The sequence below is a fragment of the Cibotium barometz genome, chromosome 32 (genome assembly GCF_041138505.1).
Source record: "Cibotium barometz isolate CiBa-2024 chromosome 32, ASM4113850v1, whole genome shotgun sequence".
In the NCBI taxonomy this organism is placed as follows: Eukaryota; Viridiplantae; Streptophyta; class Polypodiopsida; order Cyatheales; family Cibotiaceae; genus Cibotium; species Cibotium barometz.
Genome location: NC_141077.1, coordinates 49,133,848 through 49,205,936, shown reverse-complemented (window position 1 = coordinate 49,205,936; position 72,089 = coordinate 49,133,848). Strand labels below are relative to the sequence as shown.

Here is a 72,089-nt window from a genome sequence, read left to right as displayed (position 1 = left end):
TCCTTTGCCAAAACTTCTTTTTCCTCAACCAAGTGTGCTTTATCCTTCTTTTTAAAGCAAAAATTCTCTGAATGACCTTTAAGACCACAAAAACTGCATATCATCTTCAACCTGCATGTGACAACTTTGTGTCCTGACTTTCCACAATGGGAGCAGGATACTTTTGATTTGCCAACTATCATTGCATTGTTAACTTGAAAGAGACCTTCTTTGCCCATCTTTCTTTCTTCTTCTAGGATAGAAGATTCTACCTTTTTCAAGGTTAGATCTGGTACATTTTTTAAAGTGGTGATCAAAGTGCTGTAAGTGGAAGGTAAACTTTTAAGCAAAACATGACTATTTCATCTTTCAAAACTTCTCCTTCACCAGCAAGCTGAGAGAGAAGGCTTTTAGCCTTATTGAGGTGAGTTGAGAAACTTTCATTAGCTTGCATCATTATCCCAAAAAATTCTATCATGAGGTTCATTAAGGTGCCTTTCCCTTTGGCTCCAAATAACTCCTCCAATGTATCCCATGCTATTTTGGAGGTGTCGCATGCACTAATATGATGAATGAATTTATCATCCATACTAAGCACTAGAAGGGCAAGTGCCTTTTCATCTTTAGTTATCCATTCTGCTTTCTCATCTTCTTTGTCTCTGCCGTTTGGACATTTGTTCTTACAATTGACAATATTCCAAAGTCCCTTCTTTATGAGATGGAATTTTGCCTTGACTGACCAAGTAAAGAAATTAGTGCCATCAAACCTAGTAAGCCCTTTATCCTTGTGTTCTAACATACCAAAAAAATGACGCTCACAGATATCCGGAGAAGAGACTAATCCATCGGTTTATCCAAAACCGAAACCGAAAAAACTTCCTTTACCCGGAAAGCACAAGTGATTCAACCAGGATAACTCTTTATTCTAACGTAGTCAAGATCATTACTGATCAAACTGATCCGACTGCACCTCTAATGGTACTTGGTCAGATCAAGGAAGAAACTTGCGCTTGGATCATTGGGATCAACGCTTTTTTTCCCATCAAGAGGCACAGCCGTTGATTCCTATCCATAGAACAATTACTATCCGGGATTTACTTTATCTATCGTAATAATAGAAAATTAAGTTTTGATTTACGGATCCATCAGTCCAGCCTCACCCCATCCATTCCCATGGGTTAGCCAACCTCCCAACCACTGTAGTGATGGGATCTAATTAGGTTTTGTCCCGGGTACCACGGAAAAGAGTTCCTAGGCCCCCTAGCTGGAAGTTCATGCAAACATAAAACTAGTCACACCACTTACACACCCAATATAAAATTTCCTTTTTCTCAGCATCAACTAACTTTCAAACAATCCTTTAATGAAACCATTATGCCACTGATGACAATCCTCAAAGTCTCTGGTTGAATCCTTATTTCCCGTCAATCATTCATCGGTGTACTTATGGCATCATTGGCAACCAGAACGCTCACCACCTATTCACTCAGGGGCCTTTTCCATAGTTCCTAGCTCATAGTAACCGGCAATATATTCATATAACAGAATGGAATCTCCATGGAAGATCAGCAAGCTCAACCCACAGATCCATATAAAAGAGCCATGGACTCATCCGTTGAGGACCAGCAAGGTCAATCAACCAGATCCATGCCCGGTTTCAGAAAACAACTCTTACTCCTTGTTCCAATATCTTCCACGACGCACGTGTGGGTATCTTCGGCAACCTATGGTCCCTCATCCACCACTGTACTGGAAGCTCACCATTTAAATCGAACCGAGGCTGGTCAAGACCTCGATCGACCTTGCTATGTGAGACGTCCTCCATTGACTCTCCGTCACTCACAGCAGTTGCAACTTTATCAGTTCGGTCTTCATGACCTTAATCCTCAACGGTCAAAATGCTTCCCCAGCATTCTTGACATAAAACAGTCATTTACAAACAGTCACAAAATACAGTTTCTATAACGAACTCTCGTCTTTCCACATTATCCACTCTCGGACCACATTACTTATTCCACATTCCATTCAATGTGTACTCATTCTCATCCATTCACTCATATAGACTACACATTATTTCACATACACCTTCACATTCATTATTCTACATACATATCCATGTTCGTACGTCCACATCATACTTCCAATTTCACATTCATACATACGCATCTACATGCATACATCCATATCCACATTCATACATCCATACTTCCATTTCCACTTTCACACATCCACATCCACATTCACATACATACATCCACATCCACATTCATACATCCACATTCATGGATGTATGAATGTGGATGTGGATGTATGGATGTAGATACGGATGTGGATGTACGCATCTACATGCATACATCCACCCACATTCATACATCCATACTTCCATTTTCACTTTCACACATCCACATCCACATTCACATGCATACATCCATTTTCACATCCTCATTCATACATCCACATTCACATACATACATCCACATCCGTATCTACATCCATACATCCACATCCACATCCACATCCGTATCTACATCCATACATCCACATCCACATCTTCATTCATATTCACATCCATACATCCACGTCTACATACATACATCCATTTTCACATCCTCATTCATACATCCACATCCACATACATACATACACATCCGTATCTACATCCATACATCCACATCCACATCCACATTCACATTCATACATACACATCTACATGCATACATCCACATCCACATTCATACATCCACACTTTCATTTCCACATTCACACATCCATATTCACATTCATACATCCATATCTACATTCATACATCCATATTACATCCATTCTCACCCTAACACATCCCATATACATCTTATCCCATCAGATACACTCTCTACCTCATCCCATACACATCTTAACACATCCTAACTCATCTTAACACATTCTATCACATCTCATTCACCTCTTATCATTTCCTATCACATCTCATACACATCTTATCACATCTTTTTACATCTCATACACCTCTTATCACATCTTATCACTTCCCATACGCATCTTATCACATCTTATCACATCTCATACACCTCTTATCACATCTTATCACATTTTATATCTTTTTATAGAATACAAGAGAATTCTTATATTTGATATAAGATTTCTCTACACATTTATTTATGCATAAATTCCATTTAAGGAGACTAACATTTTCAAAATAAAAATCAATCTTTTATGCATCTTCCTATGCATAAATTCATTTTAAATCAAAATGACACTTTTGAATTAAAATTCCATCTCTTATGCATCTTCCTATGCATAAACTCAATTTAGATGAGAATTGACACTTTTGAATTAAAAATCCATCTTTTATGCATCTTCCTATGCATAAATTCAATTTGGATGAGAATAATACTTTTGAATTGAAATTCCATTCTTTTATGCATCTTCCTATGCATAAATTCAATTTAGATGAGAATGACACTTTAAATTTAAGAATCAATCTTTTATGCATCTTCTTATGCATAAATTCAATTTGGTAGGAATTACACTTTTAGAATAAAAGAATTTCTCTTATGCATCTAAGTTATGCAGAAAATCCATTTATGATGAAAATCACACTTTTAGTATAAAAAGAATATCTTTTATGCATACCTCTATACATGAAATCCAATATGATAAAAGTAACACTTTTACAATAAAATAATCAACTTTTATGCATACCTCTATGCATGAAATTCAATATGATAAAAGTCACACTTTTATAATAAAATAATCAACTTTTATGCATACCTCTATGCATGAAATCCAAATATGATAAAAGTCACACTTTTATAATAAAATAATCAGTTTCATGCCTCTATGCATGAAATCCAAATATGATAAAAGTCACACTTTTATAATAGAATAATCGGTTTTTATGCATACCTCTATGTATGAAATCCAAATATGATAAAAGTAACACTTTTATAATAAAATAATCAATTTTTATCATACCTCTATGCATGAAATCCAAATATGATAAAAGTAACACTTTTACAATAAAATAATCAGTTTTTATGCATACCTCTATGCGTGAAATCCAAATATGATAAAAGTAACACTTTTATAATAAAATAATCAACTTTTATACATACCTCTATGCATGAAATCCAAATATGATAAAAGTAACACTTTTATAATAAAATAATCAACTTTTATGCATACCTCTATGCATGAAATCCAAATATGATAAAAGTAACACTTTTATATTAAAATAATCAACTTTTATGCATACCTCTATGCATGAAATCCAATTATGATAAAAGTAACACTTTTATATTAAAATAATCAACTTTTATGCATACCTCTATGCATGAAATCCAAATATGATAAAAGAAACACTTTTATATTAAAATAATCAACTTTTATGCATACCTCTATGCATGAAATCCAAATATGATAAAAGAAACACTTTTATATTACAATAATCAACTTTTATGCATATCTCTATGCATGAAATCCAAATATGATAAAAGAAACACTTTTATATCAAAATAATAATTCTTTTATGCATACCTCTATGCATGAAATCCAAATATGATAAAAGTAACACTTTTATAATAAAACAATCACAACATAACATAAAAATCAATTTCTCCATGATTACAATAAAATTCTTTCAATTAAACTAGGATGACAATTCCTAGAATATGGTAGAAAGTTCTCTTTTCATGCTTTGATTGAGATTATTTTATGTGTAATTTTTATAAAAATTTTGCCATAGCTCCGCTACTATGACTGATAAATCTCAATTTATTTTGAAGGATAAAGCTTATCATTAAGGGATTGATTAGAATGATTCCTAATTGGATCATTAATCCAATAATGGATTGAATCATCAATATTCATGAAATACATAAACTAAAAGCATAGAAAAAAGTCATTAATTTGACCTCAAGCATAGATTAATCTTAGATTAAGGAAAAGCTTTATGAAAAGCTTCATTTGGATTGAGAATGGGTCATGAGTATGACCATTTCTTGAGTGAGAGAGAGAAATTACATAAAAACCATTAGAATTAAGCATAAATAAAAATTTATGTAATTCTTTACTATCATTAATCAATTAACTTCAATAGCATTCATCAAATTATGTAATTCTTCACTACCATTCATCAATTAACTTCAATAGCATTCAAAAACCATTCCAATTAAGCTTCTCAAGCTTGAGAGGAGTTGAGAAGAGAGAAACATTGAGAAATTATAGAAAAGATCAAAATTCATCAATTACCTTACAAATTGCTTGATTCTTTATTCACGGTAGAGGTCCCCAACCAATCAATTGGTTAAGTATGTTGATGGAGCCACCAATGGGGATTGAAGAAAGAGGAAAGCTCCAATTTCTTCAATTTGGAGAGAATTTTAGAGAATAGTAGAAATTAGCATTATTTCAGCATAACTCTAGTATAGTAAAATTCTTCTATTTTTTTTCAAAGGATGTTCTACTTATAGGAGAGGGAAGTTCTAACCAAAGCTAACTGATTTCTAGAATTTTCCAAATTTCAGTTTGGTTGAAGTTGGACTAGATTTGGACCTAGTTTGGTTCCTTTTTGATTCGGTTTGGTTCCTTTTTGATTTGGTTTGGTTCAAGAGAGAGGAGAGATAAAAATATCACATTATTTTTGAGTTTAAAACTCATTCAAGCATGTGAAGTATGCACCTCCTTTAAGGGACTCCCCTTCCTTACATATGTATCAAAATGGAATCATTATACCCAAAATATCTCATTTTTTAAGTAATACTCATAGTTTCTTACTAATAAACCTTGTACATATTCAACTCTTCATCTTATGTGAGCATTTACTCATTTTTGGATACCCAAATTATCTCATTTTTTTGATATTACTCATAGTTTTTTACTAATAAACCTTGTACATATTCAACTCTTCATCTTACATGAACATTTACCCATTTTTGGATAACCAAATTATCTCATTTTTTTGATATTACTCATAGTTTCTTACTAATAAACCATGTACATAGTCAACTCTTCATCTTATGTGAGCATTTACTCATTTTTGGGTATCTTCTTTTACAAATTGGATTTATCTCCTCCCTACACATGGATTGATGCTATTGGCCCATAGGAACCTTAATTGGACCATAATCCAAAAATTTCTGAAAATCTAGACCCTTAGGCTAAGGTCCTTTATACCCATTTCCAATTAATTCCAATTGCACATTGGAAAGTTCTTTTTGAATTTCTATTTCAGGGGAACTTATTTTAATAAGATGAGATAATTTTCTATCCAAAAATAAAAAAATCTGAATATTCTCTCTCTAGAATATTTTCTCTCTCTAGGTTAAAATAGTTAGAAATAAGATCTTTTATATTTCTGAAGAGGGGATTGATTACAGGGGAATATGCTAGACATTTTGAGAGGCTGGGGAGGAATCTTACATTCTCTCCCACTTGAAAAACGCGAGATGCCCTCATCTCGCAAACTAGGGGTAATTTCGGAAGATGCACGAATATGAGACTGAGAAAATTTTTTTTAATTAAGATTAACCACCAAGAAAAGTCTCAAAGAGAGCAAGACTCAAGACAAGAACAAGATTTCAACTTTATTCATTCTTGGAACATATACAGTAAGATAGAAAAACTTTTTACACTTCCATAAGCCCGTCCATCATATGGTCACAAAAGCAGCACTCACAAGCTGCACACGTATAAGGTAATTCATCTATGGGAATAATTCGGCCGGTTATTGCAGCACCTACCTCAGTGGTATGAGGTGATCTAACAAAAGGACCTGTGAGAGACAAGCGAAAAATAGGGTAAAGGCATATCTTCTGATGAGGAAGAAAACACGCCAGTAAGAAGACCCGCTCAGAAAACCCAACATGCCTTGATCGCATCACGCAATAGTATTGGGGACCCAAACCCAAAGCTTCAATAACCATAGTCAACCGGACATTGTTACGAAAGTGCTGTTGACCCCACGGTGTACCCTAGTTATGTCTTGATAGGTCTGCCATTTGGTTTGAGCCACAGAAGTTCCCAAGTGAGGGAAAAGTGAGCGATCATACAGTTCTATAAAATCCTTCTTCACAGACTCGCTTGCATCTTGAAGGTGAGAAATCATCATGGATAAAACCAATTCTTGCTGCCAAGCCATGAAGGAGATTAAGAAAGAAAGGAGATTGATGGAAGTAAGATAACTGCGAGCGGCAAGTAAAAGTTATGACTTATATAAAGGAAGGAGCTAGCATAACTTAGAAGCCAACGGTACCTTGCCACTGAAGTTTTACTGTCTTTCCATGATTTGGTTTTGGCACATTTTTCTATAGAAGGCATTAAGAATTTTGAGATGAGGAGATAAAAGAAGTTCGTAGACTAAGTCACCTACTTTCTTTGGTCCACAATATCTGGGGGATAACTACTTATACTTCCCAAGAGATAAAGAACTTCTTTTGGTCCGTACTCAATGAAGACCATATCTTCTTCTCTTAATTCTCTGACTGTCCTCTTCTTATCTGTATACTGTTTGTGTCGATCCTGGGCAGCTTTTATATCTTTATGAATTGCGTGCATCTGTTGCTCTATGTCGCCAAGCATTTGACTGGTCATCTCGACCCTAATCAATGGGTCGGACCTAGTTTAAGCAATCTTGTCTGAGAGACGGACCCTTATTAGATTGGTATGAAGGACTTGGTCTCTGAATTTGGGTTCTATACTTCCCTGTGCCCTTTTCATGGTAGGAGTCGGGTAGTCTTTTAACTGATGACCAAAACCTTGGCATCCAAAACACCGGTTCTCACTTCTGAACTCATCGTTCTGAATCCTTAAAACAGGTGGGCTCTTGAGAAGGTATTCTGGGTAAAGTGTCTTCCCTTTTTAAACAGAATCTTTCTTTTATTTAGAGAGGGAATAATTATAAGATAAGAAAAGGAGATTCTTACTCTTGTATACCTCGAAGGCTGGGGGAGGAATCTTACATTCTACCCCACTTAAAAAGTGCGAGATGTCCTCATCTCCCAAAGTAGAGGACAACTCTTTTGCTTAAGATCCAGTTTATTCTGGGGTTCCTTATATTCTGGTCAACCCAGCAGAATATGGGGATAAATATCCCTTATATATATTTCATCATTAAATAACAATTCATTCAGATCATATCATTCATATCTTTAACACGATAATGGTCCATTAGACCGAAAAATTTCTTTCTGAACATTCCTCCACGGGAATTTTAGTTAAGAAAGTTTTCAATTTGTCATCCCTTAACTTGATCTACCGAGTCAAGTGTTAACAATAGCAATTTGATAGCACAATCCACTAACCTCATAGTGATTTGCTGAAATCATTATCATTATTCTAGTTATGAATATCATCATAGGGACTCGTCCCATTCATCCTCATTGAGGTTTCGCTCAGCTTATTACATTTCAACCAAATTTCAGGGATCATCATTTTTCAATCAGAATCCAAATCAATTCATCAGTTCTCAAATAGAATTAAAAATCATATCAACCACATTCAAAATCATCATCTGGATAGCATTAATGCTTATAATTTTAAGTCTTAGATTTACTCGTATATACTACCGATAAAGAGCTACAGTTATACCTTCTGTATATACGGGTAGTCATGCTACTTGGAACTATAAGGTAAATACCATCATGTCTAGGCCTCAAGCAAGTCAAGGTTCCATATAATTGCGGTACTTCCATTTGAAGACCCAATTACTGATTTACGAATTTTTAGTTTGAATATCAAATTGTATATATCAAATTGTATGAATTATATCACACAATCACAATCTTTTTATGCTTCTTGATAAATTTTTGACATATTTGGCTTCTCAGTTGATCTTTATTAACCAATTTGCTCTGATACCCACTGTGAGATCCCGATCTCCACCGCGCAAGTACTAGCAGCGGAAGTAGCACATCGTGCGTGGGGCAGGGGTCCCACACTCGGGGCCTCGCCCACGGATATCCGGATTCGAAGTAGCACATCGTGCGTGGGGCAGGGGTCCTCCCGGATTCGGAGTACTAGCAGCGGAAGTAGCACATCGTGCGTGGGGCAGGGGTCCCATACTCGGGGCCTCGCCCACGGATATCCGAACAAGAGACTAATCTATTGGGTTATCCAAAACAGAAACCGGAAAAACTTCCTTTACCCGGAAAGCACGGGCGATTCCACTAGGATAACTCTTTACTCTAACGTAGTCAAGATCATTACTGATCAAACTGATCCGATTGCACCTCTAACGGTACTTGGTCAGATCAAGGAAGAAACTTGCACTTGGATCATTGGGATCAACCCTTTTTCCCCCATCAAGAGGCACAGCCGTTAATTCCTATCCATAGAATAATTACTATCTAGGATTTACTTTATCTATCGTAATAATAGAAAATTAAGTTTCAATTTACAGATCCATAAGTCCAGCCTAACCCCATCCATTCCCATGGGTTAGCCAACCTCCCAACCACTATAGTGATGGGATCTAATTAGGAATTTGGTTAGGTTTTGTCCCGGGTACCAGGGAAAAGAGTTCCTAGGCCCCCTAGCCGGAAGTTCATGCAAACATAAAACTAGTCACACCACTTACACACCCAATATGAAATTGCCTTTTTCTCAGCATCAACTAACTTTCAAACAATCCTTTAATGAAACCATTATGTCACTGATGACAATCCTCAAAGTCTCTGGTTGAATCCTTATTTCCCATCACAATCATTCATCGGTGTACTTATGGCATCATTGGCAACCAGAACGCTCACCACCTGTTCACTCAGGGGCCTTTTCCATAGTTCCTAGCTCATAGTAGTAACCGGCAATCATATAACAGAATGGAATCTCTGTGGAAGATCAGCAAGATCAACCCACAGATCCATATAAAAGAGCCATGGACTCATCCGTTGAGGACCAGCAAGGTCAATCAACCAGATCCATGCCCGGTTTTAGAAAACAACTCTTACTCCTTGTTCCAATATCTTCCATGACGCACGTGTGGGTATCTTCGGCGACCCAGAGCGCGAGCACCGTATGGTCAGCACCCTCTAGGATCCTTCGCCGCCGCAGGTAACCTAGCGCTTCACTCATAGGCCGCTTCCTTGGTCCCTCATCCACCACTGTACTAAGCTCACCATTTAAATCGAACCGAGGCTGGTCAAGACCTCAATCGACCTTGCTACACGAGATGTCCTCCATTGACTCTCCGTCAGCAGCTGTAACTTTATCAGTTCGGTCTTCATGACCTTAATCCTCAAGACGGTCAAAATGCTTCCCCAGCATTCTTGACATAAAACAGTTATTTACAAACAGTCACAAAATACAGTTTCTATAACGAACTCTCGTCTTTCCACATTATCCACTCTCGGACCACATTACTTATTCCACATTCCATTCAATGTGTACTCATTCTCATCCATTCACTCATATAGACTACACATTATTTCACATACACCTTCACATTCATTATTCTACATACATATCCATGTTCGTACGTCTACATCATACTTCCAATTTCACATTCATACATATGCATCTACATGCATACATCCACATCCACATTCATACATCCATACTTCCATTTCCACTTCCACACATCCACATTCACATTCACATTCATACATCCACATTCACATCCTCATTCATACATCCACATTCACATATATACATCCACATCCGTATCTACATCCATACATCCACATCCACATGTTCATTCACATTCACATCCATACATCCACATCTACATACATACATCCATTCTCACATCCTCATTCATACATCCACATACATACATACACATCCGTATCTACATCCATACATCCATATCCACATCCACATTCACATTCATACATACACATCTACATACATACATCCACATCCACATTCATACATCCACACTTCCATTTCCATATCCACACATCCATATTCACAAAAGCCATTAATTTGACCTCAAGCATAGATTAATCTTGGATTAAGGAAAAGCTTCATTTGGATTGAGAATGGGTCATGAGTATGACCATTTCTTGAGTGAGAGAGATAAATTACATAAAAACCATTAGAATTAAGCATAAATAAAAATTTATGTAATTCTTTACTATCATTAATCAATTAACTTCAATAGCATTCATCAAATTATGTAATTCTTCACTACCATTCATCAATTAACTTCAATAGCATTCAAAAACCATTCCAATTAAGCTTCTCAAGCTTGAGAGGGGTTGAGAAGAGAGAAACATTGAGAAATTATAGAATAGATCAAAATTCACCAATTACCTTACAAATTGCTAGATTCTTTATTCATGTTAGAGGCCCCCAACCAATCAATTGGTTAAGTATGTTGATGGAGCCACCAATGGGGATTGAAGAAAGAGGGAAGCTCCAATTTCTTCAATTTGGAGAGAATTTTAGAGAATAGTAGAAATTAGCATTATTTCAGCATAACTCTAATATAGTAAAATTCTTCTATTTTTTTTCAAAGGATTCATGTTCTATTTATAGGAGAGGGAAGTTCTAACCAAAGCTAACTGATTTCTAGAATTTTCCAGATTTCAGTTTGGTTGAAGTTGGACTAGATTTGGACCTAGTTTGGTTCCTTTGAAATTATTTTTTAGTTTAAAACTCATTCAAGCATGTGAAGTATGCACCTCCTTTAAGGGACTCCCCTTCCTTACATATGTGTCAAAATGGAATCATTATACCCAAAATATCTCATTTTTTTAGTAATACTCATAGTTTCTTACTAATAAACCTTGTACATATTCAACTCTTCATCTTATGTGAGCATTTACTCATTTTTGGATACCCAAATTATCTCATTTTTTTGATATTACTCATAGTTTTTTACTAATAAACCTTGTACATATTCAACTCTTCATCTTATGTGAGCATTTACTCATTTTTGGATACCCAAATTATCTCATTTTTTTGATATTACTCATAGTTTCTTACTAATAAACCATGTACATAGTCAACTCTTCATCTTATGTGAGCATTTACTCATTTTTGGGTATCTTCTTTTACAAATTGGATTTATCTCCTTCCTACACATGGATTGATGCTATTGGCCCATAGGAACCTTAATTGGACATTAATCCAAAAATTTATGAAAATCTAGACCCTTAGGCTAAGGTCCTTTATACCCATTTCCAATTAATTTCAATTGCACATTGGAAAGTTCTTTTTGAATTTCTGTTTCAAGGGAACTTATTTTAATAAGATGAGATAATTTTCTATCCAAAAATATTAAAAATTTGAATATTCTGTCTCTAGAATATTTTCTCTCTCTAGGTTAAAAAGTTAGAAACAAGATCTTTTATAATTCTGAAGAGGGGATTGATTGCAGGGAAATATGCGGGATATTTTGAGAGGCTGGGGAGGAATCTTACATTCTCTCCCACTTGAAAAACGTGAGATGCCCTCATCTCGCAAACTGGGGGTAATTTCGCAAGATGCACGAATATGAGACTGAGAGAAAATTTTTAATTAAGATTAACCACCAAGAAAAGTCTCAAAGAGAGCAAGACTCAAGACAAGAACAAGATTTCAACTTTATTCATTCTTGGAACATATACAGTAAGATAGAAGAACTTTTTACACTTCCATAAGCCCGTCCATCATATGGTCACAAAAGCAGCACTCACAAGCTGCACACGTATAAGGTAATTCATCTATGGGAATAATTCGGCCGGTTATTGCAGCACCTACCTCAGTGGTATGAGGTGATCTAACAAAAGGACCTGTGAGAGACAAGCGAAAAAGAGGGTAAAGGCATATCTTCTGATGAGGAAGAAAACATGCGAGTAAGAAGACCCGCTCAGAAAACCCAACATGCCTTGATCTCATCACGCAATAGTATCGGGGACCCAAACCCAAAGCTTCAATAACCAGAGTCAACCGGACATTGTTACGAAAGTGCTGTTGACCCCACGGTGTTACCCTAGTTATGTCTTGATAGGTCTGCCATTTGGTCTGAGCCACAGAAGTTCCCAAGTGAGGGAAAAGTGAGCGATCATACAGTTCTATAAAATCCTTCTTCATAGACTCGCTTGCGTCTTGAAGGTGAGAAATCGTCATGGATAAAACCAATTCTTGCTGCCAAGCCATGAAGGAGATTAAGAAAGAAAGGAGATCGATGGAAGTAAGATAACTGCGAGCGGCAAGTAAAAGTTACGACTTATATAAAGGAAGGAGCTAGCGTAACTTAGAAGCCAACGGTATCTTGCCACTGAAGTTTTACTGTCTTTCCATGATTTGGTTTTGGCACATTTTTCTATAGAAGGCATTAAGAATTTTGAGATGAGGAGATAAAAGAAGTTCGTAGGCTAAGTCACCTACTTTCTTTGGTCCACAATATCTGGGGGATAACTACTTATACTCCCCAAGAGATAAAGAACTTCTTTTGGTCCGTACTCAATGATAACCATATCTGCTTCTCTTAATTCTCTGACTGTCCTCTTCTTATCTGTATACTGTTTGTGTCGATCCTGGGCAGCTTTTATATCTTTATGAATTGTCTGCATCTATTGCTCTATGTCGCCAAGCATTTGACTGGTCATCTCGACCCTAATCAATGGGTCGGACCTAGTTTAAGCAATCTTGTCTGAGACGGACCCTGATTAGATTGGTATGAAGGACTTGGTCTCTGAATTTGGGTTCTATACTTCCCTGTGCCCTTTGCATGGTAGGAGTCGGGCAATCTTTTAACTGATGACCAAAACCTTGGCATCCAAAACACCGGTTCTCACTTTTGAACTCATCGTTCTGAATCCTTAAAACAGGTGGGCTCCTGAGAAGGTATTCTGGGTAAAGTGTCTTCCCTTTTTAAACAGAATCTTTCTTTTATTTAGAGAGGGAATAATTATAAGATCAGAAAAGGAGATTCTTATTCTTGTATACCTCGAAGGCTGGGGGAGGAATCTTACATTCTACCCCACTTAAAAAGTGCGAGATGTCCTCATCTCGCAAGTAGAGGACAACTCTTTTGCTTAAGACCCAGTTTATTATGGGATTCCTTATATTCTGGTCAACCCAACAGAATATGGGGATAAATATCCCTTATATAGAACTCATCATTAAATAACAATTCATTCAGATCATATCATTCATATCTTTAACACGATAATGGTCCATTAGACCGAAAAATTTCTTTCTGAACATTCCTCCACGGGAATTTTAGTTAAGCAAGTTCTCAATTTGTCATCCCTTAACTTGATCTACCGAGTCAAGTGTTAACAATAGCAATTCGATAGCACAATCCACTAACCTCATAGTGATTCGCTGAAATCATTATCATTATTCTAGTTATGAATATCATCATAGGGACTCGTCCCATTCATCCTCATTGAGGTTTCGCTCAGCTTATTACATTTCAACCAAATTTCAGGGATCATCATTTTTCAATCAGAATCCAAATCAATTCATTAGTTCTCAAATAGAATTAAAAATCATATCAACTACATTCAAAATCATCATCTGGATAGCATTAATGCTTATAATTTCAAGTCTTAGATTTACTCGTATATACTGCCGGTAAAGAGCTGCAGTTATACCCTCCGTATATACGGGTAGTCATGCTACTTGGAACTATAAGGTAAATACCATCATGTCTAGGCCTCAAGCAAGTCAAGGTTCCATATAATTGCGGTACTTCCATTTGATGACCCAATTACTAATTTACGAATTTTTAGTTTGAATATCAAATTGTATCAATTATATCACACAATCACAACCTTTTTATGCTTCTTGATAAATTTTTGACATATTTGGCTTCTCAGTTGATCTTTATTAACCAATTTGCTCTGATACCAACTATGAGATCCCGATCTCCATCGTGCAACGGATTCGGGGTACTAGCAGCGGAAGTAGCACATCGTGCGTGGGGCAGGGGTCCCACACTCAGGGCCTCGCCCACGGATATCCGGACAAGAGACTAATCCATTGGGTTATCCAAAACAGAAACCGGAAAAACTTCCTTTACCCAAAAAGCACGGGCGATTCCACCAGGATAACTCTTTACTCTAACGTAGTCAAGATCATTACTGATCAAACTGATCCGACTGCACCTCTAATGGTACTTGGTCAGATCAAGGAAGAAACTTGCACTTGGATCATTGGGATCAACCCTTTTTTCCCCATCAAGAGGCACAGTCGTTAATTCCTATCCATAGAACAATTACTATCTAGGATTTACTTTATCTATCGTAATAATAGAAAATTAAGTTTCGATTTACGGATCCATAAGTCCAGCCTAACCCCATCCATTCCCATGGGTTAGCCAACCTCCCAACCACTGTAGTGATGGGATCCAATTAGGAATTTGGTTAGATTTTGTCCCGGGTACCAGGGAAAAGAATTCCTAGGCCCCCTAGCCAGAAGTTCATGCAAACATAAAACTAGTCACACCACTTACACACCCAATATGAAATTGCCTTTTTCTCAGCATCAACTAACTTTCAAACAATCCTTTAATGAAACCATTATGTCACTGATGACAATCCTCAAAGTCTCTGGTTGAATCCTTATTTCCCGTCAATCATTCATCGGTGTACTTATGGCATCATTGGCAACCAAAACGCTTACCACCTGTTCACTCAGGGGCCTTTTCCAAAGTTCATAGCTCATAGTAGTAACCGGCAATATATTCATATAACAGAATGGAATCTCTGTGGAAGATCAGCAAGATCAACCCACAGATCCATATAAAAGAGCCATGGACTCATCCGTTGAGGACCAGCAAGGTCAATCAACCAGATCCATGCCCGGTTTTAGAAAACAACTCTTACTCCTTATTTTAATATCTTCCACGATGCACGTGTGGGTATCTTCGGCGACCCAAAGCGCGAGCACCGTATGGTCAGCACCCTCTAGGATCCTTCGTAGGTAACCTAGCGCTTCACTCATAGGCCGCTTCCTTGGTCCCTCATCCACCACTGTACCGGAAGCTCACCCTTTAAATCGAACCGAGGCTGGTCAAGACCTTGATCGACCTTGCTACGCAAGACGTCCTCCATTGACTCTCCGTCAGCAGTTGCAACTTTATCAGTTCGGTCTTCATGTTCGGTCTTTATTATGACCTTAATCCTCAAGATGGTCAAAATGCTTCCCCAGCATTCTTGACATAAAACAGTCATTTACAAACAGTCACAAAATACAGTTTCTATAACGAACTCTCGTCTTTCCACATTATCCACTCTCGGACCACATTACTTATTCCACATTCCATTCAATGTGTACTCACTCTCATCCATTCACTCATATAGACTACACATTATTTCACATACACCTTCACATTCATTATTCTACATACATATCCATGTTCGTACGTCCACATCATACTTCCAATTTCACATTCATACATATGCATCTACATGCATACATCCACATCCACATTCATACATCCATACTTCCATTTCCACTTCCACACATCCACATTCACATTCACATTCATACATCCACATTCACATTCACATTCACATTCATACATCCACATTCACATCCTCATTCATACATCCACATTCACATACATACATCCACATCCGTATCTACATCCATACATCCACATCCACATCTTCATTCACATTCACATCCATACATCCACGTCTACATACATACATCCATTTTCACATCCTCATTCATACATCCACATCCAGATACATACATACACATCCGTATCTACATCCATACATCCGTATACATACATACACATCCGTATCTACATCCATACATCCACATCCACATCCACATTCACATTCATACATACACATCTACATGCATACATTCACATCCACATTCATACATCCACACTTCCATTTCCACATCCACACATCCATATTCACAAAAGCCATTAATTTGACCTCAAGCATAGATTAATCTTGGATTAAGGAAAAGCTTCATTTGGATTGAGAATGGGTCATGAGTATGACCATTTCTTGAGTGAGAGAGAGAAATTACATAAAAATCATTAGAATTAGACTCCCCTTCCTTACATATGTGTCAAAATGGAATCATTATACCCAAAATATCTCATTTTTTTAGTAATACTCATAGTTTCTTACTAATAAACCTTGTATATATTCAACTCTTCATCTTATGTGAGCATTTACTCATTTTTGGATACCCAAATTATCTCATTTTTTTTATATTACTCATAGTTTTTTACTAATAAACCTTGTACATATTCAACTTCTCATCTTATGTGAGCATTTACTCATTTTTGGATACCCAAATTATCTCATTTTTTTTATATTACTCATAGTTTCTTACTAATAAACCATGTACATAGTCAACTCTTCGTCTTATGTGAGCATTTACTCATTTTTGGGTATCTTCTTTTACAAATTGGATTTATCTCCTCCCTACACATGGATTGATGCTATTGGCCCATAGGAACCTTAATTGGACCATAATCCAAAAATTTCTCAAAATCTAGACCCTTAGGCTAAGGTCCTTTATACCCATTTTCAATTAATTCCATTCTTGAGTGAGAGAGAGAAATTACATAAAAACCATTAGAATTAAGCATAAATAAAAATTTATGTAATTCTTTACTATCATTAATCAATTAACTTCAATAGCATTCATCAAATTATGTAATTCTTCACTACCATTCATCAATTAACTTCAATAGCATTCAAAAACCATTCCAATTAAGCTTCTCAAGCTTGAGAGGGGTTGAGAAGAAAGAAACATTGAGAAATTATAGAAAAGATCAAAATTCACCAATTACCTTACAAATTGCTTGATTCTTTATTCACGGTAGAGGCCCCCAACCAATCAATTGCTTGATTCTTTATTCACGGTAGAGGCCCCCAACTAATCAATTGGTTAAGTATGTTGATGGAGCCACCAATGGGGATTGAAGAAAGAGGGAAGCTCCAATTTCTTCAATTTGGAGAGAATTTTAGAGAATAGTAGAAATTAGCATTATTTCAGCATAACTCTAGTATAGTAAAATTCTTCTATTTTTTTTCAAAGGATTCATGTTCTATTTATAGGAGAGGGAAGTTCTAACCAAAGCTAACTGATTTCTAAAATTTTCCAGATTTCAGTTTGGTTGAGGTTGGACTAGATTTGGACCTAGTTTGGTTCCTTTTTGATTCGGTTTGGTTCGTTTTTGATTTGGTTTGGTTCAAGAGAGAGGAGAGATAAAAATATCACATTATTTTTGAGTTTAAAACTCATTCAAGCATGTGAAGTATGCACCTCCTTTAAGGGACTCCCCTTCCTTACATATGTGTCAAAATGGAATCATTATACCCAAAATATCTCATTTTTTTAGTAATACTCATAGTTTTCTACTAATAAACCTTGTACATATTCAACTCTTCATCTTATGTGAGCATTTACTCATTTTTGGATACCCAAATTATCTCATTTTTTTTATATTAGTCATATTTTTTTTACTAATAAACCTTGTACATATTCAACTCTTCATCTTATGTGAGCATTTACTCATTTTTGGATCCCAAATTATCTCATTTTTTTGATATTACTCATAGTTTCTTACTAATAAACCATGTACATACTCAACTCTTCATCTTATGTGAGCATTTACTCATTTTTGGGTATCTTCTTTTACAAATTGGATTTATCTCCTCCCTACACATGGATTGATGCTATTGGCCCATAGGAACCTTAATTAGACCATAATCCAAAAATTTCTGAAAATTTAGACCCTTAGGCTAAGGTCCTTTATACCCATTTCCAATTAATTCCAATTGCACATTGGGAAGTTCTTTTTGAATTTTTGTTTCAGGGGAACTTATTTTAATAAGATGAGATAATTTTCTACAGAGGGATGTCTACACGCTAGGGTGGGCTTATTCACTGCACTAGCCTGGGCCCTCAAAACTAGGGATCATCACAATCACTCGCCTCAATCGGCAAACCTCATTCTCCTCCCAATGGTATGAGGGATACCATGGGCTGATTCTGGGAGTTGCTAAACGATGCCGCTTGGCTACAGAAGCATGGAAACGGAGTTAGCGTCGAAGCCAAGAGAATATACCTGTTACTAACCATCAATTACAAAATACAATATCATTTCAAATAATAACTTCATAGAATTTCTAACATTTTTCAATGGAAAAATTCACATCTTCTTTCTTGATTTATTGATATTAATATTACAGTAATTTAAAACTCCTTTTTAAATAATAACCAAGCTAACCTGGCCACCGTTTACTTGTGGAGCTTGCACGGAAGGGTTACAGCAGACGCATTAGGGACATTTTCTCTAATCTCATTGTCTTGTGTTTCTCTCAAGGTGAAATTTTGGCATTTCCAAGATGGGCCCATATTGATCAGTGCCTTGTACTGCTCGACACTGCAATCACAGTGCTTCAATCGAATCTCGATTCCAAGATTGTTTTCTCACTCTATGAGCAAAAAACCGTAGCGTGTGAACCTCCTCTAAGATCAAAAACCTCTTATTAAAGTCTACGCAAATGGGGGAGATTGTGAGATGTCCTAAAGGGAAAAAACATTTTTCTTCAAGGGGTGAGGGTTGTAAGTCTCTTCACACAGAGGGGGAAGAGGAGTTAAGGACACCCTCTCCTTACAAGGGTGGGGTGACTAAAAAAGGGCTTGTTTGAGAGATGGCAGATTAGGGGGTGCTAAGAAGAAGGTGTTGTGATGAGGGCTGCAAGGTACGGCTGCAAGTACAATAAGAACAACCGAGAAATAGCTTCTACATACGCAGGCACAGAGTGGCGGTACGGCCTCATGCAGGGTGCAGCCTAGGGGTGTGCTCTACACAATGAGCTACTGGGCCATGGAATGCATAAGGGTTTATATAGGTGCAAGGTTGAAAAGATGCAGGGAGAAGAGAGCTTGAGCTCTTGCAAGCAGGCACACACTCACAAAACCCTAAAAGAGAGCACACAAGGTGAGAGGCTAAAAATCTTCTTCTTCTTCACACTGTCATGCCATGGCACGTCTATGGTGTGAAACCATGCATGTGAGGCCATTAAATGCAAATCCAGATGCGTGGGATTAAGTGCCATATTGTACATGATATTCTGAGGGCTAGCAGAAGTCCCTATGCCTATGTACATATGGTGTGCGTGGTTTACGAATAAACTTTGCCATGAATGCCCTGGCAAATGTATAGAGTGGGTGGTTTTATGGGTTTTTTTTACGAGCTGATGGTGATGCCTGCACGTGAAAGTGTGCTGGGAACTCTGAATGTGATGATGGTTGGTCAATCTGGGGCTGGTTCTAGATGCAAGGATGGCACTCCATTTTTAGCAAGCGTGTGATGATCATCGACAGTGCATGGCACCGATGGAATTAGTCGTATTTTGGTGAGGAGAGGTGCTGATGATGATGAGTTGTGGGCAGATGTTGCATAATTTTGGAAGGTCGTGGTGCTGCACATGAACTTGAGAAGCAAGGTAATAAGGAGACATTGGTGGCCATTATTGAGCTTTGAAAAATAAATAAATAAATATAATGCAAAGTGGCTAACTTGGGGATAGCTACGTGGAGATTTTTATGGCTGCCAGCACGTCGTCTAGGAGGCTGGCGAAGATTCTAAGAGGACCACCTTGCTGGGGAGCCCGGGTCCAGAAGAGGGGATCACTTTGCAGAAGAGCTGAGGGGAGAGGCAGGCACAAGACGCAAGAGGGAGAGCTGCAATGGGCTACTGGGCGACTGGAGGGCGTTAACAAAGCCTGGGCAGTTGGTGCACTAGTGGTCATAGTGGTGACTGATGCAAACGGAGACAGATGGAGGCTTCTTCAAAGACAGAGTTACGCAGCCATAGGGGAGATGAAGAGCTGAAAAAGTGGAATCGCCTGGAAGGCGCTGCAGGCAGACAGCATAAAAGAGGACGGGTGGCCGCCTGGAGAGGAAGTCGCTGGGGAGTCTTTTTATGTGTATTCTTTGTATTTGTGGCTGGCATTTCACGGAGGTTGGTGATGCCAGAGGGGGTGTGATGGGGAGGTTTTTCTTTGGTTGAGGATGCCGCTTCTGAGGCCAGTGTGACTGTGTGTATAATGTTGAAGTTGCCGCCTTTGGCATAGAGTGGTGTGTTGCTTTGTTGGCTGCCACCACAGAGCTGGCAGAGCTCGTGTGTTTCATTTTAGTTGTTTTGCCGCCGTTCTTCTAGGCTGGCAATGCCAGAGTGAGTGTGTGTTTTTTTTTTGTCTTTGTTTTGCTACCGGCTCTCAGAGCCTGGAGACTCCATTTTATGTGCATTGTTCATGGGTTGCTGCATCAGTAGGGAGTGTGTGTATGCTTCATTAGGTTACTACCGCTGGTAGAACAGAGAGTGTGTGAAGTGTTATTATTGGGTTGCTGCCTCTAAGCGCAGAGAAGGAGATGTTTCTGGTTTTGCTCCGAAGAGATGATTGGATGCTGCAGGAGAAAGGGCAAAAGTATGAGATAAACACCTCTTTGTGAGGATAATGAAGATGATGAACACTATGGAAACTCGGGGAGTTCGTGATGCTCTGTTCAACCTCAACTTGTGAAGGAGCTATCTTGACTCCTACTCGCGATATACCTTCTTGTACGAGATGAGTACTATCATTTTCATACCTATCATAGTGTAAGGGTAAGCATTAGCAAAAATTTATGGTGCTAATTTGGCTTGCTCATTCATAACCGGTGGAGCTTGTATTGTGAATGAAGATTGTGCTATGCCTACATGTGTTATGTATGAGGCACTTGGATAAAGGGACAGGTGATCTATGATTTGAGTTAATCAAGCTCTTGGTTCATGACTTGTGTGCAATCATCAAGCTGAATTTGGGAATGTTTTGAAGTGATTTGGCACATGTACATGTCAACCGAAATTGAGATGACTTATGCCATTTGAAGAGATAGGGATTGGAAAAACGACTCTCATAGCCAGAAGTCTCGCACTTGCCCAGCGATACCACCCATGTCACGATAGCTTTGGTGAACCCGACGTGAAACTGTTGGGGTGAGAGTTAGTGGTGAAATACACAGTGCAAGTTATGGCTGAGAATTCTGAGGGACAGGGGGTTCATTTTGAGCCCGGGGTTATGCAAATGTTTCAGATGTTTACTATGTATATGCAACAGCAGCAAGTGGCTGAGAGGGGGCAAATTTCCATGACTAAAGCACTGCAGTAAATCGTGAAAAAGGTGGATCAATTTGATGGTAAAGACATCACAAAGTACCTGTGCAATTACACAAAGGAAATGGAGCTAAACAGGGTGACTGTGGTGGAGGATATGGTTTGGAGCTAAACAGGGTGACTGAGGATATGGTTTGAAGCTTTGAGCTGGTATGTGTTCCCGAAATAAGAGAGGGCATAACAGGATTACACGCATAAGAGGATTACAGGTAGCACATGGTGGTAGAAATTGGGAGGAGTTCAAGCTTGCTTTGAAGGATGATTATTTCATGGAGGATTCTGAGCGAGTGACTACGCGAACTTTCTTGGAGTGGGTTTCAAAACCCAAAATTGGAATTTTTGCCACAGAGTTGCTAAGAGAGTTTGAGAAGCGCTATGCCCAACTATCAAGGATAGAGCGCACAACCTTAGACAGGGAAAAAACAAAGCTCTTCTTACAAGCAGCTGGGAAAGATATCCAAGAAAAACTGGAAATTCTCCTTGAGGATAAGGATACAGAGCAGGGGCTAAAGAATGATTGGAATGATGTCGAGGATGCGGTCACCATGCTAGCAAAGCGGTAGGGAAGGAGGGATAAAATGGTGATGAGCTCGGTAACTCCTATAACTGTTACCCCTAAGAATCTACCAAAACCTGCTGCTGCAATCCCAAAGGTAGAAGGGCTGATGGATGAGCTTATTAAGGGCATGCGAGACCTAAAACTGAAGATGTCCAGGATTGAGGAAAAAGGCTACCAATAGGGCAGGCTTCTATGCAAAGGCCTCAAAGTAAAGAAGGGTTTACATTCAGATGTATATGGTGTGATGACCCAGAACATGCGAAGAAAGACTGTGCCAATTATAAGGAAGCTCTCAGAAACCAACTTGTATTTTTCAAAGATGGAAAAATCCACCTTACAGAGACTGGCCTTCCGTTAAGCACAAACTTTGGGAAAGGAGGGATGAAAAAGCTAGTTGAGGATATGGCTGCTAGCCATGCCATCTCTATGGTTGAGGCAGCAACCTATGGCCAGTCAATCAAAGCAGGAATCTGAGAAGGATGAAGACTATGAGAGTGAATATTTTTGGCCATCAACAATGGAGCTAATTGCATCAAAGAAGGTGTCTAAGCAGGCTTTGCATGAGGCAGGAGACTGTATATGTCTTGAGACTGGCTGGAAAGAACCTGTGGATTCTCTATCTGTTCATGCCTATATTGCAAAATGCCAGAATAATGAGGCACAGGTTGAGGAAAAGCGTAAGAGGGAAAATGAGGAAGGAGGGCCATCAAAAAGGGTCACCCGTGGTAGTGGAAAGAAGGACCCTGGGCCATCACATGTGCCTCCACCCACAGGCAAAACCAGCCTCCACAGGAAGTATCAATGGAAGAAGTGCCAGCAAAGATGAAGCATGAGAAGGAGAAGGGTAAAGGGAAAAGTCCGCTCTACAAGCTCTTATGGCTAAAAACCTCTACAACAAATGTAAGTGGCCAATGGATGTAGATCATGGGTGGATGATTAAAGCGGCTAATAACTCATCTAGAGAGCTCTATGCAACCTGTCCAAATGTAAGGGTAACTATAGGGGATGTGAAAGATGATCAGAACTTCTTTGTCCAGGAGATGTCATCGTATCCCCTTATCCTTGGGCAACCCTATATTACAGCTGTGAGGATGGAGACAAAAGTCTTGGATGATGGCTCAGCATATGCAAGAATAAGAAGCAAAGATGGCAAGAAAGCTGTTCAGTTCTTGACAGTTTGCATTAACCACCATGAAAGGAACTGTGAGTCTCTTCGAGAACAGTCACTCCCAAAGATAAACAGAGAATTGATGAACTACAGGGAGATGAAGGATTTTGGCCAGGTGCCATTATAAAGCGAGATCGCAATGGTACAAGGGGCAATGAGTTCTCGCACGACTCAATCAATGTAAATAACTTTTCAGCAAACTTTCAGGGATTTTCTAGCCATGGGTCAGTAGCATATGTAAAAAGCAAGGATTTGAAGCGTGGTATGCGTCAATATGTACAGAATGTACAAAAAAGTTTTGAACAGTGTGGTCTTTTGGAGAAGGATGAGTTTATATCAGGTGTCCTTGATGAGGTGTCATTTGTGGATACTATGAGTTTATATCAAGTGTCCTTGATGAGGTGTCATTTGTGGATACTATGGGTGAGCTTTGTGCCATGGAAAGTTCATGCTTGCAGAGGGTGGGAATGAGATGGTGAAAGTATCGTCTGTGGGTATGTATGATGTAATCAAGGAATTTGAAGAAGTGGAATGCAAAGGTATGTATTGTGGGACAGATGCTCGAGTTGATACAAAGTATAAAACGGTTGCAAAGAAGGTGAAACCAGTTGCCTTGCCCCTGCCACCAGAAAGCAAGGAGAAGATAGATGAAGCCTCTATGCAACCGAATCTCAGAGATCCAAAGAAAATTGGTCATAAGTTTACACAGGAAACCCTAAAAGAGCTGAAGATCGGTGACAAGGATTTCCTGTTACAAAAGGAATGCTTTGAGGAGATGCTTGTAAAACATGGGAAGGCCTTTTCTTTTCAGCCGCATGAGATAGGCTGTGTTGATCCAAGCGTAATAGCACCAATGGTGATCTTCACTGTTCCACATGTGCCCTGGAACCTGCGACGACCGATTCCAGTACCAAAAGCTCTCTTGCCAAAGCTGATGGAATTACTAAAAGAAAAGATCAGGATGGGAATTTTGGAGCCATCATGCGCTCCATACTCCAACAGATGGTTTACCGTGCCAAAGAAAAATGGAGCATTACGCTTCATTCAAGACATGCAACCTGTAAACAAGGTCACAATCAGGAATGTGGGAGCAGGTCCGATTGTGGATGAGTTTGCAGAAGCATTTGCAGGGAAAGCTATATACTCTATGGGTGATCTGTATTTGGGATATGATCAGTTCCAACTGGATATACAAAGCAGGGACATGACCACAATGAAAACTCCTTTGGGTTTGGTAAGGATGTGCACCTTACCACACTGTCTTGTGTATTATGGATTATGGCTTTATGCATTGTGTGAGAAGGGAGATGGCTTCCCTCTATGGTTAAGGTTTGCAATATATATTAGGGTTTACTCCTGTGTGTGTGTCTCCTCTCCCTCTACCTGTTTTTCAACAATATTCACTCTTTCAGTCTGGCCATCTGTTTCGGGGTGACAGGATGTGCTGAGATCCAAGAAAGTTCCTTCTGCTTCAAAGAATGCAGTCCAAAATTTCGATGTGAATTTGGGATCTCTGTCACTTACTATCCTCCTGGGTAAGCTATGCAATAATCTAAAGATCTCTTTAAGGAAAACTCTGGCAACATCCATTGCAGTGTATATTTCTTTCACTAGAATTAGATGGGCAACTTTGGTTAGCCTGTCAACTGCCACAAAAATGGAGTTGTAACCTGATTGCACTGAAGGTAATCCAGTGACAAAGTCCATACTATACATTCCCACTTCATCTGAGGAATGTCTAGAGGCTGCAGTGTCCCTGGCATCTTGACTCTCTCTGCCTTTACTCTCTGACACATTAAGCATTTCTGCACATGATCAAGTACATCCTTTTTGAGTCCTGGCCAGAAGAAGATTTTCTTCATAGACATATAGATTTTTATAAACTCTGGATGTCCATCTATCAGGCTATCATGGGCTTCTCTTAGAATTCTTCACAGACATATAGGTTTTTATAAAATCTGGATGTCCAGCTATTAGGCTATCATGGGCTTCTCTTAGAATTCTTCACTTTATTCCCTCATCATTGGGAATACATAGCCGATTATTATAATACATGCATCCTTCATTCAATTTTTACCCAAGAACTCAACTCATTTTCTTAGGAGTCTTGCTTTCCTGCATCAGAAGGTTAGCAATAGGGGTAAAGAATTTGTCCTCTGCTACAAGATTTTCTCCTTTGCTTCACTGATCAATAGATTTGACACCATTGTAATTGCAAGCAAGGAGGCTTTTCTGCTAAGTGCATCAGCCCCCACATTTTCTTTCCCCGACCGATGCTTAATTTTAAAATCTAATTCTTGCAGGGTCTGCATCCATCTCCTTTGACGCATGTTGAGATCCCTTTGGTGAAGATCCACTTCAAACTTTGATGATCTGTCATCAAGGTGAACCTCTGTCCCAAAAGATAATGTCTCCACAACTTCAGAGCATAAACTATTAAGAGTAACTCCAAGTCATGGACGGCATAATTTCCCTCATGTGTTAAGAGTTTTTTGGATTCGTAGGTCACTGCATGACCTTCCTGCATAAGAGCACCGCCTAAGGAAAACCCACTAGCATCAGTAACTACCTCAAATGGTTTGGTGAAATCTGGCAACTTAAGGATAGGGTTGGTTACTAAGGTTGTCTTCAACTTATCAAAGGCACTCTGACACATTGTAGTCCACTGAAAAATTGTACTCTTCTTGAGAAGGTTAGTTAAAGGGGATGCTATCTAAGCATACCTAGGTATAAAGATCCTATACCATCCGGTTAGTCATAGGAATCCTCTGACTTCCTTTATTGTCTTGGGTTTTGGCCATTCTACGACTGCTTGGATCTTTGTGGGGTTAGGAGAAATCCCATCCTTTGATATTATGAATCCCAAGTATTCCACCTAGTCAACAAAGAAAGAACACTTAAAAGAATTGGTGTTTCCTTAAGATTTCCAGGACCTTGCGCACATGATCTTCATGATCTATAGCATTCTTTGAGTATACCAAGATATCATCAAAGAAGACAAGAACAAAATCATTATTGCCTATTGAGGTGGAGATACCAGCTATTAAAATGTTGGAAAAGCTTTTGGAAGAGCCTAAAGATGCCCTTAAAGAGCAGCTGTTATATTTACAAGAAGCACAGCTGAACAGGGATAATGCTTTGAAGCATTATGAAGATATGCAGGCAAGGACGCTGGAGAAGTTCAACAAGAAAATTAAAAGCAAAGGAATTATGAAGGATGACTTGGTATTACGTTATAATAGTAGGCTGGATAATTCCTTTCATAAGAAGTTTCAAATTAAGTGGGTAGGACCTTTCTTGGTGATGCAAGGATTTGCAAATGGTACCTATCAATTGGCAGATTTAGATGGGACTTTACATGCTTCCAAGGTAAATGAATATAGGCTGAAGAAGTATTATGCACGTCTAATGGTGATTATGTAGGATGCAGTGTCTGAAGTTGTGTCCACACACATCTAACCCTAGCTAATGTCCACACACTATGACCAGCTGGACGCGGTCATTTATGTCTCACACATGTTCCTACCTAACATGCCAGCACATAGCACAGCTGGCACACACTGACATCGAGCTTGAATCTCAATAGCCTCTCTCAAGCTCATGATGAGCTCATGATGTACTGCCATAGATGAAGATGTAGATGAGCTTGAATCTCAATAGCCCCTCTCAAGCTCATGATGTACTGCCATAGATGAAGATGTAGATGAGCTTGGGATATCAAAGCTCTCAACACTCCCCCTCAAGCTCATCCCATGTACTCCCAACATAGTACGAAAGTACTCGTAGATGAGCTTGGGATATCAAAGCTCTCAAGCTCATCCCATGTACTCCCAACATAGTACGGAAGTACTCAAACTTCTCTCTGCTGCAAAGTGGCTTTGTAAAGATGTGAGCCATCTGCTCTTCAGTCTTCACATACTGTAGATCCACTGTACCATCCAGCACTTTCTCTCTGACAAAGTGATAATGGACCTCTATGTGTTTGGTCCGCGCATGAAACACTGGATTCTTGGCCAACTGTATGCTGCTCATGTTGTCACAATGAATGGCAACTTTGTCATCAATAGGCTCACCCAAATTAGCCAAGAGATTCTTTAACCATATTCCTTCACAAGTAGCAATGGATGCACCCTTGTACTCAGCCTCTGTGTATTGGATAAAGCAACAGTAGGTTGCTTCTTGCTACTCCAACTCACCATGGCACTTCCAAGTGTAAAGGCATAACCACTAGTAGACCTCCTATCATATGAGCTACCTGCCCAATCAGCATCTGTGTAGCCATGTATATCCAAGCCTTTACCATTCTCATAAAGAAGACCATAATGTGCAGTGGTCTCGCATAATGCGTCTCACTGCATCCAAATGTGGTTTTCTGGGGCTCTACATAAACTGGCTTACTAGCCCCACAGCATAACTCAAATCTGGGCATGTGATAGTCATGTAAATGAGACTACCAAACCATCTTTCTGTACATAGATGGATCATACAACTCCTCACCAAAATCAGCCTGCAACTTCACATTCTGCTCCAAAGGTATACTCATTGGCTTACACCCTGTCATGCCATATTTTGCTAACATATCCAATGCATATTGGCATTGCACTAACCATGTACCTGCATGGTCTTTGATCACTTCAATTCCAAGAAAGTATGCCAACTCACCCAAGTCTTTCATGTCAAACTGCCCACTCTATGCTTTCTTGACATGCATCACATCTGTACCATGATCACCTGTGATAATCAAGTCATCCACATAGATGACAAGTAAAACAATCCCATGATCTGTTTTCTTCACATAGAGTAAAGAATCTGCTGTAGAAACCTGAAATCCAAGGGAGATAAGATATCTGCTCATCTTATCACTCCAAGCACGAGGTGTTTGCTTCAAACCATATAAAGCTTTCTTCAATCTGCATACATGAGTGGGATACTTTGGGTGTACATAACCTGAAATCCAAGGGAGATAAGATATATGCTCATCTTATCACTCCAAGCATGAGGTGCTTTGTAAGATTCCTCCCCCAACCCCTTTTTGATGTCTAGTATATTCCCCTGTAATCAATTCGTTTTCTGAAATATAAGAGATCTTGTTTGTGACTGTTTTAACCTAGAGAGAGAAAATATTCTAGAGAGAGAATATTCAGATTTTGAATATTTTTGGATAAAAAATATCTCTTATAATTCAGATGAGTTCCCCTGAAACAGAAATTTAAAAAGAATTTTCCAATGTGCAATTGGAATTAATTGGAAATAGGTATAAAGAACCTTAGCCTAAGGGTCTAGATTTTCATAAATCTTTAGACTATGGTCCAATTAAGGTTCCTATGGGCCAATAGCATCAATCCATGTGTAGGGAGGAGATAAATCCAAATTGTAAAAAGAAAATACCCAAAAATGAGTAAATGCTCACATGAGGTGAAGAGTTGAAAATGTACAAGGTTTATTAATAAAAAACTATATTAAAAATATGAGATTTTGGGAATAATGATTTTATTATGACACATATGTAAGGAAGGGGAGTCCCTTAAATGCTCACATAAGATGAAGAGTTGAAAATGTACAAGGTTTATTAGTAAAAAAACTATGAGCAATATTAAAATGATTCCATTATGACACATATGTAAGGAAGGAGAGTTCTTTAAAGGAGGTGCATATTTCACATAAGATGAAGAGTTGAAAATGTACAAGGTTTATTAATAAAAAACTATGAGCAATATTAAAAATATGAGATATTTTGGGAATAATGATTTTATTATGACACATATGTAAGGAAGGGGAGTCCCTTAAATGCTCACATAAGATGAAGAGTTGAAAATGTACAAGGCTTATTAGTAAAAAACTATGAGCAATATTAAAATGATTCCATTATGACACATATGTAAGGAAGGGGAATTCTTTAAAGGAGGTGCATATTTCACATGCTTGAATAAATTTTAAACTCATAAAAAATTGAGATATTTCATCTCTCCTCTCTCCTCATTCAAGTCTAGTTCCAAAAAGTTAGCTTAACTGACCTAAAAATGGTCAAAAAGTGACCAAACTGACTTGGAAAATTCTAGAATCAATTTGTTTGGTTAGGAGCTCAAATTTTCCTATAAATAGAAGCCTTCCCTTGTTGAAAAAGATATAGAGTCTTATGCCTTGTTACTCTACTCCACCTAAGCCAAAACATATAGTGTCTTATGCTTTGTTACTCTACTCCACCTAAGCCAAAACATATAGAGTCTTATGCCTTGTTACTCTACTCCACCTAAGCCAAAATATATAGTGTCTTATGCTTTGTTACTCTACTCCACCTAAGCCAAAACATATAGTGTCTTATGCTTTGTTACTCTACTCCACCTAAGCCAAAATATATAGTGTCTTATGCTTTGTTACTCCACCTAAGCCAAGAACTGTGAATTCTTTAATAATTCACTAGTTTTTGATACTTCTCTCTTTCTTCAATCCCCATTGGTGACTCCATCAACATACTAAACCAACTGATTGGTTGGGGGCCTCTACCGTGAATAAAGAATCAAGCAAATCATAAGGTAAGTATATTGAATTTTGATCTTTTCTATAATTTCTCAATGATTCTCTCTTCTCAACCCCTCTCAAGCTTGAGAAGTTTAATTGGTATGGTTTTTTAAATGCTATTGAAGTTAATTGGTGAATAGTAGTGAAGAGTTACATAATTTAATAAATGCTATTGAAGTTAATTTCCATTTATGTTTAAATTCTAATGGTTTTTATGTAATTTCTCTCTCTCACTCAAGAAATGGTCATACTCATGACCCATTCTCAATCCAAATGAAGCTTTTCATAAAGCTTTTCCTTAATCCAAGATTAAGCTATGCTTGAGGCCAAATTAATGGCTTTTTGCTATGCTTTTAGTTTACGCACATTGATGATTCAATCCATTATGGATTGATGACCCAATTAGAGACCATTCTAATTATTTCCTTAATGATAAGCTTTATCCCTTAGAAAAAAATTGAGATTTATCAGTCATAGTAGCGGAGCTATGGCAAAATTTTTATAGAAATTACGCATAAAATAAATTCATTCAAAGCATAAAAAGAGGACTTCCTACCATATTCTAGGAACTATCATCCTAGATTAATTAAAAGAATTTTATTATGCATGGAGATGTGGATGTTTGCATGTAGATGTAGATGTATGGATGTGAGTGTGAATGTGGAGGTGGATGTATGCATGGAGATGTGGATGTATGCATGTAGAAGTAGATGTATAGATGAGGATGTAAATAGAGATGTGGATGGATGCATGTAGATGTAGATGTATAGATGTGGATGTGAATGGAGATGTAGATGTAGGCATGTAGATGTAGATGTATAGATGTGGATGTGGATGTATGCATGTAGATGTAGATGTATAGATATGGATGTGGATGTGGAGGTGGATGTATGCATGTAGATGTAGATGTGGATGTGGATGTGGAGATGGATGTATGCATGTAGATGTAGATGTATAGATGTGGATGTAAATGTGGAGGTGGATGTATGCATGTAGATGTAGATGTAGGAGGAGAATGTGAATGTGGATGTGGATGTGGATGTATGCATAGAGATGTGGATGTATGCATGTAGATAAGAATGTACGCATATAGATGTAGATGTATGGATGTGAATGTGCATGTAGATGTGGATGTATGGATGTGGATGCATGAATGTGCATGTAGATGTGGATGTGAAAATAGATGTATGGATGTAGATGTGGATGTGTGGATGTGGATGTGGAGATGTGAATATATGTATGAATGTGAATATACGATATGTGATGTGAAGGAATATGAAGTGTTGAGATGGAAAATGATGTGAGGGGATGAGTATACATATAAATGGAATATGGAATAAGTAATGTGGATTGATGAGGAATAATGTAGAAAAATGAAAGAAAAAATAGAAACTGTATTGTAAATTGTTTGTAAATGCTGTTTGTAAATGACTGTTTTATGTCAAGATTGCTGGGGGAGCATTGTGACTATCTTGTGATTAAGGTCATGAGACCTAACTGATAATGTTGCAACTGCTGACGGAGAGTCAATGAAGGACGTCTCGCGTAGCAAGGTCGGCCGAGGTCTTGACCAGCCTCGGTGCGATTAAAATGGTGAGCTTCCGGTACGGTGGATGAGGGGCCAAGGAAGCGGCCTATGAGTGAAGCGCTAGGTCACCTGCGAAGGATCCTAGAGGGTGCTGACCATACGGTGCTCGGGCTCTGGGTCGCCTAGGATACCCACGCGTGCGTCGAGGAAGATATTGGAACAGAGTTGGAGTTGTTTTCTGAAATCGAGCATGGATCTGGTTGATTGACCTTGCTGGTCTTCAATGGATGAGTCCATGGCTCCTTATATGGATCCGTTGGTTGATCTTGTTGATCTTCAACGAGAGTCCATCTTGATAAGTAATTATATTGCCGAGTATTAAGGGCTAGGAACTAAGAAACGGCCCCTGAGTGGACAGGTGGTGAGCGTCCTAGTTGCCAATGATGCCATAGATACTTTGATGAAGGAATGATGGAAAAATTAAGAATCAATTGGATAAATTGGAAGATGGTGATCAGTGATACCATGGTTTTATTAAAGGATTGTTTTAAACTGGTTGAATCTGTGAAAAGGCAATTTCATATTGGGTGTGTGAGTGATGTGACTAGTTTTATTTTGCATGAACATCCGGCTAGGGGGCCTTGGAACTCTTTTCCTTGGTACCCGGGACAAAACCTAACCAAATTCTTAATTGGATCCCATCACTACAGCGGTTGGGCGGTTGGCTAACCCATGGGACTGGATGGGGTTAGGCTGGACTGATGGATCCGTAAATCGAGACTCAAACTTTTGTTTTTACGATAGATAAAATAAATCCCGGACAGTAACTGTTCTATGGATAGGAATCAACGGCTGTGCCTCTTGAATGGGGAAAAAAGCGTTGATCCCAATGATCCAAGTGCAAGTTTCTTCCTTGATCTGACCAAGTATCTTATAGATGTAATTGGATCAACTCGATCAGAAATGATCTTGACTACGTTAGAGTAAAAAGTATCCTGGTGGAATCGCCCGTGCTTTCCGGTAAAGGAAGTTTTTTCGGGTTCGGTTTTGGAACAACCGACGGATTAGTCTCTTATCTGGATATCCGTGGGTGAGGCCCCGAATGTGGGACCCCTGGCCCGCGCGAGAAGTACTACTTCCGCTGCTAGTATCCCGAATCTGTTGCTCGGCGGGAGCAGGGATCTTACAGTTGGTATCAGAGCATTTGGTTAATAAACATCAACTGAGAAGACAAATATGTCAAAAATTTATCAAGAAACACAAAAAGGTTATAATTGTGTGATATAATTCATACAATTTGATATTCAAACTGAAATTCATAATTTGGTAATCGGTTCTTCAGATGGAAGTACCGCAATTATATAGAATCCCTGACTTGCTTGAGGCCTAGACATGATAGTATTTACCTTATAATTCCAAGGGCCGTGACTACGCGTATATACCGAGAGTATACTGCAGCTCTTTACTGACAGTATATACGAGTAAATCTAAGACTTGAAATTATAAGCGTTAATGCTATCCAGATGATGATTTCGAATGTGATTGATATGATTTTTAATTCTGTCTGAGAATTGATGAATTGATTTGGATTCTAATTGAAAATGCTGATTGAAAAAAAAATGTTGATTTTTAAAAATTAGTTGAAATATAATGAAACCACAATGAGGGGGAATGGGACGAGTCCCTGTGATGATATTCATAACTAGAATGATGATAACGAATTCAGCAAATCACTATGAGATTAGTGGATTGTGCTGTCAGATTGCTACTGTTAATACTTGATCGGTAGATCAAGTTAAGGGATGTCAAATTGAGAACTTGCTTGACTAAAACTTCCGTGGGGAGGAATGTTCCGAAGGAAACTATTCGGTCTAATGGACCTTTATCATGTTAAAGATATGAATGATGATCTGAATGAATTGTTATTTAATGATGAGTTCTATATAAGGGATATTTATCCCAGTGTTCTGTTGGGTTGACCAGAATATAAGGAACCCAGAATAAAATTGGATCTTAAGAAAAAGAGCTGTCCTCTACCTTGCGAGATGAGGACATCTCGCACTTTTTAAGTGGGGTAGAATGTAAGATTCCTCCCCAACCTTCGAGGTATACTGGAGTAAGAATCTTCCTTTCTGATCTTATAATTATTCCCTCTCTAAAATAAAATAAAATTTTTGTTTAAAAAAGGAAGACCCTTTTCCTAGAATACTTCTCAGGAGTCACGCCTGTTTTAAGGATTTAGAACAATGAGTTTAGAAGTGAGAATCGGTGTTTTGGATACCAAGGTTTTGGTTTTCATTCGAGTACGGCCCAAAAGAAGTTCTTTATCTCTTGGGGAGTATAAGAAGTTATCCCCCAGATATTGTGATCCTTATATCTGAATTCAATGAAAGTAGGTGACTTAGCCTACAATTTCTTTTATCTCCTCATCTCAAAATTCTTAATGCCTTCTATAGAAAAATGTGTCAAACACAAATCATGGAAAGACGGTAAAACTTCAGTGGCAAGTTACCGTTGGCTTCTAGGTTACGCTAGCTCCTTCCTTTATATAAGTCGTAACTTTTACTTGTCGCTCACAGTAATCTTACTCCCATCAATCTCCTTTCTTTCTTAATCTCCTTCATGGCTTGGCAACAGGAATTAGTTTTATCCCTTTATATAAGTCGTAACTTTTACTTGTCGCTCACAGTAATCTTACTCCCATCAATCTCCTTTCTTTCTTATCACCTTCAAGACGCAAGAGAGTCTGTGAAGAAAGACTTTATAGAACAGTATGAGCGCTCACTTTTTCCTCACCTAGGAACTTCTGTAGCGCAGACCAAATGGCGGACCTATCAAAACATAACTAGGGTAACACCCTGGGGTCAGCAACACTTTCGTAACAATGTCCGCTTGGCCATGGTTATTGAAGCTTTGGGTTTGGGTTCCCGATACTACTGTGTCATGAGATCAAGGCATTTTGGGTTTTCTGAGCGGGTCTTCTTACTGGCATGTTTTCTTCCTCATGACTCAGATATGCCTTTACCCCGTTTTTGGCTTACCTCTCAGAGGTCCTTTTGTTAGATCACCTCATACCACTGAGATAGGTGCGGCAATAACCAGCAGAATCATTCCCATAGATGAGTTACCCTATACTTGTGCAGCTTGTGAGGACTGCTTTTGTGACCATATGATGGACGGGCTTATGGAAGTGTAAAGAGTTCTTCTATCTTTACTGTATAAGTTTCGAGAATTAATAAAGTTTAAATCTTGTTCTTATCTTGCCCTCTTTAAGACTTTTCTTGGTGGTTAATCTTGATTAAAATTTTTCTCTAAGTCTCATATTCGTGCATCTTGCGAAATTATCCCAAGTTGCGAGATGAGGACATCTCGCGTTTTTTAAGTGGGGTAGAATGTAAGATTCCTCCCCCAATCCCTTTTTGATGTCTAGTATATTCCCCTGTAATCAATTCGTTTTCTAAAATATAAGAGATCTTGTTTGTGACTGTTTTAACCTAGAGAGAGAAAATATTCTAGAGAGAGAATATTCAGATTTTGAATATTTTTGGATAGAAAAATATCTCTTATAATTCAGATGAGTTCCCCTGAAACAGAAATTTAAAAAGAATTTTCCAATGTGCAATTGGAATTAATTGGAAATAGGTATAAAGAACCTTAGCCTAAGGGTCTAGATTTTCATAAATCTTTAGACTATGGTCCAATTAAGGTTCCTATGGGCCAATAGCATCAATCCATGTGTAGGGAGGAGATAAATCCAAATTGTAAAAAGAAAATACCCAAAAATGAGTAAATGCTCACATGAGGTGAAGAGTTGAAAATGTACAAGGTTTATTAATAAAAAACTATATTAAAAATATGAGATTTTGGGAATAATGATTTTATTATGACACATATGTAAGGAAGGGGAGTCCCTTAAATGCTCACATAAGATGAAGAGTTGAAAATGTACAAGGTTTATTAGTAAAAAAACTATGAGCAATATTAAAATGATTCCATTATGACACATATGTAAGGAAGGAGAGTTCTTTAAAGGAGGTGCATATTTCACATAAGATGAAGAGTTGAAAATGTACAAGGTTTATTAATAAAAAACTATGAGCAATATTAAAAATATGAGATATTTTGGGAATAATGATTTTATTATGACACATATGTAAGGAAGGGGAGTCCCTTAAATGCTCACATAAGATGAAGAGTTGAAAATGTACAAGGCTTATTAGTAAAAAACTATGAGCAATATTAAAATGATTCCATTATGACACATATGTAAGGAAGGGGAATTCTTTAAAGGAGGTGCATATTTCACATGCTTGAATAAATTTTAAACTCATAAAAAATTGAGATATTTCATCTCTCCTCTCTCCTCATTCAAGTCTAGTTCCAAAAAGTTAGCTTAACTGACCTAAAAATGGTCAAAAAGTGACCAAACTGACTTGGAAAATTCTAGAATCAGTTTGTTTGGTTAGGAGCTCAAATTTTCCTATAAATAGAAGCCTTCCCTTGTTGAAAAAGATATAGAGTCTTATGCCTTGTTACTCTACTCCACCTAAGCCAAAACATATAGTGTCTTATGCTTTGTTACTCTACTCCACCTAAGCCAAAACATATAGAGTCTTATGCCTTGTTACTCTACTCCACCTAAGCCAAAATATATAGTGTCTTATGCTTTGTTACTCTACTCCACCTAAGCCAAAACATATAGTGTCTTATGCTTTGTTACTCTACTCCACCTAAGCCAAAATATATAGTGTCTTATGCTTTGTTACTCCACCTAAGCCAAGAACTGTGAATTCTTTAATAATTCACTAGTTTTTGATACTTCTCTCTTTCTTCAATCCCCATTGGTGACTCCATCAACATACTAAACCAACTGATTGGTTGGGGGCCTCTACCGTGAATAAAGAATCAAGCAAATCATAAGGTAAGTATATTGAATTTTGATCTTTTCTATAATTTCTCAATGATTCTCTCTTCTCAACCCCTCTCAAGCTTGAGAAGTTTAATTGGTATGGTTTTTTAAATGCTATTGAAGTTAATTGGTGAATAGTAGTGAAGAGTTACATAATTTAATAAATGCTATTGAAGTTAATTTCCATTTATGTTTAAATTCTAATGGTTTTTATGTAATTTCTCTCTCTCACTCAAGAAATGGTCATACTCATGACCCATTCTCAATCCAAATGAAGCTTTTCATAAAGCTTTTCCTTAATCCAAGATTAAGCTATGCTTGAGGCCAAATTAATGGCTTTTTGCTATGCTTTTAGTTTACGCACATTGATGATTCAATCCATTATGGATTGATGACCCAATTAGAGACCATTCTAATTATTTCCTTAATGATAAGCTTTATCCCTTAGAAAAAAATTGAGATTTATCAGTCATAGTAGCGGAGCTATGGCAAAATTTTTATAGAAATTACGCATAAAATAAATTCATTCAAAGCATAAAAAGAGGACTTCCTACCATATTCTAGGAACTATCATCCTAGATTAATTAAAAGAATTTTATTATGCATGGAGATGTGGATGTTTGCATGTAGATGTAGATGTATGGATGTGAGTGTGAATGTGGAGGTGGATGTATGCATGGAGATGTGGATGTATGCATGTAGAAGTAGATGTATAGATGAGGATGTAAATAGAGATGTGGATGGATGCATGTAGATGTAGATGTATAGATGTGGATGTGAATGGAGATGTAGATGTAGGCATGTAGATGTAGATGTATAGATGTGGATGTGGATGTATGCATGTAGATGTAGATGTATAGATATGGATGTGGATGTGGAGGTGGATGTATGCATGTAGATGTAGATGTGGATGTGGATGTGGAGATGGATGTATGCATGTAGATGTAGATGTATAGATGTGGATGTAAATGTGGAGGTGGATGTATGCATGTAGATGTAGATGTAGGAGGAGAATGTGAATGTGGATGTGGATGTGGATGTATGCATAGAGATGTGGATGTATGCATGTAGATGAGAATGTACGCATATAGATGTAGATGTATGGATGTGAATGTGCATGTAGATGTGGATGTATGGATGTGGATGCATGAATGTGCATGTAGATGTGGATGTGAAAATAGATGTATGGATGTAGATGTGGATGTGTGGATGTGAATGTGGATGTGGATGTGGAGATGTGAATATATGTATGAATGTGAATATACGATATGTGATGTGAAGGAATATGAAGTGTTGAGATGGAAAATGATGTGAGGGGATGAGTATACATATAAATGGAATATGGAATAAGTAATGTGGATTGATGAGGAATAATGTAGAAAAATGAAAGAAAAAATAGAAACTGTATTGTAAATTGTTTGTAAATGCTGTTTGTAAATGACTGTTTTATGTCAAGATTGCTGGGGGAGCATTGTGACTATCTTGTGATTAAGGTCGTGAGACCTAACTGATAATGTTGCAACTGCTGACGGAGAGTCAATGAAGGACGTCTCGCGTAGCAAGGTCGGCCGAGGTCTTGACCAGCCTCGGTGCGATTAAAATGGTGAGCTTCCGGTACGGTGGATGAGGGGCCAAGGAAGCGGCCTATGAGTGAAGCGCTAGGTCACCTGCGAAGGATCCTAGAGGGTGCTGACCATACGGTGCTCGGGCTCTGGGTCGCCTAGGATACCCACGCGTGCGTCGAGGAAGATATTGGAACAGAGTTGGAGTTGTTTTCTGAAATCGAGCATGGATCTGGTTGATTGACCTTGCTGGTCTTTAATGGATGAGTTCATGGCTCCTTATATGGATCCGTTGGTTGATCTTGCTGATCTTCAACGAGAGTCCATCTTGATAAGTAATTATATTGCCGAGTATTAAGGGCTAGGAACTAAGAAACGGCCCCTGAGTGGACAGGTGGTGAGCGTCCTAGTTGCCAATGATGCCATAGATACTCTGATGAAGGAATGATGGAAAAATTAAGAATCAACTGGATAAATTGGAAGATGGTGATTAGTGATACCATGGTTTTATTAAAGGATTGTTTTAAACTGGTTGAATCTGTGAAAAGGCAATTTCATATTGGGTGTGTGAGTGGTGTGACTAGTTTTATTTTGCATGAACATCCGGCTAGGGGGCCTTGGAACTCTTTTCCTTGGTACCCGGGACAAAACCTAACCAAATTCTTAATTGGATCCCATCACTACAGCGGTTGGGCGGTTGGCTAACCCATGGGACTGGATGGGGTTAGGCTGGACTGATGGATCCGTAAATCGAGACTCAAACTTTTGTTTTTACGATAGATAAAATAAATCCCGGACAGTAACTGTTCTATGGATAGGAATCAACGGCTGTGCCTCTTGAATGGGGAAAAAAGCGTTGATCCCAATGATCCAAGTGCAAGTTTCTTCCTTGATCTGACCAAGTATCTTATAGATGTAATTGGATCAACTCGATCAGAAATGATCTTGACTACGTTAGAGTAAAAAGTATCCTGGTGGAATCGCCCGTGCTTTCCGGTAAAGGAAGTTTTTCCGGGTTCGGTTTTGGAACAACCGACGGATTAGCCTCTTATCCGGATATCCGTGGGTGAGGCCCCGAATGTGGGACCCCTGGCCCGCGCGAGAAGTACTACTTCCGCTGCTAGTATCCCGAATCTGTTGCTCGGCGGGAACAGGGATCTTACATGCTTGCTTCAAACCATATAAAGCTTTCTTCAATCTGCATACATGAGTGGGATACTTTGGGTGTACATAACCTTCTTGCTGTGCCATATACACTTCTTCTTGTAGATCACCATTTAGAAATGTATTTTTAACATCCATTTGATGCATTTCCCAAACATTTGCTGCAACCATAGCAATGACTGCTCTCACTGTTCCCATCTTTGCCACTGGACTAAATGTTTCATCATAGTCCAAGCCTTGGGTTTGTGCATAACCCTTAGCTACCAATCTATACATGAGTGGGATACTTTGGGTGTACATAACCTTCTGGCTATGCCATATACACTTCTTCTTGTAGATCACCATTTAGAAATGTATTTTTAACATCCGTTTGATGCATTTCCCAAACATTTGGTGCAACCATAGTAATGACTGCTCTCGCTGTTCCCATCTTTGCCACTGGACTAAATGTTTCATCATAGTCCAAGCCTTGGGTTTGTGCATAACCCTTAGCTACCAATCTTGCTTTATGTCGTTCAATGGAACCATCTGACTTGCATTTCACTTTGTAAACCCATTTTCAACCAATAACATTTTTGTCTTGTGGTAATGCAACCAAATCCCATGTTTCATTATGAACCAATGGGTCCATCTCAACATCCATTGCCTTTTCCCATACATGCTTTCCAATAGCTTCTGTATAGCATGTATGTTCCACATGCTTCACCAAAGAGGTCATATATGCATAATGCATAGCAAAATCACGATATGTCAACCTCTCAACTGGATATCTGACCCTTTGGGATCTTCGCAATGCATGCGGGTCACTCTGAACACCTATCACTCTAGCATGTGGTGGCACATATCTATCCTGCCTTGCACCAGGTGTGCGTAAAATTGGTATACCAAGTTCCTCATCTAAACTCTTTGAACTTGACAACTCATAACCTGTAATTCGAATTCCTTCGACTTTCTTTTTCCCTTTATCCACAGCACTACTCCCAGTGCTCACACTATCATGCCTCAAGCGTCCTGACCATGGATGTACAGTGCTACTCTTTGACTCTGCTGGCCCAGACATAGAAGTAGAACTAGAACTTGCTTGTGGCAAGTTCACATGCACATCAGCTTCAAGAGAATCAATGACACCCTTATCCTTTGCTTTATACCAACTACCAAGTTCATCAAACACCACATCTCATGAGATAACCACTTACCTAGTTTGTGGATTGTAACATTTGTATGCCTTACGATCCTGTGCATATCCAACAAACACACACTTTTCTGAAAAGATGCAGGGGGGAAGAGAGCTTGAGCTCTTGCAAGCTCACACACACACTCACAAAACCCTAATAGAGAACACACAAGGTGAGAGGCTGAAAATCTTCTTCTTCTCTACTCAACACTCAACACTCAACACACCATATACAAGAATAAGAGTACACACAATATGAAAGGTACTCAACCAAATACATACACGGGTTCTCTATAGTGTGAACCCGACTAAATGAGCTGGCGCTATAACTATGCCAGTCTCTAGAATGGCTGTCACACAGCCTGTCATCCCACTGGCCGCATATCACCCAAGATCTCACCAACCATGCCAGTGGTGTAAGTGTGGGGCCTATCCCCCAGGCGGGTCATCAGTGGCGACTGCCTCACTAGACGAGCTCGATATCTCAACACTCCCCCTCGAGCTCAACTCCATCTCATGTACACCAAGCGAAGCTCTGAATCTGCGGAGCTTCTCTGTACCCAATGCTTTGGTGAAGATGTTAGCTACCTGATCCTTTGTGCTGACATAAACAAGGTCAAGGTCTCCTGCTAAGACCTTCTCTCTGACGAAGTGGTAGTGAACCTCTATGTGCTTCGTACGAGCATGAAAGAATGGGTTCCTGGCCAACTGTATACTGCTAATGTTGTCACAGAAAATGACAACTTGTCTATTCACTGATAGACCCAAATCTACAAGTAGCTTTCTCAACCAAGCTACCTCACATGCTGCCATAGCAGCTCCTCTATACTCAGCCTCTGTACTGGATATAGAGCAACCGTAGGCTGCTTCTTGCTGCTCCAAGTCACAGCAGCACTCCCCAAAGAAAACATGAATCCATTGGTAGATCTTCTATCTGAGATACTACCAGCCCAATCAGCATCTGTGTACCCATGTACACATATCTCTGTCCCAGTCTCATAGAATAGTCTACAATGCAAAGTAGACTTCACATACCTCAGTATGCATCTCACTGCATCCAAATGCAGTTTCCGTGGAACCTGCATAAACTGCCTCACCAACCCAACAGCATAGCTCAAATCTAGTTTGGTGATCATCATATAGATCAAGCTTCCTACTATGCGCCTATACATAGTAGGATCCTCCAAGATCTCTCCTGAATCTGCACTCAACTTGCCATTCTGATCCAATGGCACAGAAATAGGCTTACAGCCTATCATACCATACTTAGACAACATGTCCAAGCCATACTGTCTCTGCAGTAATCCAATACCATGTGGTGACCTAATCACCTCAATGCCCAAGAAATATCTGAGCTCCCCCAGATCCTTCATTTCGAACTTCTATCTAAGAAAGATCTTTACATCAAAGATCTCTGCATCATGGTCCCCCGTAATGATCAAGTCATCTACATAGATGACAACAAGCACAACTCCTCTATCACCATGTCTCACATACAGCGAGAAATCTGCATTAGCTACATGAAAGCCAATAGTGACAAGATATTCAAAAATCTTGTCAGACCATGCTCTTGGTGCTTGCTTTAAGCCATACAAGGCTTTCTTTAACCTGTAAACATGCTCGGGGTGACCCACATCCTCATAACCAGGTGGCTGCAGCATATACACCTCTTCTTGCAAATCCCCATGCAAGAATGCATTCTTTACATCCATCTAATGTAAAGACCATTGCTTTGACGCAGCCACTGTTATCACAACTCTCACCGTTGCCATCTTGGCAACTGGGCTGAAAGTTTCCTCATAATCAATCCCATATATCTGCGCATATCCTTTGGCTACCAATCTAGCCTTGTACCTGTTTATGCTTCCATCACTGTTATGTTTAACTTTGTACACCCACTTGCATCCAATGGCTTTCTTGCCTTCAGGCAATTGCACTAAATCCCAAGTTTAATTTCCATATAGTGCATCCATCTCCTCATCCATAGCTTTCTCCCAACACACATTTCCAACAGCCTCATGCATGTGGGCTCTACAACCTGCACAACCTTTGCCATATATGCATAGTGATGTGCCACATAACCATCATATGTAAATCTCTGCACAGGGTTCTTCACTCTCCCTGATCTTCGCAGCTTTTCATTCATGGCCTCCATAGCCTTCTTTACACCAGGTGTTCTCATAGCTGGGATCCCAAGCTCCTCATCAAGGCTCATATCTGAGCCACTAGACTCTCCATCAACATGAGAATGCCCTGCAGAAATGTTAGGCATACCAAGGGGCTCAACCACTTTCTCTTTTCCTTTACGTGATGTACTAATCACATTTGCAGGACTGGTGTTATGACGCAGCCTGCCACTCCATGGTCTATCAACAGACCCACTAGATGAGGACTCTCCTGGTCCACTCAAAGACTGTGATTGCTGACCTGCATTCTGTGCAACCACACTTCCACTCACATCAGCCCCAACAGCTTCTTTTTCAGCAGCATACCAGCTGCTCATCTCATCAAAGACAACATCCCTGCTTACTCTCAACTCACGTGTAGTAGGGTTATAACACCTGTATCCCTTTTGCTCAAGGGAATATCCAATAAACACACATTTTTCAGCTTTCGGATCCAGCTTAGTTCTCAGCTCATCTGGCACATGCACATATGCAATGCATCCAAAGACTTTCAGATGAGACAAATCTGGTTTTCTGCCAGTAAACCTCTCCTCTGGAGTTACATCATGTATGGCTGCAGTTGAAGTCCTGTTCATGATGTATATTGCTGTAGAAACAACCTCAGCCCAATAGCAATGCGGCATATTCTTCTCTTCCATCAATGCTCGTGCAATCTCAGTAATGTGCCTGTTTTTTCGCTCAGCAACTCCATTTTGCTGCGGAGTGTATCTGCATGTAAACTGTCTCCGAATACCATTCTTCTTCAAAAATTTAGAGAACTCATTGGAGAAGTACTCTCCCCCTCCATTTGACCTTAGGCACTTTACATATTTCCCTGTTTGCTTTTCAACCAAAACTCTGAAATTCTGAAAGTGAGTGAACACCTCACTCTTCTCCTTCATGAAATATACCCACACTGTCCTTGTGTGGTCATCAATGAAAGTCACATAGTACCTGCAGCCTCCCATAGATATGGTCTTCGTAGGACCCCATACATCTGAATGCACAACATCTAGTGCATTTCTGCTCACATATCTGTTACGTGGAAACACATGCTTTGTTTGCTTCCCAAATTGGCATGCTTCACATATTTTCTGCATACCTTCCACTTTAAATTTTGGCAGCCCTGTCACAATTCCTTTTGTCTGCATAGACTTCAATCTCTGCACATTTACATGTCCAATTCTTTTATGCCATATGTTTGTGTTTGCAACAACTCCTGAACCATTTGCAAACATCGCAGCACTCATCTCAGGCATGTCTACATCCAACGTAAACATTCTACCCACTCTGTTGCCTTTTGCAACCAACCTGCACTTGTCTTTAAAGTCTTCAACATAACACCCATCAGGGTTAAACCGAACCTGCAAACCTTGCTCAATCATCTGGCCAACTGAAACCAGATTCTTTGTTATGTTCGGTACATGAAGTACATCTGCTGCAAGGTACTTCACTTTGCCATCCTGCATAGACAATGTCACATCTCCAATGTGGACAATTGGATGAGCAGTGTCATCCCCTGTTTCCACAAAACCAAGTCTTTCTGGGTTTTTCATCTCCTTGAACCACTCCCCATGACTCGTCATGTGGTTCGAAGCGCCTGAATCCACATACCATACATTATCTTTTTGTGCTGCATCAACATTTTCAGACATGGCATTCACAACATGCTGCATAACAAACAACCTTTCATTATCCTCATTATTTCTGCTTGAGGATGCATAGTTATTTTGCTGCACTTTCCCATTTTGCATGTCAGCCTGCTTCTTATAACATTCTGACTGCACATGTCCAGGCTTACCACAATAATAGCATGCATGTGCATCATTATATTGCCTTTGCCAATTTCCACGGCCTCTTTGACTCCCCCTGCCTCTGAATTTGCCTCTTCCACCTGCATGTTGTTGTTGTTGTTGTTGATTCTGGGACTGTTGTTGCTACTGCTCTGCTGGCCATAATTCTGATTACCTGTTCGGCCACCTCCTTGACCGCGTCCACGGCCTCCTCTACCTCGTCCTCTTCCTGAACTCGTGTAGAAGGCCTGTTGCTTTGTGAAGACTGTTGGTCTTCACCCAAGTTCTTCTCTTCAATAATCAGCATAGACACCAAATCTGTAAAGTTAGGAATGTTTTCTTGAGTCTGAATGAACGTCTTGAACGCCTTGTATTGTGGGCCGAGACCACGTAGACAGACTTCCACCTTGTCATCATCATCTACTGACACACCAATAGATGCAAGGGATTCCACAATACCCTTTATCTTCAATGCATAGTCATTCACAGACATGCTCTTTTTCTCCACAGTATGTTCATTCTTCAACTGTATCTTACGTGCCTTGGTATTTGTTTCATAAAGCTTTACCAAGGTGTCCCACGCCTCCTTGGGGGACTTGGCATCCTGAATGTGCCCAATCATGGTGTCCTGTATACTAATGGAGAGCCAATACATAACCTTCCTGGCTCTTTGGTTCCAGTCTTTAAACTCTTTCACATCTGCAGCAGTTGGATTTATATCCGGTATCTCTGGTGCCTCTTCATGCTCACCTTCTATGTAGTCCCAATAGCCTTTTCCCATCAGGAAATTCGTCAACCTGAACCTCCAAGCATGGAAGTTATTCTTGTCAAGCTTCTCAGCCACAATATGAGTTATCCCATCATTTGACATCTTGCCAAACACACAATTTTACCAGAAACTGCACTCTAGTTTTTCTGCACAAACTGCTGTATTTTTTGCACAGCGATACTGTAGTACTCTCAAATGTCACAACCAGTGACTTCAATGTGCATACATACACCCAATGGCAACTGTAGACCTTTTTGCAGCACCCATAGTGTTTGCACAATCAATCTGTCTTCCTGCAGTTCTTAAAACAGAGTTCTGCAGAGAATCGATGACTTACCCGCAGTGCTCGAAATCGCCTGTTTTTTGAAAAACGGAGGTCCAGACGCGCCCGAAACGCGTTTTTGGCCCAAAAAATATAGTCCGATAGGATAGTATAGTTGCCCAATAGCTTTACTCCCGCGAAGAAAGCTTCTCAATCAGAGATCGTTGCCGGTGCCTCCCGTAGAGCTCCCGACAAGGGTGTAGTCACCAACACAAATGGGGAAGAGTAGTTGCAGCTCTTACCCTCGTACCGCTTCCTGTGGTTCTCTTGCTTGCAGCTCAGCCCCCTTAGCACGAACCAGGCTTTGATACCATGAAAAGATGCAGGGGGGAAGAGAGCTTGAGCTCTTGCAAGCTCACACACACACACACAAAACCCTAATAGAGAACACACAAGGTGAGAGGCTGAAAATCTTCTTCTTCTCTACTCAACACTCAACACTCAACACACCATATACAAGAATAAGAGTAAACACAATATGAAAGGTACTCAACCAAATACATACACGGGTTCTCTATAGTGTGAACCCGACTAAATAAGCTGGCGCTATAACTATGCCAGTCTCTAGAATGGCTGTCACACAGCCTGTCATCCCACTGGCCGCATATCACCCAAGATCTCACCAACCATGCCAGTGGTGTAAGTGTGGGGCCTATCCCCCAGGCGGGTCATCAGTGGTGGCGACCGCCTCACTAGACGAGCTCGATATCTCAACATTTTCTGCCTTAGGATCCAACTTCCTCCTTCTCTCGTCAGGCACATGTACATAAGCTATGCAACCATACTTTGAGGTGTCCAATGTCTAGCCTAAAACCTATAAGCCGCATCTCTGGCATACTTCCATGTATGGCTACTGTAGGTGTCTTATTCAGTATATACACTGCAGTGGCACATGCTTCTGCCCAATAATAATCTGGCATGCTCTTTTCATTGAGCATCGCCCTGGCCACTTCACAAATGACTCTATTCTTTCTCTCAGCAACACCATTTTGCTGAGGTGTATACCTGCAAGTTAATTGCCTTCTTATGCCATGCTTTCTCAAGAAATGCTCAAAAACATGTGAGGTGTATTCACCACCTCCATCTGTCCTCAAACACTTTATCCAAGAACCATATTGCTTCTCTGCAACAAAAGCTTTGAAATCCATAAACTTTCCCAACACTTCACTTTTCTCTCTGAGAAAGTAAATCCATGTCATTCTGCTCAAATCATCAATGAATGTCACATAATATAAACTGCCTTTAATGGATGGGTTTTGTGTAGGACCCCATCCATCACTATGTACTATCTCAAGTGGCTTGCTACTCATGTTGCCTTCTCTAGGAAACCGCAACCTTGCCTGCTTTCCAAACTGACAGGCTTCACAAACATGCATATTCCCATCATACTTGAATCTAGGCAGCCCACTAACAATGCCTCTTGCCTGCATGTTCTTTAACCTTTGTATATTCACATGTCCAATTCTCTTATGCCACATATCAATGTCCTGTACCACATTTCGGCTTTTAGAGAACATGGCTGATTTCAACTCAGGAATCCCAACATCTAGCTTAAACAACCTGCCTTCTTTCTTGCCTTTGGCACAATGACTCTACATCCATTTTTGAACTCCTCAACAAAGCAACCATGCTCGTTGAAATGAACCTGTAATCCCTGTTCCACCATTTGACCAACTGAGGCCAAAACTTTTTGTGATAGAAGGCACACACAATACATTCGACATACTACGGGACCATACACCTCATCGTCAGCCACTGGCGAGGACTCAAGCCGGCCTGTCACCCTCTCAGGCTCCATCGCTCGATCCTCCTGCCCCTTAGAGGGATGTCTGCGCACTAGGGTGGGCTAATTCACCGCACTAGCCTGGGCCCTCAGAACTAGGCAGCATCACAATCACTCGCCTCAATCAGCAAACCTCATTCTCCCAATGGTATGAGGGATACCATGGGCCAACTCCGGGCCTTACTAACGTCTCCGCCGTCCGGCTATATAAGCACAAGAACGTGGCAGCGTCAAGGCAGGGAGAGTTGTACCTGTATCTTAATTTAACCAAGATAGCAATCCATTTACTCACTAAGCCATAGGACTATTCTTAAGAAAACAATCCTTTTCACAAAGATTTTAGCATTTCAACTTGAGATTGCAATAAGACATTCTTTATTAAGGCATATGCTGTTGTTTAAAAGAATACAAACTTTAAATGGTAAATCAATCAAATAGATCACTATAACAATCAATAGAGAAGCCGGGGCCATACCTCAACCCCTAAGAATGATATATAATTGAAAAACAAAATATGTATATACCTTATAGAAATTTGTTGTTTATCGTTGCCTTTGCTCGTTAACAAGAGCTTTAGAACTTGATATATGAGAATAGAGTCTTCTAATACCTCTTCTTACGATTGAAATCATCCAATCATCTACAAGCTTTATCTCCTCTTACTCGTAGTGTGACTCTTCTCTCTTTCTAAGGTCTATGGCTAAATAGCCTCCTCTTAGAGGACTATAGCATACTATTCTTTCTCTAAAATAAAAGCTATGGAGTTTTGGTCTCTTCCTCCAAAAAGATCATAGCAATCTAAGCTTCTTTTCTAAGATAATAGATAAGAACGAAGGGATATATACATCTTAAGCTCTAGGATTACCTTGAGACTACTTGCTACCTTCTCAGAGTTTTCTCTATGTAGAGACCCTGACAGAAACAGCAAATTGTTTTGGCCATAACTCTCTGATAAAAACTCAGAATATGGTCATATAACCAGTCAAAAGAATTGGAAGGCATCTTGTCTACAAGCCAGCGTGGGCAGAACAGGCAAAAACGTCTGTATATAGCCACAAACACGCCATCTTTAGAAACGCGTTGTTTTTCCATATTTTTAGTATGCATGGACTCTAAATGTATAAAAGTACTCAAATATGACCTCTTATCACCTAAATTTGAAATTCTATTTTTGGGGATACTTATCTCTTAATAGAACTATTCTTATGTTCTTATTTCTTTTAGGATTTTTGGAGCTAATATTTTTATTCTAACACTTTCCTAATATTTCTAGCCTTATTATCTCACTTTTCTCTAAGTTCACTCTCTTTTCTTCTTGAAATCTATATTAAAAGAGACACATACATACGTGACTTGGGAGGGACCTTACAATCTTCCCCACTTAAAAGATTCGAGATGTCCTCATCTCGTGAGCTGGGGTAGTCTCTAAGTAAATCCTCCTATCTCTTTCAAAGTGGTGTCTCCATCTTCTTTTATCTAAATATTATTCTTAAAGAGTCATTTATTTTATGTGCTTGGCTCATTTTGTTGTGCCTCTAAAAGGTCTATTATTTTAAAGTTAATTGGCCTTATTATCCTAAGTTCATGCATCCATATATCTCTCAAATTCTATGAACCTTCGAATTCCTTACTCTGTACCCCCATGTAATATGGTACTTAACAAATTATCATGGAAAAACATAAAGGAATCAATCCTTTACGCAATCTAACCTATGATAGCAATTTCATAATCTTAGTATCGTCTTGTAGAATACCTCTATTCATCATGCACATTACTTCACATAAATCTTGCACCAATCCTCTTCTATTTACTCATAGAAATACTTGTTGAATTTGATTATCTTTAACCCTGCTATCTCTATTTCTTGACCTAATTTTTGCTCTAGCTTATGATTCCTTGTAGCCAGGGGCGGGCTTGACATTCCTCTTGAATTAGGAGACCTCTTCTTAATTAACCTTCTCGACACTTTCTATATATATATATATAAAACTTTATCATAGTCTCTGGTTATAATTATAGCTTCTGAAATAGAGGATGTTTTTACATTCTTGATGAGGTTATTCAAAGGTAGATTAAGCTTCCAAATGAATATGGAGAAGAGTTACCTCATCCATCTCTGGAGTAGATCGGAGAAGTTTAACAAAAGTTTGGTGGTATTCTTTTAGGGTCTTTCCTTCTTGGATTAGCTCCAAAAATTCGTTCATTTTACTCTCTCAAAATCCTAGAGGACAAAACCTTTCACGAAGGTGTACTTTCATGGCATCTCATAAACTGATTCTAGCTCCAGTGGTTAGATTGACAACAATGCTTCTAACTTTCTAGCTCCAATGGTTAGATTGACAACAATGCTTCCAACTAATTTGGCATTTCTTACGATTTTTAGATGCGAGCAAGGGTGAGCTTGCTTCTTTCATTGTATCCATTAAAAGTTCAAAACTATCAATTTAATACTTATCATAGCACCACATTTGAAGGCAGTGAGGATTAATACATCTGAGATCTTCATTGTATCCATTAAAAGTTCAAAACTATCAATTTAATACTTATCATAGCACCACATTTGAAGGCACTCAGGATTAATACATCTAAGATCTTCATTTTTTTGAGAATTACACATCTGGTGCCTTGGGATTGACACATCCAAAGATTATCAGGATTGACACATCTGAGATTATTAGTTTTGTGAAAATTACACATCTAGTATCTTGGGATTAACACATCTAAGAGCATGATCCTCTAGGATTTACACATCTGAGACCCATGTTTGTCTGAGATGGGTTCAAGATCTTGGATGATTGTCCTAGTGTAAAGCATCCAATGGATGGCATTCACACATCAACTATTCAAATCTTAATGGAGTATGATCTTAATAATTTATAATATACAAGTTAATGAGATATATCCTAAAAATTTCTCTAAACAAGTTTCCGTCTATCTTTCTAGTCATTCAGTCTCTCACTAGTTTCTTAATTTGATCACCCTATGTTTTCCTCACAAAAGGTTTCCTCCCTAATCTTATTTCTCAAATTTACTGTACAAATATCTTGTGTGTGCACCCCCAAGATATAAGCACAATTTCATAGGATGATTGTCTCAACATGTGAGGATATCCAAATCACTTCTATGGCCAGTAGAGATGATTGATTCGTCCTCATATGATAAAAAATCACTTGTTTTAATCCCTTGATAGTTAACCTTTGAAAAACAAATCCTAGGAACTAAGATCGGCTCTGATACCACTTGTAAGGTTCCTCCCTTCTAAAATGGGGGAAACACTTAACATAGTCCACTAAGTCTTAACTTGGAGAAAATTTTCTACTCATCGACACCTTGACCATACAGAGATTCAAGGATATGATTCATAGGTAAGACCTAATTCTATCCCGTAGGGGGAATGTGGTCTTCAAAAAAATCAAATCACCCATAAGGTAATTGATCATAAATTGGGCAACTACCAGTCTTCATTCCTAGAGACAACGCTTTCTTCCTCATCCATGCAAGGCACAGCCACCGCTGGCCTAGTCTTCTAGAATATAATTTTTCGAGAACCTATTTATCTAACGTAGGGCTTTCACTTAATATGTTGGAAAGCTACCCGACTAATCGGGTCCACCTATCCGTAGGATGGTGCCATCGGGGCATTCCATCCTCCCACTTTCCACCCTACTCACGCTTCAATTTGTTTTCTAATTAATCCTACCACACTGTTTGACATAAGTAAACATGTTCCTTAATTACGGCCCTTTTCACAAGGTTTGTTAAAACAGCCTTTTTCCACAATACAATAATGCCAAGACAAGATTTAAAAGAACAGTTTATACATGAATCAATTTTATCCAAGCCAACCGGCTCTTATTCTTTTCCTTTATACCGCCGATGATCTAGAATTCGGCCTTCCAGCCTCTACATGCTGGGCAAAACCCTATGGGACCATACACCTCATCGTCGACCGCTGGCGAGGACTCAAGCCGGCCTGTCGCCCTCTCAGGCTCCATCGCTCGATCCTCCCATCCCTCAGAGGGATGTCTGCGCACTAGGGTGGGCTAATTCACCGCACTAGCCTGGGCCCTCAGAACTAGGCAGCATCACAATCACTCGCCTCAATCGGCAAACCTCATTCTCCCAATGGTATGAGGGATACCATGGGCCAACTCCGGGCCTTACTAACGTCTCCGCCGTCCAGCTATACAAGCACAAGAACGTGGTAGCGTTAAGGCAGGGAGAGTTGTACCTGTACCTTAATTTAACCAAGATAGCAATCCATTTACTCACTAAGACATAGGACTATTCTTAAGAAAACAATCCTTTTCACATAGATTTTAGCATTTCAACTTGAGATTGCAATAAGACATTCTTTATTAAGGCATATGCTGTTGTTTAAAAGAATACAAACTTTAAATGGTAAATCAATCAAATAGATCACTGTAACAATCAATAGAGAAGCCGAGGCCATACCTCAACCCCTAAGAATGATATATAATTGAAAAACAAAATATGTATATACCTTATAGAAATTTGTCGTTTATCGTTGCCTTTGCTAGTTAACAAGAGCTTTAGAACTTGATATATGAGAATAGAGTCTTCTAATACCTTTTCTTACGATTGAAATCATCCAATCATCTCCAAGCTTTATCTCCTCTTACTCGTAGTGTGACTCTTCTCTCTTTCTAAGGTCTATGGCTAAATAGTCTCCTCTTACAGGACTACAGCATACTATTCTTTCTCTAAAATAAAAGCTATGGAGTTTTGGTCTCTTTCTCCAAAAAGATCATAGCAATCTAAGCTTCTTTTCTAAGATAATAGATAAGAATGAAGGGATATATACATCTCAAGCTCTAGGATTACCTTGAGACTACTTGCTACCTTCTCAGAGTTTTCTCTATGTAGAGACCCTGACAAAAACAGCAAATTGTTTTGGCCATAACTTTCTGATAAAAACTCAGAATATGGTCATTTAACCAGTCAAAAGAATGGGAAGGCATCTCGTCTACAAGCCAGCGTGGGTGTCAGGCTAAAATCTGAGTGGTCTTTTTGCTCGTGTATATACGGTGTGCATGGCAGTTGTGAAGGATTTGCATTGAAATGCGTCTTCAGGTGTTCAGGGTGAACAGTTGGGTGTTGAGCTTGTTGCCGGCTTGTCTGGTGAGAGGTCAGACGGAGGTGATATCAGCCGCTTGGTCGTCATGAAGTGTGTGCGCGTCCAAAGGATGCATGGGCACTAGCCGGTTTGTGTTGAAGGTATGGCATGATGGGCAAATAAATATGAAGGGGCCGATGTTGCCTTGAGAGAGAGAGGTGTGTGGAGATTGTGATGGGGCCAAGGCCATGGGCATATGAGTGTGAAAAGGTGAGGGTGGCCATCTTAGGTGAAATAAAATATATATAATAATTAATGGCCAAAAAAGCAAAGTTGGCGTGGAGCGCTGAAGCGCTGCCAACGTATACTCTAGAAGCAGCCGTGGAGGCGCGAAGGCGAGCTGGCGAGAGAAAAAGAGAAGTGGCCGCGTTGTTTTGAATGGGGGGCTTCTGGGGGTCGCTTTGCTGGAGGGGCTCAGAGGCGCAGCTCTGCAAGCCAAGCCAAGGGAAGAAGTGGAGCGCAGCAGTGTTGGCCGTCGTCTGGTGAGCTGCAGCAGAGGTAGTATGGGAGTCTCCCCGTGTGCGGGTGAGTATGAAATGCTGTGAGGTTGGTGGTGGGCTGGCGTGGTTGGAACGCAGCCGTATGAAGAGGAACTAGCAAAGAAAGCAAAGCTGGTTGACAGCGCAGAGAGCTGAAAGCTTGTGGGCCGCCTTGCAGAGGCGTGGTTGATATAGGAAGAAGAGAAGTGTGAAAAGCAGCGAGGACTGGTAGAGAGGGCGCAGCCGTGTGAAGAGGTGTTGTTGTTTGAGCTGCTGGTGTTCGAAGGCAGAGGCTGGTGGGGCGCTGCCTGTGGGAAAGAAGTGGGTGCTGGCATCAAAGGGAGCTGCTAGCTAGGACAAGGGGAGCAGATAAGCTGCAGGAGACAAGGTGGCTGGTGTGGGCCGCCTAGAAGACAGGACAGAGGACAGAGTGGGTGCCGAGTGAAGAAGAGGTAGAGACGGGTGTTGCTGCTTGGTGGTGGGCCGGTAGCAAGGCGGATAAGCTGCCTGGGTTTGTTGCAAGCTGACAGAGGATCAGCACAGAGATTGAGAGAGAGATGATGGTGTAGCTGCTGCTGACGACACATGCAGAAGTGATGGGCTGCAGAGGACTCGAGGGTTAGCTGGTGTGGGCGCCTTCTGGAGCGAGAGTGGCCGGGTTCATTCTGGTGTGGTTGGTACAGCAGGCAGACGAGTGGTTATGTGGTGATCAGGGATGTGGTGTATCCTCGGCTGACAGGCCTGAGTGTTTTGTTTGTGAGTTGTGTGAGTAAGGCTTCTGTGTCGGGAGAAGCTTGTATGAAATGTTTTGATCTGGGAATATAAAGCTGGGTGTTTACTTTGGTTTATGGTGCCCCTGTTTATGCTGTCTGTCTGGCGTGGGTTGGGTGGTGAATGTTGAGAGAGTGTTCCAGCCGGTGGCTGGTGGTGCCCCCGTTCGTGTGTGTATTCCAAGTTTGCGAGGTGGAAGGGCTATAGAGGCAGGCTTTTCTTTCTTTTTTTCACCTCACAGTGGGCAAAATAGGTAAGAACGTCTGTATATAGCCACAAATGCATCATCTTTAGAAACGCGTTGTTTTTCCATATTTTTAGTATGCATGGACTCTAAATGTATAAAAGTACTCTAAATATAACCTCTTATCACCTAAATTTGAAATTCTATTTTTGGGGATACTTATCTCTTAATAGAACTATTCTTATGTTCTTATTTCTTTTCGGATTTTTGGAGCTAATATTTTTATTCTAACACTTTCCTAATATTTCTAGCCTTATTGTCTCACTCTTCTCTAAGTGCACTCTCTTTTCTTCTTGAAATCTATATTAAAAGAGACACATACATACGTGGCTTGGGAGGGACCTTACACCCTTTTACTCAAGGGAGTATCCAATAAACACACATTTTTTAGCCTTTGGATCCAACTTTGTATGCAAATAATGTAGCACATGCACATAGGCAATACATCCAAAACTTTAAAGTGAGACAAATCAGGTTTCTTACTACTGAATTTCTCCGCTGGCATTACATCATGTATGGTTACAGTAGAAGTCTTGTTCATGATATAAACTATTGTAAAAATGGTGTCATCCCAATACCTATGCGGCATATTTTCTATGTCATCAATGCTCATGCTATCTCTTTTTGCTCAGCAAGTCCATTTTTTTGCCGATTGTATCTACATGTAAACTGTCTCTCTGAATGCCATCCTTGCACAAGAAATTAGAGAACGCATTGGAGAAGTACTCTCCCCCTCCATATAACCTTAGACACTTCACATGCTTCCTTGATTGCTTTTCAGCTCACTCTGGAGTTTTTAAAATGAGTGAAAACTTCACTCTTATCCTACATGAAATACACCCACACTTTCCTCTTGTGGTCATCAATGAATGTTACATAATACGTGCAACCACCCATGGATGTAGTTTTTGTAGGTTCCCATACATCTGAATGCACAACATCTAGTACATTCCTGCTCACAATTGTGTCATGTGGAAATACATGCTTTGTCTGCTTTCCAAATTCACATGCTTCACATACTTTTTGCATACCATAAACCTTAAACTTAGGTAGTCCTATCACAATTTCCTTCGTCTACATAGACTTCATTCTCTACACATTTACATGACCAATTCTTTTATGCCAAATGTCTGCAATAACTTTGGATCCATTTGCAAACATTGCAAAACTCACTTCATACATATTTATTTTCAGTGTAAATATTCTTCCCACTCTATTCCCTTTTGCAACCAACCCCTGCACTTATCTTTAAAGTCTTCTACACAACAACCATCGGGGTTAAACCACACCTACAAACCCTGCTCAATCATTTGCCAATAGAAACCAGATTATTTGTAATATTCGCGGAACATGAAGTATATCTGCAAGGTACTTCAAGGTTACCATCCTGCATAGACAATGGCACATCTCCAACATGGATAATTGGATGAGTAGTATCATCCCCTATTTTAACAAAACCTGGCTTTTCAAGATTTTTCATATCCTTGAACCACTCACCATGACTGGTCATGTGGTTCGAAGAACCTAAATCCACATACCATACATCATCATTGCATGCAAATACATCATTTTTTACGACACAACATTAAGCACGTCACATAACAAACAACCTTTCATTGTCCTCATTACTTCGACTAGAGGATGCATAATTATTTTGTTGCACTTTTCCACTTCTCATGTCATTTTGTTTCTTATAGCAATCTGCCTACACATGCCTAGATTTTCCATAATAAAAACAAACACGTATCATTTTTCTCCCTTTGCCAATTTCCACGACCTCTTTGACTCCCCCTGCCTCTCTAAACTAGCCTCTTCCACCTATGTGTTGTTATGATTTATGAGATTGTTGTTGCTGGCCATAATTTTGATTACTTGTTCAGCCACCACCTTGGCCACGTCCTTAGCCTCTACCACGTCCTCTACTTGCACTTGTGCCTTTGTTTTATGAAGAATGGTCTTCACCTAAACTCGTTTCTTCAATGATCAGCATTCACACCAAATTTATAAAGTTTGGAATGTTCTCTTGAGTCTGAATAGACGTCTTGAATGTCTTGTATTGTGGCTCAAGACCAAGTAGGCATAATTCCACCTTATCATCATCAATAGAAACACCAATAGATGAGAGGGATTCCACAATGCCCTTGATCTTCAAGGCATACTCATTCACAGACATGTTTTTCTTCTCCATAGTATGAAACTCATTCTTTAACTGAATCTTTCGTGCCTTGGTGTTACTTTCATACAACTTCACCAAGATGTCCCATGCCTCCTTGGGTGACTTGGCATCATGTATATGCCCAATCATGGTGTCGTGTATACTAATAGAAAGCCAATGCATGACTTTTCTTGCTCCTTGTATTCGTTTACATCTGGTAGTAGCTAGATGAATCTCTGGTGCCTCCTCATGTTCACCTTCTCAATGTAGTCCCAATAGCCTTTTCCCATCAAGAAATTTATTAATCTAAATCTCCAAGCATGGAAGTTTTTCTTGTCAAGCTTTTTTGCAACAATCTAGTTAATTTTATCATTCCACATCTTGTTTGCAACACTCAGAGACAAGATGTCGAATGATGGAATTAACCAAATTATTACAGAGAAGCTTGATAAGAAAAACTTCCATGCTGGAAGGTTTAGATTAATAATTTTTTTGATGGGAAAAGGCTATTAGGACTACATTGAATGTGAACATGAGGAGACACCAGAGATACCTAAGATTAATCCGACTACTATAGATGTAAAAGAATACAAGGATTGGAATCAAGGAGCAAGGAAAGTCATGTATTGGCTTTCATACAGGACACCATGATTGGGCATATACAGGATGCCAAGCACCCAAGGAGGAATGGGACACCTTGGTGAAGCTGTATGAAACTAACACCAAGGCACAAAAGATTCAATTGAAGAATGAGCTTTATACTGACGAGAAGAAAAACATGTTTATGAATGATTATTCCTTGAAGATCAATGGCATTGTGGAATCCCTTACATCTATTGGTGTTTCTGTTGAGGATGATGATAAGAGTGAAGTATGTCTACATGGTCTCGGGCCACAATAAAAGGCATTTAAGACGTCTATTCAGACTTGAGAGAACATTCCCAACTTTATATATCTGATGTCAAAGGTGATCACATTGAAGAAAAGAGTTTGGGTGAAGACCAGTCTTCACAAAACAAAGGCAATTCAAAGAAACATGCCTTCTACACAAGTGCAGGTAGAGGACAAGGTAGAGGCCGAGGCCATGGCCAAGGTGGTGGCTGAACAGGTAATCAAAATTATAGTTAGCAAAACAACAGTCCCATGAATCACAACACACATATATAAGAGGCTAGTTTAGAGGCAGGGGGAGTCAAAGAGGTAGTGGAAATTGGAAAAGGCAACAAAATCATACATGAGGATGGTTTTATTGTGGAAAATCTAGGCATGTGTAGGCAGCTTGCTATAAGAAGCAAAATGACATGAGAAGTGGAAAAGTGCAGCAAAATAAATATGTGTCCTCTAGCTAAAGTAATGAGAACAATGAAAGGTTGTTTGTTATATACAACATGTGCTTAATGCTGTGTCAAAAAATGATGTATCCGCATACAATGATGATGTATGGTATGTGGATTTAGGTGCTTCAAACCACATGACCAGTCATGGCAAGTAGTTCAAAGATATGAAAAATCCTAAAAAGTCAAGTGTTGTTGAAACAAGGGATGATACTATGCATCTAATTGCCCATGTGGGAAATGTTCCATTGTCTATGTAGAATGGTAAGGTGAAGTATCTTGTAGATGTACCTCACGTTCCAAATATTACAAAGAATCAAGTCTCAGTTGGCCAGATGATTTAGTAGGGTTTGTAGTTGCACTTTAACCCTGATCATTGTTATGTCGAAGACTTTAAAGACAAGTGTAGGCTGGTTGCAAAAGGCAATAGAGTGGGAAAAATGTTTACACTAGATGTAAATATGCCTGAAGTGAAAGCTGCAATGTTTGCATAAATAGGATTTGGGAGTTGTTTCAGATATAGACATTTGGCACAAGAGAATTGGGCATGTAAATGTGCAAAGAAGGAATTTTATGTAGACTAAAGAAACTTTGATAGGTATGCCTAAGTTTAAGGTTGATGGTATGCAAAAAGTATAAGAAGAATATCAATTTAGAAAGCAAACAAAGCATGTATTTCCTAATGACAGAAATGTGAGCAAGAATGTACTAGATGTTGTGCATTCAAATGTATGGGGTTGTGCAAAAACTATGTCCATGGGTGGCTGTAGGTACTATGTACATTCATTGATGACCACATGAGCAAAGTGTGGGTGTATTTCATGAAGGAAAGGAATAAAGTTTGATAAAATATAGATAATGAGAGAGCACACACAAATGAGAGAAAACCCTAATAGATTTATGTAACCCTAACCATAGAGGGAATCCATATCCACTCTCACACAATGCATAATAGAAGAAGAATAATAGAAGAAGACTACACACCACACACTACATGTGCTATGTTCACACACTAAATAACCCTATCGAATGTCCACACATTGTGGCCAGCTAGATGTAGCCATTTATTGTCACACACATGCTACTGTCTACGATGCCAGCACATATCATGCCTCGATCTAACTATCATCGAGCTTGTAATCTCAACAGCCCCTCTCAAGCTCATGATGTACAGCCATAGATGAAGATGAGCTTAGGGTATCAACATTCCCTGCAAGCTCATCGCATGTACTCCCAACATGGTATGGAAGTACTCAAACTTCTCTCTCCCAAGTGTGGCTTTGTAAATATATCATCAACCTGCTCTTCAATCTTCACATACTTCAAGTCCATTGTACCATACAACACTTTCTCCCTAACAAAGTGATAGTAGATCTCTATATGTTTGGTCCGTGCATGAAAAACTTGATTATTGGCCAACTGTATGCTGCTCATGTTGTCACAGTGTATGAAAACCTTACCCTCAATAGGCTCACCCAAATCAACCAGGAGTTTCTTTAACCATAATCCTTCACATGCAGCTATGATTGCTCCTCTGTATCAGCCTATGTAGTACTGGATAAAGCAACAGTGGGTTTCTTCTTGCTACTCCAACTCACCACCACGATACTCCCAAATGTAAAGGCATAACCACTAGTAGATCTCTTGTCATAAGAGCTACGTGCCTAATCTGCATTTGTGTAGCCGTATACATCTAAGCCTTTACCATGCTCATAAAGAAGACCATAATGTGCAGTGTGTTGAGATATCAAGCTCATCTAGTGAGGTGGTGGACACTGATGACCTGGGGGATAGGTCCCACACTTACACCACTAGCATGGTTGGTGAGATCATGGGTGATATGCAGCCAGTGGGATGACAGGCTATGTGATAGCCATTCTAGAGACTGGCATAGTTATAGTGCCAGCTCATTTAGTTGGGTTCACACTATAGAGAACCCTAGTATGTATTTGGTTGAGTACCTTTTCATATGTGTGTACTCTTATCTTTGTATATGGTGTGTACTCTTATCTTTGTGTGTACTCTTATTTTAGTTGGGTTCACACTATAGAGAACCCTAGTATGTATTTGGTTGAGTACCTTTTCATGTGTATACTCTTATCTTTGTATATGGTGTGTTGAGTGTTGAGTGAAGAAGAAGAAGATTTTCAGCCTCTCACCTTGTGTCTCTCTTTTAGGGTTTTGTGAGTGTGTGTGTGTGTGCTTGCAAGAGCTTAAGCTCTCTTCTCCCCTACATCTTTTCATGGTATGAGAGCTTGGTTCATGCTAAGGGCTGAGCTGCAAGCAAGAGAAGCACAGGAAGTGATACAAGGGTAAGAGCTTCAACTACTCTTCCCTATTTGTGTTGGCAACTACAAGGGTAAGAGCTCTACGGGAGGCACCGGCAAACGATCTCTGATTGAAGAGCTTTCTTCACGGGAGTAAAGCTATAGGGCAGATATAGGGTTCTATCGAACAACATTTTTTGGGTCGAAAACATGTTTCGAGCGCGTCAGGACCTCCGTTTTTCAGAAAAGCAAGCGATTTTGAGCACTGCGAGGTAAGTCATCGATTCTCTGCAGAACTCTATTTTAAGAACTGCAGGAAGACAAATTGGCTGTGTGCAGACACTGTGTGTGCTGCAACAAGGAGGTCAAACAGTTGCCATTGGTGTATGTATGCACATTGAGGTCATTGGTTGTGACATTTGAGTGTACTACAATACCACTGCAGAAAATACAACAATTTTGTGCAGGACAAACCAGAGTGATGTTCTGGTAAATTTGTGTGTCTGGCAAGATGTCAAATGATGGCATAAACCAAATTGTTGCTGAGAAGCTTGATAAGAATAACTTCCATGCTTGGAGGTTCAGGTTGACGAATTTCCTGAGATGGGAAAGGGTATTGGGACTACATAGAAGGTGAACATGAAGAGACACAGGAGATATCCGACTACTGCAGATGTGAAAGAGTGCAAGGATTGGTAAGAGCTTGGGTGAAGACCAACAGTCTTCACAAAACAAAAACAGTTTAGAGCAACAGGCCTTCTACACAAGTTCAAGAAGAGGACGAGGTAGAGGAGGCCGTGGACACGGTCAAGGAGGTGGCCGAACAGGTAATCAGAATTATGGCCAGCAACAACAATCCCAAAATTCACAACAACAACAACACGTAGGTGGAAGAGGCCAATTCAGAGTCAAGGGGAGTCAAAGAGGTCATGGAAATTGGCAAAGGCAGTATAATGATACACGTGCTTTTATTATGGTAAGCCTGGACATGTGTAGGCAGATTGTTATAAGAAGCAGACAAACTGTTATAAGAAGCAGACTAACATGCAAAATGGAAAATTGCAACAAAACAACTATGCATCCTCGAGCAGAAACAATGAGGATAATGAAAGGTTGTTTGTTATGCAGCATGTCATTAATGCCATGTTTGAAAATGTTGAAGCAGCACATAAAGATGATGTATGGTACGTTGATTCAGGTGCTTCGAACCACATGACAAGTCATGGGGAGTGGTTCAAGGAGATGAAAAACCTTGAAAGACCAGGTTTTGTGAAAACAGGAGGATGACATTGCTCATCCGATTGCCCATGTTGGAGATGTGCCATTATCTATGCAAGATGGCAAAGTGAAGTACCTTGCAGATGTACTTCATGTTCCGAACATAACAAAGAATCTGGTTTCAGTTGGCCAGATGATTGAGCAGGGTTTACAGGTTCGGTTTGATCCTATGGTTGTTATGTTGAAGACTTTAAAGACAAGTGCAAGTTGGTTGCAAAAGGAAACAGAGTGGGCAGAATGTTTACATTCAATGTAAACATGCCTGAAGTGAGTGCTTCTTCTTCACTCAACACTCAACACACCATATACAAAGATAAGAGTACACACATATGAAAAGGTACTCAACCAAATACATACTAGGGTTCTCTATAGTGTGAACCCAACTAAATGAGCTAGTGCTATAACTATGCCAGTCTCTAGAATGGCTTTCACACAGCCTATCATCCCACTGGCCGCATATCACCCATGATCTCACCAACCATGCTACTGGTGTAAGTGTGGGGCCTATCCTCCAAGAGGGTCATCAGTGTCCACTGCCTCACTAGATGAGCTCGATATCTCAACACTCCCCCTCGAGCTCAACTCCATCTCATGTACACCAAGCAAAGCCGTGAATCTGTGGAGCTTCTCTGTACCCAATGCTTTGGTGAAGATGTCAGCTACCTGATCCTTATGCTGACATAAACAAGGTCAATGTCTCCTGCCAAAACCTTCTCTCTGTGACAAAATGATAGTGTACCTCTATATGCTTCATGCGAGCATGAAAAATTGGGTTCTTGTCCAACTGTATATTGCTAATGTTGTCACAAAAAAATGACAACTTGTCTATCCACATTGTCACAAAAACTGGGTTCTTGGCCAACTGTATACTGCTAATGTTGTCACGAAAAACGACAACTTATCTATCCATTGATAGACCCAAATCTGCAAGTAGCATTCTCAACCAAGCTACCTCACATGCTGCCATAGCAGCACCTTTGTACTCGGCCTCTGTACTTGATATAGAGCAACCATAGGTTGCTTCTTGCACTGCTCCAAGTCACAATAGCACTCCCCAAAGAAAACATGAAGCAACTAGTAGATCTTCTATCTGAGATACTACCAGCCCAATCAGCATCTGTGCCCCCATGTACACATATTTTTGTCCCAGTTTCATAAAATAATCCACAATGCAAAGTAGACCTCACATACCTCAATATACGTCTCAATGCATCCAAATGCGGCTTCCGTGGAACCTGCATAAACTGACTCACCAACCCAATAGCATAGCTCAAATCCGGCCTGGTGATCGTCATGTAGATCAAGCTTCCTACTATGTGCCTATACATAATAGGATCCTCCAAAATCTCTCTTGAATCTACACTCAACTAGCCATTCTGATCTAATGGCATTGAGATAGGCTTATAGCCTATCATACCATACTTGGACAACATGTCCAAGCCATACAATAATCCAATACCATGTGGTGACCTAATCACCTCAATGCCCAAGAAATATCTGAGCTCCCCCAAATCCTTCATCTCAAACTTCTCTCTAAGAAAGATCTTTACATCAAAGATCTCTGCATCAAGGTCCCCCGTAATGATCAGGTCATCTACATAGATGACAACAAGCACATGTGTAAATTGAGACTCATTGATGTTAGATTCATCTATGAAATAGAGTACACAGAATGGGTATCACCCATAGTGATAGTGCCCAAAAAGAATGGGAAGGTAAGAGTGTGTGTGGATCTCAAAAAGGTCAATGGCACCACCATACGAGATCATTATCCCTTACCCTTCATCATGTGCTCAAACGAGTGGTAGGAAAGGAAGCCTACACCTTCCTTGATGGATTCTTCAAGTGTTGATCGACCCTAAGGATCAACATAAAACAACCTTTGTGACAGAATGGGGAACTTACGCATACTGTGTCATACCCTTCGGGCTGACCAAGGCCCCTGGCACCTCATTAGGACTTGTTTGGGGTCTTCTTGGGCCCTTTTATTTGGACACTTAGTGAAATGCTTAAAATGCTAATCAAGCTTTGGCCAAGCTAGTGGCCTAGGCCTGAAAATGCATTTTTCCTTTTCTACAAAAAAGAAAATAGGCCTAAAGGTAATCTAATCATTAGATCTTCTGTCCTTGGGAAGGAATATGGACCTAACTGCCTTTTTGTCTTGTAGTGAAGTACCTTTCACAAAGAATGTTTGAAAATTTTCGTCACTTTGTTCCCTCCCTTTTTGGAGGTGCTGCAGATCCCACTCTCTCTCTACACTCTCTCTCTAAAACGCGTTTAGGGTGTTTTACTTGGGTAAGGGCTTCTTTTTCTCTCTCTAGGAGCCATGGCCTGCAGATCTGGACCTCCTACTCCATCATCCTCTCCACCAGCTCTCATGGAAGAGCTCACCATCCCCTCTTGTGAAGGTACAGATCTACACATCCTTGCAAGCTGAAGCTCTCCATCTCCATCACTAGCAAGCTCTCCATATCTATCATCCTCTCCACCAGCTCTCATGGAAGAGCTCACCATCCCCTCCTGTGAAGGTACAGATCTACACATCCTTGCAAGCTGAAGCTCTCCATCTCCATCACTAGCAAGCTCTCCATATCTATCTCCTCAAGGCCTCCATTTCTCTATATCCATCTGCATCTCCTCCACCTCCATCTCCATCACCATCTCCATCTTCATCTCCTCCATCACCATCCACATTTCCATCCTCCACCTCCATCCTCCATCTCCATCATCTCCATCACCATCCACATTTCCATCTCTGTATCCATCTACATCTCCATCTCCATCTACATTTCCATCTCTGTATCCATCTACATCTCCATCTCCATCACCATCCACATTTCCATCTCTGTATCCATCTACATCTCCATCTCCATTTGCTAGGTACAATGGCTCTACGGGACATCACCAACAAGCAATCAAAGTTTCGCTTGCATGTGGACTTAGACGAGGAGTATGCCACAATGCGAAGTAATCGAACGAAGGGATGTATTCCTGCTGAGGTGCTACGACTTCAAGGTGCAAAAGCCATTGATCTTTGGACTGATGGAAGCATTTATCCCCTTGATCCACAGACTGGTGCACCTCCCCCTTTTCGTAATATCACGCAGGTCGTACGCTTCTTGGGTGATGGTTATAATGGTTTCTTAGGGTACTGTCAGAGGCTCTATTCTCTGTACTTGCAGGAACTCTCAAATCAAAATCACCTCAGGAAGCTTCTAAAATTATGCAAGGCAGAAAAGGAAGAATGTGCGTCAACTTTCATGGTCACAAAGGAACATATGCTGGCTCGATTCAAGGATCTAGAGAAGGAGGATGCAGAGCAGAAGATGAAGCTTGATAAAGGTGTGGAAAGGAGGGATCGAGCTATAGAGAACTATCTCCGTCTTCGAAACTCAACTCGGAACCTTCGCCGACGTGTCGATCATTTCACTCACCTCCCCGTGGGATATAATGCAAGGCAGCGAAAGCGCAAGCCTCTGAGTCTTCTTTCCAAAGATGGGGGGGCTCGCAAGCGACGTGTGCGTCAAACAAGGTAATCACAGCTTCAAAACTAGCATTACATTCCTTTTTCATATAGTTATGTCATTGACTCTGAACTATGTGATGTCCAGGGAATGTGCTAAAGTAATATTAGGTTGTTCCAATACTGAGGAGTCTATCCTTGAGCACATTATTCCAGAGCAGAAAGTAATCAATATGATAACCAATCCAGTAAATGGTGCGTTGCGTGACAGGATTCAAAAGTATTTTCTCAAGGAATTCGAGCAGATTGTCAGTCCCATTGACATGCTCACTGTGTGCGACACAGCAGGTATCAGTGATAAGGGATACAGGGCTTTGTATACTTGCATCACAGCACATCTACGAGGCAAAGGAATGACACGATCTATACTTCCAACACCATACAGTATAGTTATGGCAAGGAAGTCAGCAAACAACAATATTGCCGACTTGATAGGCGGCTCTACAGATGGGTGGATGGTAGCATGCCAATGTCAAATTCAAAAGATTTTGCTTACAACAAGTTTAACAATGTTTACGTCGAGGTGGAGGCGCTTCAACGAGCTATGATTCAGTTTTATGATATGACATTAGAGGAGACGGATGGAAAGGCTATATTTGTCCTCAAATTGGATGAATGTCAGGTTGTAAAGGGCCAAAGGGTGGAACGTACAAGTCTGACACTCATGAGCAGGGCATTGAAGCGAAAGAGCTTAGACGGCGAAGATGAAACAGGTGATGCGGAGAATAACTTGCACATAAAGCGACGCAAGCAAGGTTACTTTGGAGTGCAGTCTGAGAAGAACATATGGTGGCAGGCGGCATGGACCCTTCCGCACGAGGACCATGACAGTCTGAGGTGGTACTTCACCCGTACAGGTATTCAAGGAGTGATACACAGGCAATCAAATGGTGAAGTCTTGCATGTGCCTGGCAGCACTGGTCACTTTGAAATAGAGTGGCACCTTGGTGGTGATCTCAAGACCCTCAAATGCATGTTGGGAACTAAAAGCGGTGCTAACACTTTGTTTCCATGCATCTTTTGTTGTCATCCAAGGATGCCAAGTGTCACAGTGGGGAAGGCCAAACAAGCAACCAAGGTGAAAGGTCGTAAGCAGGCAAGTGCAAAGGGCTCAAATCAATTACAAAAAGGGAAGGGTATGCACATCTGGCTCAATGGAATTATGAGCTGCAATCAAAGCAAGGCACCATCTCGCGCAGAGGAGGATGCTACTTGGAACCCTATTCTTTCAATTCCACTGTCGCGAGTACATGTGTGTACCTTGCACGCAAGACTTAGAATTCTGGACAAATTGTTGATGCTCCACATCAAGTATGCTTGGAACATGGAGCCAGAGTCACGGCGAGAACAGGGCATCCAAGAGCTTGAAGTTGTTTTATCATCCGTGGGGCTTCACGCAGGTGCTGTCACCCTCTCTAAGGATCGCAAAAACCCATCAAGTACCCAAGATAACCCTAATAAGATATGTATGGGTGGTGCAAAAGCAAGACACCTGCTCTCAAACTATGGTGAGGCTCAAAGCCATACACATTTTGAATTATGGAAGCAGATTTGTGATGTAACAACCTATCGAGGCAATGAGGCGACACTAGGATTGAAGCGTGCACATGTGTGGGAAGCTTGTGATGAGATGATGAGGCTTCTTGGGCGCCCGTATCTTGATGAAGCAGAGATAGCTTTATTCAAGACTTCGATTGACAGATTCACAGAAGAAATGATCGATGCTTGGTGGGAAACTCATATAACACACTACATGCATATTCTCTATGCGCACAGTTCCTTCTTTCTAGATGAATATGGGTCTCTTGCACTCTGGAGCAACCAAGGCATGGAACGATCACATTACCAAGCCAAGGCGGCCTATTTTAAGAACACGGGTCATGGTGGTGGCAAGGTTCGCAGCAATGCATTTCAGGAAATGTTCAATTGGTTTTACCGTGCACTTACTGGGAGAAAGGCCCAAAAGCGAGCCGGAAATTTGTCTTTGAGGCGCAAAATCATGAAGGTGTTAGGTGCAAGGCGAAAGAGAAGGGTGCAATGCATCAATGGCACGTGAAAGAGCGAGGCAATGGCACAGTGGTCGACTAAGAAATGGCCGTGTGTGGTTACCCACCCAATAATTCTTGTTCGCCACTTTTTGGCGCGTTCATTTTGTAAATTGACTTTTTTGTAATTTTGGCCCCCTATAAATATCAGTGAGCTTTATAGTCATTTTTAAAAGTCTTGACTTGTGAGCTCTCTCTCTTCCTCTCCCCTTGACTCTCTCGCACGCTCTCTCTCTCTCTCTCTCGCTCGTGCACTAATATCTCACGCACATGGAGCCCCCAAATGATCCTCCCTCCAATACGTAGGATGACATTTTCAAAGACCTTGGGCCCTTACCGGTGGCACATAGAACTGCAATCCCAAACATTTACCCACAAGCCCAAGTAGATCTGGAAGCTGAGCGTGTGGGGCTTGAGCGAGAGGCCCAAGAAGCCCAAGAATGCCAAGAAGCGAAGAGATTACACAAAGAAGCAGAGGACATGGAGGTAGCTGAGAGAGCAAGAAAAGAAGCCGAAGAGACCGTCAGAACTCAAGAGGACGAGGCAGCAAAGAAAGCACAGGAGGATGAGGCTGCCAAGAAGGAGGAAGAAGACGAGGCAGTTAGGAAGGCGGAGGCAGATAAGAAGGCTATAGAAGAAGCTCAGGCCGCCGCAAGCAACAAGAGAAGATTAGCATTCTTTGCTGCGGAGGAGGATTGGCTTAACAGAAAAGCTCACGGATTTGTTGCTGACCTGCGAATGGCCGGATACGAAGATGACACAATTTTGGAAGCGGCTATACAAAGTCTTCGAGCAAAATATACAAAGAGGAGAAATGAAGACACAGTAGAAAGGGAGCACCTACCGAGCAATAGGATTGTCAATGCAATGCTAGACAGAGTCTTGGCTCGTGCACTTGGTAAAGGAAAGAGAAAACTCTCAGCTGAGGAAGTAGAAAATAAGAGACAGAAGCTTGAACGAGAAGCCAGGGCAGCAAACACACGGAGGCTTTGTGAGGAAAAAGACAGAAAAGATGAAGAGGAGCGAGTAAGGAAGGAGGCAGAGCAGAGAGCAGCTCCGAAGACTCCATCTGCAAAGGCAAAGAAAACTCCAGCACCTGCAAAGGCTAAGAAGGGGAAAACCATTCCTAAACGCACAGAACCCCCTTCCGATAACTTCCAAGAGCAGCGGCGACAGAAGTTTAAAAATGACACGCCAACTTGGACTCGCCACGCGCAAGCACCACCGCCCCCAACAACGCAGAAGAAGCAAAGGTGGAGACCAGGGACAGTTGCCCTTAGAGAAATTCGCAAATATCAAAAGACCTGCACACCAATTATTCCAAAGGCACCTTTTGGGCGTCTCGTCAAAGAGATTATCCACGACCAGCGCCGGGATGTCAATCGTGTGCAAGCGGCGGCACTAGGCGCTCTGCAACAAGGTGCCGAGGATATTTTGGTTTCTCTTTTCCAAGACGCGGTTTTGTGCATGGTGCATGCAAAACGTGTCACTTTGAAGCCATCTGATCTTCATCTAGCTAGGCGTATCCGTGGAGAGGAAGCTCTCTTTCACTAGATAGGGGAAGCCTTGTAATGCAACAAACCGTGTTTTGTAATCTCAATTTGATTAATGAAAAACCATGTCTATTTTCAAAAAAGTTATTTTCTATTGCAAGTGATTGTCTTGTCAAGGTAATTGTAGTCTTTTGCATGTAATTGTTGTCGCTATGTACATTCGACCTCATGTGAATGCTCGTCTGCCACCGCCCGTCCGACTTTGGCTCAACTCGATGGGCCGATTTCTCCCGCGTATGGCCCTAGAAGGGTATATCAGCTCTGCGGGGTGCGCCGGGGCCGAGGGGGGGGGGCCGGTGGTCGCTCCGTGGCCTGGTCAAACAGCCAAAAGTCGCTCCGTGGCACACAGGCTCCACGGAGCGACCACCGGCCCCCCCCGGCCCCGGCGCACCCCGCAGAGCTGATATACCCTTCTGGGGCCATACGCGGGAGAAATCGGCCCGTCGAGTCGAGCCAAAGTCGGACGGGCGGTGGCAGACGAGCGTTCACAAAAATTGATTGAAACATCATGACAGGACACAACAACAACATATAAACACATCAAGAAGATAAAACTTAAAATCAGCTCGAAAAACATCTTGATGTCATTAATTGTTTGATTTTCACAGATGAGCGTTCACAAAAATTGATTGAAACATCATGACAGGACACGACAACAACATATAAACACATCAAGAAGATAAAACTTAAAATCAGCTCGAAAAACATCTTGATGTCATTAATTGTTTGATTTTCACAGAAGGCAAATGAGTACATTGGATCTAGCCAACTCACTTGATGAGCTTGGTGAAAGCCTCGTGGGTGAGAGTCTTTACTGATGGTTTGTCACCAATGCGTTCGGCTATCTCTTTGGCATCAGTGATGCCTTGTCCAAGGCTAAGGCCACAAAATCCTAGGAAAGACCCTGCACCTTTATCACCAAAGCTATAGATAGCTGCTTCCCTATTTACAAGAATACATTTATGGGCATTTTGGGCTATAGGGGCTTCAGACAGGATGGCGCTTAGGGCTCTGCACTTCAAAAATTTAGCTTACGCATCATTTGAAAAGTCGTTGTGAATTACGCGAAGCATCTCGGCATTGAAGCTCGGGATGTAGTGCCATAGCGCAGCATCTTTCCCCTCCACCTCCTTTCGTGCTCCACCCTTTCGGCTTGCGAACCAGTCCATTTCTCTTGCGGTATACAAAGTAGATAGAAGAATGAGTTGACTTCAAAAAATTACAAATTAAGAAGGGAAGAAATTGGGTGTACTACCTCAGTGGCATCATCATGATCCGCAAGGTCTGCATCACTAATATTGATGCTCCCGAGGTTGACGGAATCCGAAATGGCAAGCGGCTTGTGAGGGGCAAAGCTAATTTCTGGCACACTCTCGTAGAAATCCCTGCACTGGGATATTTTTACAAGAGTCTTTGCCACAAGGGACTCTATTGAGGCATGATTTTCCGGGAGCACAAGCACCTTTGTGACATCTGCGGAACTGAAGTCAATGCGGATGTCATCATCTTTGGACGGCTGTTGTGTGTCTCGCATGCCCGCGTACATAGCAATGACTGAGAGAGTTTCATCCTGGTGCAGCCCAAGGACATGGGCGATGTCATCCAAAAATAAGAACTCTACACCTTCTACTATGATGGGGTGTAGAGTTCGCACTTCGAGCTCTGGAACTTCATCCATGACATCGTCCCCTTCGATGTCCCGTTTCACAGCCTCAGCTTGTGGCTCTTCCGCCAGAGTCACAAGTGCAAGAGATGCTTCTTGCACTGGGGTGACAATCTCCTCCTTTGGGTCAGCTTCCTTGATCAAGAGATAAGGTGTGGCTTTCTTTGGAGGAGTGGCCTTCCTCTTTCCCTTGCTTTTCTCTGTTCCCTCTAAGATCAGGAGGGCAAGAGTCATGTCCCACCTCAAAAAACTTGTGCCAATGTTGCCCATTCCAAGACCTACCAGGTTATCTTCTTCCTCCTCCCTTAGATATGCGCTACTAAGGCCTTTGAGGAATCTTGCAAGCCTGAACCTGAAATTTTTGTCCGCTTTGTAGGTATGCTTGATAAGATCCACAGGCACCCAAGTTCCCTCCTCGTCTTCAAAGTTGACACAATATTCAGCCATGTATGTGTCCATGTAGCTAGTGAACGCCCCAAACACGTCATTATGGAGTTCGGCAGTGCCTTCCATGTCATCAAAACTAGGTAGCATCATAATCTCTCACCTCAATGGGCAAGCCTTATTCTCCCAATGGTATGAGGGATGCCTTGGGCCATTCTCGAGCTTTGCTAACGACGCCGCTCGGCTACACAAGCACGAAACAGAGTTAGCGTTGAAGCCAGGAAAAACTTGCACTCTTTAAAGATAACAATTTCAATGCAATTTATTGAATATAGCATCACACAAATTGTAACTTCATACAATTTTATGTCATTATTTTAAAAGAAAAAGATACACATTTATTTGCACTAATATAAAAAAAACTCTTCTTTAAAATATAACCAAGCTAACCTGGCCACCATTTCCTTGAGGAGCTTGAAAAGGGAGGGTTGGAGTCGCATCGGGAGCATCTTCCCTAATCTCGTTGTTGTGCGCTCCTCTCTAGAGGAAATATTCTAACATTTCTAAGAAGGGACCATCTTGGATGTCGTATTGTAGGGCTCACTGTTCACGGTCGAAACACTTCAATCGGATCTCAATTCTGAGATCGTTTGCTCACCGTATGAGCAAAAGACTACAACACACGAACCCTTTCTTAAGGCAAAAACCTCTTATTAAAGTCTACGCAAATGGGGGGGATTGTGAGATGTCCTTAAGACGAAAAACGTTTTGCTAAAGGGGAGAAGGGCTGAGGGCTCCTGTAAGTCTCTTCACACCGGGGGGGGTGGGGAAAGAGTTAAGGACACTGCCTCCTAGCAAGAGGGGGATGGAGGAAAATTGCCTTATCTGAAAAGAGGCAAATGAGGGGTTGTGAGAGGGGTGGTTGCAAGGGGCGGCTGTACCATAGCAAGTACACTACACAGGGACAGACAGCCGTATAATAGAGTGCACCGTGAAAGGCTATGGATTAGTGGCCTGCATGGGTCTAGGGGAAAGGTACGGTGTCGGTTATCACGAAAAGGAGTGGTACGCATGTACCTTATCTGGTCTGGGACAGCATGGGTGTCCACATATAGTGGTACGTGTGGACCATATAGTGGGTAGCCGTCCTTTGGTTTTTGTGTAGCCATTGCATGGGCTCCCTGGTAAGTGTGTACGGTCCAAATTTTGGGGTGGGGCTCCCAAATTTGGGGTGCTTATCTCGATTTGCGTGCCGAACCGTCCCGGGGGGAGATTTTTTTTTGTCTGGGAGGTTCTCTTGGTCGTTTTGGGGTTCAGACTGTTTGTCAATCGGACGCCTGGTCGTGCATTTATCAAGGTTTAAAGGTCGTCGCTTTTTAACTAAAATCACTGAAATTTACGTATAAGCTTGATCCGGTGTCCGTTTTGGATGCTATAAAATCTTATAATAGGGTAAAATTACGCGTAAATTCTAAATTTGGGCTTAGAATTTGAAGATTCTAAGTAAAAATGACTCAAATAATAAAATCATTGATTTTTATATCATAAAAACTCATAAATTTATCTATTACATGGACATTTCTTTAGTAGTGGAGATGGGTATGTTACACACTCGCATTTACCTATATCCACATCTCATCACATCACATTCATTCACATCTCATCCATTCAGACCACATCACATTCACTCACATCACATCTCATTAAGACCACATCGCATTTACTCAGGTCACATCTCATTCAGACCACATCACAATCACTCACATCACATCTTATTCAGACC

At 40.3% G+C, this 72,089-nt stretch overlaps 1 protein-coding gene across 1 annotated transcript; it reads left to right on the top strand.

The window, feature by feature from the left end:
- Positions 1–24,232: 24,232 nt before the first annotated feature.
- LOC147620296 (uncharacterized) lies at positions 24,233–53,245 on the top strand. Its single transcript, XM_086772615.1, has 4 exons — positions 24,233–24,878; positions 52,568–52,661; positions 52,924–53,092; positions 53,189–53,245. Exons 1-4 carry the CDS (start codon positions 24,233–24,235, stop codon positions 53,243–53,245), a joined length of 966 nt encoding a protein of 321 aa, XP_086628741.1.
- Positions 53,246–72,089: the final 18,844 nt, after the last annotated feature.

Excerpts from the sequence above, each read along its gene's own strand:
- LOC147620296 (XM_086772615.1), top strand. The coding sequence starts at position 24,233 with ATGCTTGCAGAGGGTGGGAATGAGATGGTGAAAGTATCGTCTGTGGGT. Across the intron at positions 24,879-52,567 it reads AATCAGGAATGTGGGAGCAG|GTGTTCAGGGTGAACAGTTG; the intron begins GTCCGATTGTGG and ends ATGCGTCTTCAG. Across the intron at positions 53,093-53,188 it reads GCAGTGTTGGCCGTCGTCTG|CCGTATGAAGAGGAACTAGC; the intron begins GTGAGCTGCAGC and ends GTTGGAACGCAG.